Below are 69335 nucleotides of genomic sequence, written 5' to 3' on the forward strand. Positions count from 1 at the left end.
TCAGTTTTGCTTTGCCTCTGCCTCAAATTTCAGGGCACACAAGAATCAGGTAGAATAATTACATAAATGCAGGTCTTTGCATTCAACTCCCTCCCTTGAGAGAACTTGATTTGGAGGCCTGAGGTGGGGCTCAGGAACCTGCAATTCTGCAGACCCGTACCTAAGGCTAGTCTTCCCACCCCGGGTTGGGAAACCCTCCTGCTTGGCTAGAATGAGACTTTGGTATACTCAAGGTGGTTACCGAAGCATTACTTTGCTAAGAATTTCTAAGGAAAGTGGCAGTGCGTATGTGTAGATATTTTAAATGCTTGCTATTTTTGTTCATTATATCTGAAACTACTGAGTGCCTCATCTCCAACCCACTTCCTTCATGTGTTGTACAAACACGTTTACTAAGAATGCCAGAGGCACACTCCCAAGATTGGGCCACAGCGCCCTCTGGCAGGATTGTGAGGCAAAGCTGAAGCCCATTTCTGTGACCTGTAGATCACAGAAATGACTTCCAAATGGTGGGATCCCTTTTCTAAGACACCTTTGGTTTCTTTCTAGATCAACGGTACCTGGTGACTACAGAGTATGGTAAGACCTTATCTCTCTCTCTCTCTCTCTGTTCCTGGGGTTGAACTCGGGGACACTCAACCACTGAGCCACATGCCTAGCTCTATTTTATGTTTTATTTAGACACAGGGTCTCACTGAGTTGCCAAGCGTCTTGCTGTGGCTAAGGCTGGCTTTGAACTCTCGATCCTCCTGACTCAGCCTCCCAAGCCACTGGGATTACAGGCATGTGCCACCGCACCTGGCAAGACCTTTCCTCTCTTTACTCTTCTTTCCACAGTTTTGGTTATTGCCTGGGATGGTCAGCTCTACAGCTGCTGCCATTGGCTAGTCAGGACCATAAAACAAATGCCCAGGGATGGAGTGGGGACAAGTGTTGTGGAAGCCAAGTCCCTGGCCATGTCCCAGTTGCACAGTTAATCCCGTCTCTCATTTTCCTTCCTTCTTTTCTCTCAGCCATTTGTTGGATAATCCTAGCTTCAGCCTAGTGTCAGAAGAGACTTGAGAACAGCCAGGGCTTCTCCTTCTGTACAGTAAGGGCCGTTATCTCAAAGACAATTGACCTCGGTGAGGCACTTGTTATGTCCCTAGCACAAAATGGTTTTTATACATTAAATGAGTCACTCTATAACAAGTATATGACCACCTGTCACCTAGAAAGTGCTCACATAATGCATATAGTAAATGAAATCTTCCCAACACTTGAGGTAAGTATCATTATGCCTATTTTTCAGATGTGAAAACTAGGGAATTTGGGGGTAATTGGCCAATACTTATAAGTTTAAAGTCACATGGCTGGTGAGTGGCAGGGCAGAGATTTGAACCCGGAACTGGAACCCTGTCTGTGGCTCTTGTTAAGTGAGCCCCCCACACGCACACACTTTCTGCATTGACGTGTACAGACCTTTGTGACCGAGTTTCGATGTGTTAGGGTCATCTAGGACCAATGATCCCTGGAACTCTTGAGCTATCCCCCTTTTCTAAGTCATGCCTTGAAATTTGCAAACGTGAACTGGGAGAGGACTTGAGAGGCAGCTTTTTGACTGACCCGGGTAGGGCCAGGCTGAGACAGGAACACAGTGAGCTCTTTTGTAGGGATCATCCCAGGAGTGCCAGAAGGGGTGGTCATAAAAGGGGTGAACAGGCCCAGAAAATACCTCGGGAACACCCAGGAAACAGTCCAATTGGCCTTTTTTCTCTGAACGTCGCCTGCCAAACGAAAGCAACCACCTTTCCCCGTACCTTGCACCTCATTTCAACCTGTCACAGATTTCTCAGAACCTCAAATGACCACGGAAGAGCCACAGTCAGGATGTAGCTGCTGACGTCAGATGTTGGCCGAGATCCCTCAGGGCCCGCTGTGTATTTCCTTGACTACATCAGCGTGGCTTTCCACTGAGGGTGATTGGCAGGCCTCGTGCCTCAGGAGCAGGGTGCCTGTGGATTCCCCAGCCGTGGTCATCGTTACCGAGGGAGAGGAGGCTGGAAGGGTTGGGCGAGGCCTGCTCCCGACACACGCCATCTTGAACTTGACCCTGGGGGTGGTGGAGAGTAAGTTGAAGCAGTGTGAGCAGGAAAATGGCTTGGACACATCTGCTCTTTGAAAAGGTTCCACCTGGGGGCCTTCAGTGGAGACAGAGGAGTCCTCTGGGTACAGAGGGCAGAGTGGGCTCTGTTGGGTCTGAATGTGGTGCCCGAGAGAGGGAGGAGCAGAGAGAGATCACCTGGATCCCTGGAGAAGGCCAGGTTCAAGAGGGTGAAGGTCTGACCCAGGGATGGGCTGTGGGAGGGAAAGAGAAAGGGGCCTGGGTGCTCAGTGGAGTGGAGCTGAAGAGGAGCAGGAACCGGGTGTAACGTCAGAATTCCAGCCCAGCTGGTGCCGTGGGACAGCACTGTCGATCCAAGGGGAGGAAAGAGACCCTGCTGGGTTTGGGAGAGTGGGATGGAGATGGGAATCCTAGAGGCCACTGAAATTTTGGTGTGGAGTTCAGGGCTGGGACTGTCAGGGCTGGGTAGGAGCTGAGTGGTGGCTTTGGAGGGTCCTCTGTGTGGGGAGTTCTCAAAAAACATGAGGATCTCCAGGGGGAAAGAGGGTAACATTTCAGGTCCTGAGGGGGAGAATCAGTGATGGGGACAGCACAGGGTGCGCTAAGAATGAGAAAAGGGAGCGCTAGGTGGCGTAAGGCAGGGGGCAGAGAGCGCCAAGACCCGGCTTCCCGCTGTGTTGATGCAGGTTTACCTGTGAGGCTGGTGAATGGCGGTGACCGGTGCCAGGGCCGGGTGGAGGTCCTGTACCAAGGCTACTGGGGCACTGTTTGTGACGACAGCTGGGACACCCAGGATGCAGATGTCGTCTGTCGGCAGCTCGGCTGTGGCCATTCCGTGTCAGCCCTGGGCGGGGCTCACTTTGGTCAGGGCTCGGGGAACATTCTCCTGGGCGCCGTGTACTGCTCAGGAGGGGAGCCCTACCTGTCAAGCTGCCGCCATGATGGGTGGTACAACCACGAGTGTGGCCACAGGGAAGACGCGGGAGTCGTGTGCTCAGGTAGAGCAACTATCAGCGCACCGCAGCCACCCCAAGGCCTAGCCCCTGTGCGCGTGTGCACGCGTGTGGGCGCGTGTGGGCGGGCGTACAAGCGTGTGTGTGGGCACGTGTGGGCCTGCACTTGGCAGTTACCTGCTCTGCCATCAGTGGTTCCTTGTTTGGTGGTAAAGCATCTGAACTACCATCCCTTTCACAAAGACGCTGAGGTCAGAGGATCAAGGCACCCGCCTGTGTCCACAGCTGGGAAGTGATGGAGGCCAGCTTCAGCCTCAGAGCTTGCTGATGCCACCCTCAGTGGACTGGCTCCGATGAGGAGCAGCATGACCATCACCAGCCTAAGTGGCAGTTTCCCTTCCTCTAAAGGTGGGGAAGGATGGGCCAGCCGCTGGTCCTTCCCACTTAAACGGGAACTAAAATCACATCAAGGTTTGGCCAATATGTTCTGTTTACTGGGGATTAAGTGCTAACACAAGGACGCTCACTCCATGGGTGGAAAAGAGAGACCCCGACCCAGCCCAGCACATCCCGGGCTGCATCTCCTGCTGGAACATGTCAAACACCACGGGGGTCTTACTGCACAAGAAGGCTCAGGGATGCTGGTCTATTGTGTCCCCCAGAAGAGGAGTTTCTATTAGACTGTCCTTTGGCACTTACCATGTGGTCTGGACTGTGCGGTCCAGCTCTGCAGGGTGTCACTGTGACCCCACCGAAGAACGGTGGCCCTGAGGGAGTGTTGCCCAGAATACGACTCTGGAAACTGCCTTTCTCCCTGGGTGGGGTCCCCTTTCCAGGAATATCTGAGTGATGGCAAATAGTTATCATTTGAGGGTGTCATTTCAGGTTTGACGTCTGCTTTGTGACGAGCATGGGCTGATACTGAACTGGTGGAGACTGGAAGCAGAGCAGGGAGAGGGTGGTGACAAGAGCAAAAAATGCTTGTAGGGGTATCCTGGGTGACCAAGTGACAGATGGGTGTTGGGTTTCACAAGGAAAAATATGCAGCCTTTTAGTAAAGGAGGGGGCCTCAGCACGCGAGCTTCCAGGGCTGATCTGCCTGCGACACGGGACAGGGCTTACTCAGAGCTGCCCCTCCATGTGGAGGGTGGTCAACTTTCTTCTAGATCCAGACATCTCATGTAGAAGTCCAGTAGGTCACTTAGACCTGAGAGCTGTGGTGCAGCAGGTTAGGATGGCTCTCCAGTTGTCTCCTCTCCAAGCCCTGGCACCAGTCAGCTCTTGTCTTTGGAGCAATTTGAACACATAGATTTAATGTCAATAACTTACTTTAAGGGGAAACATTAGGAGCATTTTCATGAAAGCAAAGAAACAAGGCAAGAATGCCCTCCAACCCCACTGCTATTCAATATTGTTTTGGAGATACTAGCCAATGCAATCAGACAAGAGAAATCAGAGGGACAAGAGTAAGATAAGTTAGTTTTGGGTCCATCCCCAGAAGTTCTGTACAGGTCATACGTAGGTGTGAACAGAGATATTTTCTCCCTAAATAGCCTTTTAGGCCCAAGGCTAGACAGGTTTTTTTAAATTTCTCATGCAGCAAGACAAAAATCCAGATCAGGAATGACATCTCAATAGATTTCAGTTTACTTCCAGGTTTTAAAAAAATTTTTTTTTTTTTTAGTTGTTGATAGACCTTTATTTTATTTATATATATGTGGTGCTGAGAATCGAACCCAGTGCCTCACACATGCCGGGCAAGTGGCTACTGCTGAGCCCCAGCCCCAGCCCCACTACTTCCAGGTCTTGATTCTTCTCAGAGACTTATCTTTCCTGTTCTTTTTTTTTTTTGTCTTATTTGCTTTTCAACTTTTACAATTATAACACACAGAGCCAAAAATAGCAAACTCTGAGACCTCCTTTGCAATAGGTAATGAATAATTTTATATGAGTCCCTCTCTGTAGGTCACAACGCCAAGTATAACCATGGGTTTGGCTTTTCCTCAGGAAACCTTTTAGGGATAGAGTGATCGGTGTGTTGCAAATGCTTAGTGCAAGGACTGATGCCTTCTCAACAGAAAGCTTGGCAGTCTCCTTCAACGCCCCTTTCCTTGTAGATGGGAAGGAATCAGTCAGAATATGGGGGCCTTCAAGAGCCTGTGTACTTTGGGACAGAGATCAGCGGAATCATTTCTCTAGTCTACAGTGCTAGCTCCTCCATATCCATGGCTCTGTACTGACCTCAGCCATTCTGCCTGTAGAATCAAGAGGAGCTTGTGTAAAACACACTCCAAGTCGTCCTTGGAGCCCCAGAAAGATGTCAGAGCTTCTCGCAGGACACCCTAAACGTCAGCAGGCGTCTGTTTAGCAGGAGCCTCATGTGTCCCCTGTAGAGGGAACCAGGCCTCTGCCCAGGCCTTTACAGGAGAAGGGTCATGTTGGATGATCTCTAGATTCTCTCCAGCAAGCAAAGTGGGAAGGATACTTCCTACCCTCTGGAGGCCAAGCATAATTCCTGCACATGTTCACTTCTTTTCTGCCTCCTGCAGCTACAGTGGCAACAGGTCCTTTTTCCCACTCTGTCTCTTTGGGTCACAATACTGTTGGCTCTCAGGTTAGTTTTGAATCAAAACAAAACTTGGGGTTGGAAAGATCAGAATAAGCTGATCTTCCAGAAAAGTCTCCAGGTATATGAGGGTGGGACTGATGGCCTCTTTTAGGTGGTCCTGCTCTAAGTCATCTCCAGCCTTTGATGTCCCTGGGGATCCAACTGACCGGGTCATCTGTACTTGAAGGCCTTGGTTGCAAGGTGGGCTAAAATCCAGGGCAGACTCTGCACAGGTCACGGCAGTTGACAGAGCAGCGGCCAATCTCACGTCAAAGGACTATGGAACTGGAATGTGCAATGAGGTCAGGGGAATGAGGTGTCACGGGGGCGGACCTTTACAGGGCAAGGTGTCCAAGGCCCAGGATGTGAGTGAGCTTCAAATTTCACAATGGAGCTTGGCCCCTGGGAAGTGGTATTGTCTGCATACAACTACACAACCTTGGCCATTACGGAACAGCACGGAATGAGAAATCCTGTGTTTTCTCTAGAAACCACATCTGGATTGGCCTTGAGGCTGGTGAATGGTGGAAACCCATGCCAGGGACGTGTGGAGGTCCTGTACGGCGGCTCCTGGGGCACCGTGTGCGATGACAGCTGGGACACCAACGATGCCAACGTGGTCTGCAGGCAGCTGGGCTGTGGCTGGGCTGTGTCTGCCCCAGGGAATGCCCGGTTTGGTCAGGGCTCAGGGCCAATTGTCCTGGATGATGTGGCCTGCTCTGGGCATGAGTCCTACCTGTGGAACTGCCGCCACAATGGCTGGCTGTCCCATAACTGTGGACACCAGGAGGACGCAGCAGTCATCTGCTCAGGTGAGCCTCTGGCCCCGCTGGACTCTCCCCTCGTGAATGGACTCTGACCAGAGCCCTGGCCCTGCTCTTCATGTGTGAGCCCTGGCTCCTGGGTGGGGACGCTGTGGTTCTCCCCTTGAACAGACAGGTGGCTCCCGTGGGATGTGTGCTGGGAAGGACCCTGGGCTGGGAACTGCCCCTCAGGCTGGGCGAGGCCTGCTCACATGGGCCCCAGGGGTCACTGCTGCCCTGCACCTCCCCTCCCTGAGGAGCCCCCCCACTGCCCGTGCTGTGAGTGCTGCTCTATGACGCGTCCCCGTCTCACTGACTGTCCCCTCCCCTCCTCCTTGGCCCACAGGGTCACCAGGCCCAAGGTGTCATTCTAACTGGCCCATCAGTGGGGCCCAATGCCCATTTGCTGTGGGTCTACAGACATACAGAAGGGCATTGGCTTTCCACAGTGGCCATTTCCCAGGGAACTCCTGGGGTGTGTCATGGCACCAGCTGAGGTGCCACCTGTGGGGCCACCTGCCTGAGCAAGACAGCTTAAGGGGGAGGCCCTGCCCCAGGCCCCTGCAGTCCACAGATGGGACTCTCCAGACCCTCAGAACTGCTGGAGATGGAGGCCAGGGCTGCCGCGGTCATTCTCCTCAGGATGGTCAACTGGGGAGACCCTGGGAGAAGGGAGACGAGGAATCTTCACCCACTTTGGGTGGGTGTGGGAGTGGACAGGGGCTGCCCTTGTAAAGAGAGTGCCCGTGGGAGGCCAGGTTGGTTAGTGTGAAACCCACCCCCAGGAACTGCTGTGCTCACCTGGAACTTTCTGGGCCATGTCTCTGCCTCTCCCTAGCTGTCCACCTGAGATGCCTCCTGTGTCCCAGTTATAGTGGGCGCACTGAGACCTTTCCTGGGGACAGGTTGTGTCCATGGTCTGAGGCAGAGATTGTGGGACTCCCAGCAGGCATGGGTGGCCTGCCCTATCCCCGATGCCACCCAGTGCCTGCTCTGTGCCAAAGTGCTGAGTGTCCCGCCAAAGTTTTCAGCTCCTGGCAGCTGAGGAGAAGGGGAGCCCTGGGTTGATGTGGTACCTTGGCTGCTGCATCTTCACATGAAGCTTTAGCCTCTGACCTGTGACCTTGGACCCCAGCCTGGGCTCTGTCCCTCCTAGTTCATTCTGTGATGCAGGGCTCCTGGGGAAGCAGAGAAACCCATTTTGCACATATGCTAAATCATGCTAGCAATTTTTCCATGTGCAGAGATGTATTTTTGGTCCCATGCATTTTTCCAGACTTCATGTCTGTGGGCATGGTACCTTGGCGTGTAAATCTAATATAGGAATTCTGAGTTATGTCCTTAAGCAGACTGCCTTGCACGTTGGGGTGGTCCCTTTTGTCTTCAAGTGGGTATTTCTGTCATTTCTCTCCACTGATTTCTTGAATAGTCTTCACAGAAGGATGGAAGTGCGGTTGCTCTCCTCGACTTTCTGTAAAGCAGCTTCCTGGGGGAATGGAGGAGGGAGGCAGGAATGGGGGATATTTGAGCCCTGCTCCCTACTGAAGGTGCTTCCCTTTTAGAAGATTCCTACAGCCATGGCTGAGCCTCTAGGCCACGCTGATGTGTGCTTTGTCAGTGGCACCTGTAAGGAGAACCCCAAGTTTTAAACCAATAGGCCTCTGACTGGCCCCTCTTCTGTGACTCCATGACTAAGAGAGAGTGGCTCAGGCCAGAGCCAAAGCTATGCTGTAGATATCTGCTTTAAACCCTGAGTCCTGGAGACCAGCAGTGACAAAGCTCAGATTCCTGAAGTGTGACATCAATGCAGAAAGCCACTGAGCACGGGCACCCACCCCACCCACAATGATGGGGGAGAGGGAGGAGTTCTTATTCGCAGGTGAACAACTTCATGCTTGAACATAAGAAAGAACTTCCAGTGAACTTCCAGCGTCTTCTACATGAGCAGTTGATGCGGGTTTCTGTCAGGACTCAGGGGACTTCTGTCCCTGGGGTCACCTCACTTGGTCCCTCTGTCCTGCCTCACATTGGGACATCCTGTTCTACCCTCAACTTGTCCTCCCTCTTTCTTGGGGGGCTTTGCTCTTAGAGAAACTTTCTGACATGTTAGTGTCCTCCAATGATGGTTTTTGTTCTTTTCCCATTTATTGGAAGTCATTTTAGTTCTTTGCTGAGAATCGGGTTTGGTCTTGCAGTTTAGCTCCTGGTCTGGGTTGTTAATAAACTGTGAAATCAAGACCTTACACACCTTGAAGAAGTGTAAATAAGAGTCAAGGAGAAAATCCCCATATCCCTCCTCCTCCCCCTTGGTTCCTTTACCCCTCTGAAGGGGACAGGGTGAGGGTGACAGGGATGCAGCACAGCGGGTGAGGGAGGCACCAGCTCACTGAGCCACATCTGCATCCAAATGCTCATTGGGAAGGGAGGTCTTCAGCTGAGGCCACCCCTGTGTGTGGGGGGTCCATCTGGAGGGTCCTGGGCTATGACTGCAGATGGGCCCATGTGCATGACTGACCTGTGTTCTGGGGCCCTGCTTTACTGAGTCAGTGGCTAAAAGCCACCAGGTGAGGAAGAGTGGGTTCAGCTCAACCACCACATCTAGACAGGGTCTCCCCTTGAGGCTGAAGGGGACAGGATCTGCCTGGACACCTCCAAGAAGCATCCTTTGGGCAATCAGCTCCCCCTTTGAGGGAAGGGACCGGCATGAATGAATGCCTGACCTGCTCCTTATCTTCCACCTGAGTCCCAGTTTTGCCGCCTCCTGTGTAATACATCGGATCCAACCTTCTCTCTCCCACAGATGCCTTGTCTTCCACAGAGACCCCCACCCCAGGTGAGTCCATCTGCCTCCTCACTCCTAGGTGACCCTCACTCCTTGCTCCTGTTCACAGCTCCAGCTGGTAGCTCTGAGAGGGTCTGTGGAGTGTTCTAGCGGCAGAGCCCACAGAGTGTTCGTCCTCCTTCCTAGCCTGGAGGGACTGGACAGGGCCAGCTCTGACCTGAGTGTTGAGGAGCAGCCGGGCGGGTCCTGGGCCACTTCTACTGGAACACCTCCTCTGGCCAAGACTCACGTGGAGGGGAGCACAGGGATTTTTCATGTCATATACCTCAGGCATGTACTGAGAAATTCTTTTAACCAGAGAACCATCCTTCAGAAAAGCTTGTAGCTGCCCCTGGGACTCTGTAGCTCACTGCCATGGTGGAGGTGATTCAGGTCACGGTCTTGCTCACTGAGGCTCTCTAGAAGGGCCTTGTTCTCCCCCAGGCACAGAGCTTCTCTGACCACCTGTGCCTGATTCCAGCACCAGGTCCCTACCCAACCTCCACTCCATACCCCCTGCCTTCTAAGGTGGCTTTGTCTTCCTTCCCAGGTTGGTGGCCTAGAACAACTCCCATCTATGGTAAGCATTTTTGGATTAAGTTCAACCTTGACATCACACCCCCTGCTTCCTAATCTGATCTTGTTTTCCTTTCCAGATTGGTGGACTACAACAACTCCTTACTACGGTAAGCATTTTTGAATTAAGTGTAACCTTGGCTCCACACCCTTTGCCCTCTAATCTGATTTTGTTTTCCATTTCCATTTCAGATTGGTGGCATCCAACAACTACTCCCCCTGGTAAGCACATTTGACTAAGTCAAGGCTTTGAACTCTAAGTGACAGCTTAGATTTGGGGGATTCTTGGACTTGGCATGAAGTCTCTTGCTGCTTACCACCTCTTCCACTGTGAAGGGCTCCCTTCACCCAGCTGTTGTGCATTGTGCTATAAAAGGGATCTGAGTCAGGATGTTTTGTTGTCAAGTGACAGGAGCCCAAGTCAAAATCAGCTAGAAAGAATTTGTTGACTAGCTTGTGTAAGATGCGTATTTATAGATCAGGGGCTCCAGGTAGAGCTAGATCTAGAAGTTTCTGAGGTGCCTGTTCCCCTCGAGTTTCTTAGGCCCACTTTTCCATGTGTGGGGTTCACTCTCAGCTTGCTTTTTGCCTGTAGGGGAACAATGGTTGTTTCAGGACCAAATCTATATCCCACTAGGTGAAAGAGCCCATCAGGCTCCATAGGTCTGACCAGTTTCTCCCAGGGGGATTCATATTGAACTTGGTGGCTCCAGATCCCTCTGCAGAGCCACCTCTGTGTGCTGGGATGGTCCAGGATATTATGTCCTCCTTCAGAGTTGTTGTTTACTTGGGGGAGATGGGGATAATGTGGGTACCAGACTCTTTTTGGAATTTGTAGTCAGAGGCTTTTGTGATTTATTTAATAATAAATTTCTTTTCTATTTAAATTTATTAAACAACAAAAACAAACCACAAAAACCCCAAACCAGAGCAGCAGCAGAGGAAGCCCTCCCCAGGAGAGCTCTGCTTTCCTCCAAGCTCTCTGCTGAGAGCCAGTTGTCATCCCCCTTCCTGTTGACACCTTCCTCTCCCAGGTGTCCTCCCGTGTCTGTGCGCTGCTCCCCAGCTGTCCTTTGTCCCTGGATGAGAGCCTGAGCTGTCCGTGGAGTGTCCATGGAGGAGTGCAGAGGCCTCTCCATGTCCTCCAAACCTGTTCACCTGTCTCCCTTAGGGACCCTAGGGGCACAGCCCCTCCTGCCTGTGGCTCTGCGATAAGACTGGGATCCTGGACCCAGAAAGCCAGGGACGGGAACAGCGCCCACACTTCCATTGTCCTCCACCCTGACCTCTTGGCTTCCCCGGTCTTCTGAGAGGGTGACAATAGTGGGCTCTCCTGTGCTCACACCAAACCCACATCAGCAAATTCACACCCTCCACGGGGACATTCCTGAGCTGTGTTAAGCTCCCTGAAGGTTCCCTTGGGCTCAGGGCCCAGGGCGCTGCACAGGTCCATGGGCCTGGAGATGACCACTGTTTGCCGTTAATGAAGCAGAGGGGCCCACGTGGGCTGTGAGGACCAGGAAGCTTCCCTCCCTCAGAGGAGAGACTGGGGAGACAGTTGATGGTGGCCTGAAGATCTCGTCCAGGGCCTGCTCCTCTTTTTTAAATTTCCCAATACAGATTTTTATATCTCTATAAACTAAAAATTGTCTCAGGGTACAGGAATATCATGTATTCATATATGTCCACTATGTATATACACGTGTACACACATGTACACAGACGTGTATCATGTGGAGTTCCCATTGATACTATTTCCCTTGTGTTACCTTATCTGGGTAAAATGTTTATATGACATCAAGTTTGTTATTTTCTTTTTGTCCTCCACATTGGGGGTTCATTTCAGGGCTTTCCCCATGAAAGATAAGCCCTTTACCTCGGAACAATGTTCCCTAGTCCCAAGTTACCGTTTTAGATTATATAATCTAAAATTTATCCATTTACCTTTTTTAAATTGTGCAATTTGATGATTAGATTCGTCCATGGGATACCATTATCACTGTCTAGTTCCAGAACTTTCATCATCCCCAGCTAAAACTCCACTGACCTGTCCAGCTCTTGCTCTTTCCCACTTCTGGAAGCACAGCTCTGCTCTGGGCGTCTGGATTTGCCTCCCTGGTTATTTCCCGGGAATGGAAGCCCTGGCTTTTTGGCTGCCTTATTCCATTCAGCAGGTTTTCACTTGCATTTGGCATGAAGGAGCCCGTCTTTTCTTTTCATTGCCAGAAGCCATTCCGTGGTACGAATATGCCTCATTGTTGACCCCACGTTCTGTTTACCCATTCACCTGTGGATGGGCACAGGTGGTCTCTGCCTCTTGCCTGTGTAAATAGTGCTTCCTGAGCAGGCACATACAATTTTGGCTGGGTTGCCTGCTCCTGGTTCCTCTGGGTATAGACCTAGAAGTGGGTTGTCTGGGTCCTGTGCTAATTCAGTGTGTCACTTGTAGGGACGTTGAACCATGTTCTACAGCAGCTGGAGTGTTGCTGTTCCCACTGGCAGTGTCTGAGGGCTTGGTCTTTCCATATGTCCCCAGCAGTGGTCGTGGTGTATCTTGTTCATCATGGTGTCCTGGATGGAGTGAGGTGGTGTCTCACTGGGATTATTCCCCCCAGTACTGGGGTTTAAACCCAGGGCCTGGTGCATGCCAGGCAGACACTTTACCACTGAGCCACATCCCCAGCCCTCTCTTAGGGATTTTGACAGCACTTCCCTAATGACAAATGATGTCCATCTCTAGGAACAACTGATTTCGGTTTGGACCTGAGACTAGTGAATGGAGGTCACCGGTGTCAAGGCCGGGTGGAGGTCCTGTACAGAGGCTCCTGGGGCACCGTGTGCGATGACAGCTGGGACACCAACGATGCCAACGTGGTCTGCAGGCAGCTGGGCTGTGGCTGGGCTGTGTCTGCCCCAGGGAATGCCCGGTTTGGTCAGGGCTCAGGGCCAATTGTCCTGGATAATGTGGCCTGCTCTGGGCATGAGTCCTACCTGTGGAACTGCGGCCACAATGGCTGGCTGTCCCATAACTGTGGACACCAGGAGGACGCAGCAGTCATCTGCTCAGGTGAGCCTCTGGCCCCGCTGGACTCTCCCCTCGTGAATGGACTCTGACCAGAGCCCTGGCCCTGCTCTTCATGTGTGAGCCCTGGCTCCTGGGTGGGGACGCTGTGGTTCTCCCCTTGAACAGACAGGTGGCTCCCGTGGGATGTGTGCTGGGAAGGACCCTGGGCTGGGAACTGCCCCTCAGGCTGGGCGAGGCCTGCTCACATGGGCCCCAGGGGGTCACTGCTGCCCTGCACCTCCCCTCCCTGAGGAGCCCCCCCACTGCCCGTCCTGTGAGTGCTGCTCTATGACGCGCCCCTGTCTCACTGACTGTCCCCTCCCCTCCTCCTTGGCCCACAGGGTCACCAGGCCCAAGGTGTCATTCTAACTGGCCCATCAGTGGGGCCCAATGCCCCCTTTGCTGTGGGTCTACAGACATACAGAAGGGCATTGGCTTTCCACAGTGGCCATTTCCCAGGGAACTCCTGGGGTGTGTCATGGTACCAGCTGAGGTGCCACCTGTGGGGCCACCTGCCTGAGCAAGACAGCTTAAGGGGGAGGCCCTGCCCCAGGCCCCTGCAGCCCACAGATGGGACTCTCCAGACCCTCAGAACTGCTGGAGATGGAGGCCAGGGCTGCCGTGGTCATTCTCCTCAGGATGGTCAACTGGGGAGACCCTGGGAGAAGGGAGACGAGGAATCTTCACCCACTTTGGGGTGGGAGTGGGAGTGGACGGGGGCTGCCCTTGTAAAGAGAGTGCCCGTGGGCGGCCAGGTGGTTAGTGTGAAACCCACCCCCAGGAACTGCTGTGCTCACCTGGAACTTTCTGGGCCATGTCTCTGCCCCTCCCCAGCTGTCCACCTGAGATGCCTCCTGTGTCCCAGTGATAGTGGGCGCACTGAGACCTTTCCTGGGGACAGGTTGTGTCCATGGTCTGAGGCAGAGATTGTGGGACTCCCAGGAGTCATGGGTGGCCTGTCCTATCCCCAATGCCACCCAGTGCCTGCTCTGTGCCAAAGTGCTGAGTGTCCTGTCCAGGTTGGCACACCTGGCAGCTGAGGAGAAGGGGAGCACCGGTTGGTGGGCACCTCGGCTGCCACTTCTGCACATGAAGCCATAGCCTCTGACATGTGACCTTGGACCCTAGCCTGGGCTCTGTCCCTTCCAGTTTATTCAGGGATGCAGGGCTCCTGGGGAAGCAGAGAAACCCCTTTGCTAGCTAGTTTCCATGCCTACAGGTGTTCTTCTGGTCACGCGCATTTCCCCACAATTCATGTTGTAGGCTTGGTACCTTGGTGTGTAAAATCCGTATTGAAATTCTCTGAGTGATGTCTTTGACCCACTTTCTTGCACATTTGGGTGGCCCAATTTGACTTCAAGTTGAATGTTTCTTTCATTTCTCTCCACTTTATTTTGTTGTTGTTGTCATTGGTACCAGGGACTGAATTCAGGGGCACTGAACTAGTGAGCCCCATCCCCAGCCCTATTTTGTATTTTGTTTAGAGACAGGGTCTCACTGAGTTGCCTAGTGCCTCACCATTGTTGAGGCTGGCTTTGACCTCACGATCCTCCTGCCTCAGCCTCCTGAGCTGCTGGGATTACAGGTGTGCACCACCACACCCAGCTTTCCTTGATTTTTGAATAAAGTCTTCACAGAAGGATGGAAGCACGGATGCTCTCCTCGACTTTCTGCAAAGCAGCTGCCTGGGGAAATGGGGGGAAAGGCAGAAATGGTGGATATTTGAGCCCTGCTCCCCAAGGAGCAAAAAGTTTCCTGCTCCCTGCTGAAGGTGCTGCCTTTTTAGAAGATTCCTACAGCAATGGCTAAGCCTCTAGGCCACGCTGATGGTGTGCCTTGTCAGCTGGCACTTGTAAGAAGAATCAGAGTTTTAAACCAATAGGCCTCTGCCTGCCTCCTTTTCTGTGATCTAAAGAGAGAGTGGCTCAGGCCAGGGCCAAAGCTATGCTGTAGATATCTGCTTTAAACCCTGAGTCCTGGAGACCAGCAGTGACAAAGCTCAGATTCCTGAAGTATGACATCAATGCAGATAGCCACTGAGCTCGGGCACCCACCCGACCCATGATGATGGGGGAGAGGGAGGAGTTCTTATTCGCAGGTGAACAACTTCATGCTTGAACATAAGAAAGAACTTCCAGTGAACTTCCAGCGTCTTCTACATGAGCAGTCATGCGGGTCTCTGTCAGGACTCAGGGACTTCTGTCCTTGGGGTAACCTCACTTGGTCCCTCTGTCCTGCCTCATGTCGGGGCATCCTGTTGTACTCTCAAAGTGGTCTCTGTGTTTTGTGGGAAGCTTTGCTCTGAGAGGAAGACTTTCTGACATGTTACTCTCCTCATGTGACAGTTTTGTGATTTTCATAATTTCCTGAAATCATCTTAGTTCTTTGCTGAGAATCGGGTTTGGTCTTGCAGTTTAGCTCCTGGTCTGGGTTGTTAATAAACTGTGAAATCAAGACCTTACACACCTTGAAGAAGTGTAAATAAGAGTCAAGGAGAAAATCCCCGTATCCCTCCTCCTCCCCCTCGGTTCCTTTACCCCTCTGAAGGGGACAGGGTGAGGGTGACAGGGATGCAGCACAGCGGGTGAGGGAGGCACCAGCTCACTGAGCCACATCTGCATCCAAATGCTCATTGGGAAGGGAGGTCTTCAGCTGAGGCCACCCCTGTGTGTGTGGGGGGTCCATCCGGAGGGTCCTGGGCTATGACTGCAGATGGGCCCATGTGCATGACTGACCTGTGTTCTGGGGCCCTGCTTTACTGAGTCAGTGGCTAAAAGCCACCAGGTGAGGAAGAGTGGGTTCAGCTCAACCACCACATCTAGACAGGGTCTCCCCTTGAGGCTGAAGGGGACAGGATCTGCCTGGACACCTCCAAGGAGCATCCTTTGGGCAATCAGCTCCCCCTTTGAGGGAAGGGACCGGCATGAATGAATGCCTGACCTGCTCCTTATCTTCCACCTGAGTCCCAGTTTTGCCGCCTCCTGTGTAATACATCAGATCCAACCTTCTCTCTCCCACAGATGCCTTGTCTTCCACAGAGACCCCCACCCCAGGTGAGTCCATCTGCCTCCTCACTCCTAGGTGACCCTCACTCCTTGCTCCTGTTCACAGCTCCAGCTGGTAGCTCTGAGAGGGTCTGTGGAGTGTTCTAGCGGCAGAGCCCACAGAGTGTTCGTCCTCCTTCCTAGCCTGGAGGGACAGGACAGGGCCGGCTCTGACCTGAGTGTTGAGGAGCAGCCGGGCGGGTCCTGGGCCACTTCTACTGGAACACCTCCTCTGGCCAAGACTCACGTGGAGGGGAGCACAGGGATTTTTCATGTCATATACCTCAGGCATGTACTGAGAAATTCTTTTAACCAGAGAACCATCCTTCAGAAAAGCTTGTAGCTGCCCCTGGGACTCTGTAGCTCACTGCCATGGTGGAGGTGATTCAGGTCACGGTCTTGCTCACTGAGGCTCTCTAGAAGGGCCTTGTTCTCCCCCAGGCACAGAGCTTCTCTGACCACCTGTGCCTGATTCCAGCACCAGGTCCCTACCCAACCTCCACTCCATACCCCCTGCCTTCTAAGGTGGCTTTGTCTTCCTTCCCAGGTTGGTGGCCTAGAACAACTCCCATCTATGGTAAGCATTTTTGGATTAAGTTCAACCTTGACATCACACCCCCTGCTTCCTAATCTGATCTTGTTTTCCTTTCCAGATTGGTGGACTACAACAACTCCTTACTACGGTAAGCATTTTTGAATTAAGTGTAACCTTGGCTCCACACCCTTTGCCCTCTAATCTGATTTTGTTTTCCATTTCCATTTCAGATTGGTGGCATCCAACAACTACTCCCCCTGGTAAGCACATTTGACTAAGCCAAGGCTTTTGAACTCTAAGTGACAGCTTAGATTTGGGGGATTCTTGGACTTTGCATGAAGTCTCTTGCTGCTTACACACATACAATGGAATATGTGAATATATGCATATTCTTGTACCCAGAGTCAATTTTTTGTTCATAAAGAAATAAAATCTGTATTATGAAATTTAAAAAAGAGGAGCAGGCCCTGGACGAGATCTTCAGGACACCATCAATTGTCTCCCCAGTCTCTCCTCTGAGGGAGGGAAGCTTCCTGGTTCTCACAGCCCACATGGCCCCTCTTCCACTGTGAAGGGCTCCCTTCACCCAGCTGTTGTGCATTTTGCTGTAAAAGGGATCTGAGTCAGGATGTTTTGTTGGCAAGTGACAGGAGCCCAAGTCAAAATCAGCTAGAAAGAATTTGTTGACTTGCTTGTGTAAGATGCATATTTATAGATCAGGGGCTCCAGGTAGAGCTAGATCTAGAAGTTTCTGAGGTGCCTGTTCCCCTCGAGTTTCTTAGGCCCACTTTTCCATGTGCGGGGTTCACTCTCAGCTTGCTTTTTGCCTGTAGGGGAACAATGGTTGTTTCAGGACCAAATCTATATCCCACTAGGTGAAAGAGCCCATCAGGCTCCATAGGTCTGACCAGTTTCTCTCAGGGGGATTCATATTGAACTTGGTGGCTCCAGATCCCTCAGCAGAGCCACCTCTGTGTGCTGGGATGGTCCAGGATATTATGTCCTCCTTCAGAGTTGTAGTTTCCTTGGGGGAGATGGGGATAATGGGGCTACCAGACTCTTTTTGGAATTTGTAGTCAGAGGCTTTTGTGATTTATTTAATAATAAATTTCTTTTCTATTTAAATTTATTAAACAACGAAAACAAACCACAAAACCCCAAACCAGAGCAGCAGCAGAGGAAGCCCTCCCCAGGAGAGCTCTGCTTTCCTCCAAGCTCTCTGGGAGGGCCAGTTGTCATCCCCCTTCCTGTTGACACCTTCCTCTCCCAGGTGTCCTCCCGTGTCTGTGCGCTGCTCCCCAGCTGTCCTTTGTCCCTGGGTGAGAGCCTGAGCTGTCCGTGGAGTGTCCATGGAGGAGTGCAGAGGCCTCTCCATGTCCTCCAAACCTGTTCACCTGTCTCCCTTAGGGACCCTAGGGGCACAGCCCCTCCTGCCTGTGGCTCTGCGATAAGACTGGGATCCTGGACCCAGAAAGCCAGGGACGGGAACAGCGCCCACACTTCCATTGTCCTCCACCCTGACCTCTTGGCTTCCCCGGTCTTCTGAGAGGGTGACAATAGTGGGCTCTCCTGTGCTCACACCAAACCCACATCAGCAAATTCACACCCTCCACGGGGACATTCCTGAGCTGTGTTAAGCTCCCTGAAGGTTCCCTTGGGCTCAGGGCAGGGCGCTGCACAGGTCCATGGGCCTGGAGATGACCACTGTTTGCCGTTAATGAAGCAGAGGGGCCCACGTGGGCTGTGAGAACCAGGAAGCTTCCCTCCCTCAGAGGAGAGACTGGGGAGACAGTTGATGGTGGCCTGAAGATCTCGTCCAGGGCCTGCTCCTCTTTTTTCAATTTCATAATACAGATTTTATTTCTTTATGAACAAAAAATTGACTCTGGGTACAAGAATATGCATATATTCACATATTCCATTGTATGTGTGTATGTATAGGTATACCCACATTCATAGAGGTGTATATATGAAGCTCACAATGACATCATTTCCCTGTTGTTACCTTATTTTGATAACATCTATGCATAAAGTAAAATTTGTGTTTTTCCTTTTATTTGCCTCCATATTTGGGATTGATTCCAGGGCTTTGCACACGATAGGCAATCCCTTTACCTTTAAAAAATATCACCAGCCCAAATTTACCATTTTAGGTTGTATCATTTAAAATTTTTCCATTTACCTTTTTTAAATTGTGCAATTCCGTGATATTGAGTACATCCGCGGGATTGTGCAACCATTACCACTACGTAGTTCCAGAACTTTTCATCATCCCCAGCTAAAACCCCACTGACCTGTCCCCACCCTTGGTCTTTCCCAGCTTCTGGTAAGCACAGCTCTGCTCTGGGTGTCTGGACTTGTCTCCCTGGTTATTTCCCATGAGTGGAAGCCCTGGCTTTCTTGGCTGCCTTATTCCATTCACAGGTTTCCACTTGTGCTTGGCATGTAGGAGCGTGTCTTTTCTTTTCACTGCCAGAAGCCATTCCGTGGTATGAATATGCCACCATTGTTGACCCCACGTTCTGTTTACCCATTCACCTGTGGATGGGCACAGGTGATCTCTGTCTGTTGGCTGTGTAAATAGTGGTGCCAGAGCAGACACATACAATTTTTTAAAATACTTATTTATTTATTTTTTAGTTTTCAGTGGACACAACATCTTTTCTTTATTTTTATGTGGTGCTGAGGATCGAACCCAGCGCCTTGTGCATGCCAGGCGAGCGCACTACCACTTGGCCACATTCCCAGCCCCTACATACAATTTTGGCTGGGATTCCTGTTCCTGGTTCCTCTGGGTATAGACCTAGAAGTGGGTTGTCTGGGTCCTGTGCTAATTCAGTGTGTCACTTGTGGGGACGTTGAACCATGTTCTACAGCAGCTGGAGTGTTGCTGTTCCCACTGGCAGTGTCTGAGGGCTTGGTCTTTCCATATGTCCCCAGCAGTGGTCGTGGTGTATCTTGTTCATCATGGTGTCCTGGATGGAGTGAGGTGGTGTCTCACTGGGATTATTCCCCCCAGTACTGGGGTTTAAACCCAGGGCCTGGTGCATGCCAGGCAGACACTTTACCACTGAGCCACATCCCCAGCCCTCTCTTAGGGATTTTGATAACACTTCCCTAATGATAAATGATGTCCATGTCTAGGAACAACTGATTTCGGTTTGGACCTGAGAGTGGTGAATGGGAGTAACCAGTGTGAAGGCCGGGTGGAGGTCCTGTACAGAGGCTCCTGGGGCACCGTGTGCGATGACAGCTGGGACATCAACGATGCCAACGTGGTCTGCAGGCAGCTGGGCTGTGGCTGGGCTGTGTCTGCCCCAGGGTATGCCCGGTTTGGTCAGGGCTCAGGGCCGATTGTCCTGGATGATGTGGCCTGCTCTGGGCATGAGTCCTACCTGTGGAACTGCCGCCACCGAGGTTGGCTCTCCCATAACTGTGGACACCAGGAGGACGCAGGAGTCATCTGCCTAGGTGAGCCTCTGGCCCCGCTGGACTCTCCCCTCGTGAATGGACTCTGATCAGAGCCCTGGCCCTGCTCTTCATGTGTGAGCCCTGGCTCCTGGGTGGGGACACTGTGGTTCTCCCCTTGAACAGACAGGTGGCTCCCGTGGGATGTGTGCTGGGAAGGACCCTGGGCTGGGAACTGCCCCTCAGGCTGGGCGAGGCCTGCTCACATGGGCCCCAGGGGTCACTGCTGCCCTGCACCTCCCCTCCCTGAGGAGCCCCCCCACTGCCCGTCCTGTGAGTGCTGCTCTATGACGCGTCCCTGTCTCACTGACTGTCCCCTCCCCTCCTCCTTGGTCCACAGGGTCACTTGAGGCAGTCATTCTTCTCAGGATGGTTAACTGAGGAGACCCTGGACAAAGGGAGATGATTCTGGGTATAGGAATATTCATATATTCATATATATGTACTATTCACGTGTGTATATGTAGGTGTACACACATGTACATAGATGTGTGCATGTGGAGCTCCCAGAGACATTATTTCCCTCTGGTTACCTTATTTTGGTAAAAGATATGCACAACATAAAATTTGTCATTTTCCTTTCTTCCACCCATAGTGGGAGTCAGATCCAGGACTTTGAATAGGAAGCCCTTTACCTCTGAACAATGTTCCCAGCCCAGATTTAACGTTTTAGATGGTATCATTTAAAATTTTTCCATTTACCTTTTTTAAATTGTGTAATTCTGTGATATTGAGTATATCCATGGGATTGTGCAACCATTACCACTGTCTAGTTCCAGAACTTTCATCATCCCCAGTTAAAACCCCACTGACCTGTCCAGCTCTTGCTCTTTCCCAGCTTCTGGTAAGCACAGCTCTGCTCTGGGCGTCTGGATTTGCCTCCCTGGTTATTTCCCATGAATGGAAGCCCTGGCTTTCTGGCTGCCTTATTCCATTCAGCAGGTTTCCACTTGTGCTTGGCATGTAGGAGCGTGTCTTTTCTTTTTACTGCCAGAAGCCATTCCGTGGTATGAATATGCCACCATTGTTGACCCCACGTTCTGTTTACCCATTCACCTGTGGATGGGCACAGGTGATCTCTGTCTGTTGGCTGTGTAAATAGTGCTGCCAGAGCAGGCACATACAATTTTGGCTGGGATGCCTGTTCCTGGTTCCTCTGGGTATAGACCTAGAAGTGGGTTGTCTGGGTCCTGTGCTAATTCAGTGTGTCACTTGTAGGGACGTTGAACCATGTTCTACAGCAGCTGGAGTGTTGCTGTTCCCACTGGCAGTGTCTGAGGCCTTGGTCTTTCCATATGTCCCCAGCAGTGGTCATGGTGTATCTTGTTCATCATGGTGTCCTGGATGGAGTGAGGTGGTGTCTCACTGGGATTATTCCCCCCAGTACTGGGGTTTAAACCCAGGGCCTGGTGCATGCCAGGCAGACACTTTACCACTGAGCCACATCCCCAGCCCTCTCTTAGGGATTTTGACAGCACTTCCCTAATGACAAATGATGTCCATCTCTAGGAACAACTGATTTCGGTTTGAACCTGAGACTGGTGAATGGAGGTCACCGGTGTCAAGGCCGGGTGGAGGTCCTCTACAGAGGCTCCTGGGGCACCGTGTGTGATGATGGCTGGGACATCAACGATGCCTACGTGGTCTGCAGGCAGCTGGGCTGTGGCTGGGCTGTGTCTGCCCCTGTGCGTGCCAAGTTTGGTCAGGGCTCAGGGCCAATTGTCCTGGATGATGTGGCCTGCTCTGGGCATGAGTCCTATCTGTGGAACTGCCCCAACCGAGGTTGGCTCTCCCATAAATATGTCCATGCTGAGGATGCTGGAGTCATCTGCTTAGGTGACAATTCTCTAGAATCATGTGCAGTTTTGCTGAAGCAATGGCTCCTTTGAACTGGCCTCCTCTCACCCTGAGCTTTTCTGGGAGATAGTGGTTCCCCTGAGACCTGCCCAGGGTGATGACATTACTCATGTCACTGGTGTCTGGCCTTGGTTGGTGTTCTGTGGCTTCTTCCGTAGTTTGGTCCCTAAAGCAGACAGGGGTTGAGTCTCCTGGAGCCTGTTAGAACAAATCCCCCCAGGGCTGCAGTTTGGAGACAGGCCCTCGGGAGTGTGTTCAGGCCTCCCAAGGAGCATTTCTGAGAGAGGAGGAGGGAAATCGCTTCAGCATTTTTCTTGCTCATCATTGTGTGGCTCCTTGCAACACATCTGGTCCATGGGACTGACTCACGTTCTCTTCTTTTTCCTGTAGGACCTACAAGTTTTCCTACTCCGTCAGGTGAGTGTGTCCCCCACCCCCCTTCTGGGATTGCCTTTCCTCTGTGGGATTCTGGAAGGAGGAGGAGTGGGACAGAGGTGGTGCTCTCAGGAGCGGGTACTCTCCAAGGCCCAGCTTCCCAGAGTCCCAGCAGCTCCTGCTACTGCTGTTGACAGCGTTTGTCCAGATGCTGCTGTGGAAGGGGCTTTGGGTCTCGGGTCACTTTGGACGTAAATATCTGTCTGAATTAGAGCGTGGGGAGTTGGGATCTTCATTGAGGGACATGAGCTGGGAAATCCACTGCACATGTCTGTCTGGTAAAGCATTCCAGAGCATTCTTTGTGCTGCATTGATAATCTTCTGTGCCCCGTGTGTTGGTGCCCAGTGCAGCCCTCATGGAGTCTATGTACTCCAGCCTGTAACCAGGAGAATGACCTAATTTGGCTCATCCAGCTATTGACCATGGAATTAAAAATTGATCTGGTAAATAAAACAGATAAATAAATAAAAAAATAAACATTGTCTTTCTAGGTTGGTGGCACCCACCCACCACCATCTCTGCCACCACTGGTCGAGGTATCACGTTTTCTGCCTACGGACAGGACCGGGAGGGATGTCCCATTCTAAGCCTGTCCCCCGAGCCCATCTCTGTCTGCCCACACCTGCCTGCTCCCTGGGGACCCCTGCACCCACACACCCTTCCCATCTCCCCTGTCTGGAGGATGATCTTGACTAAGGAGTTCAGCTTCTTCATTTCAGTGAGAGAAATATCCTTAGACAAATAGGCTCATCATTTTATTTCCTGAAGTATTTTCAAAACTTGGGAAGGAAGAAGGGTGACAGATTGTAAGTGGGCCATTTCACAGGGATGGTGCTTTCTCCTGTCGTTCCGCAATATGGGGTTGTTTCAAAACCTTCCCCTTTGCTCTTAAAACAAGGGCTCCGGCTACTTTTGTATCATGAACCCTTTCCTCACCGTTGTTTGAAACACCTATATTATTTTTTATTGTCCACTATGCGTGAATTGCTCAATGGATCCCCAGTCTCTGTGCATTTAAGTGGTTTATATCTCATTATTATAAATGATACTGTGTCATAGACCATTTTCACAGAGAAATCTTTGCATATATCATCAATTTTTTTCTTTAGGATAGAAATAGATCCAGGAGGCTAATGGTAGCACAGTGCCTGGTATACAGTGTGCCTGGTAAAAATATCAACTCTTCCCATTTGAAGGGTTTTCCCTGTGTTTGGCCACGGTGCCCCTGAGAAGGGTTGTGCAGTATGGAATGGTGAAAAAGATGAACTCACTACCTGCTCAGGTAGTCAGTCGACAGGACTGAAGGTTCGTCTGAACTGAGCTGTGAAGTCCCAGTTCCGACAGGTGCTCCCAGGACAGGCTGGGGCGCCAGAGAACTCCCTTCCTTGGGGGCTGGGGCCGTGCTTTCTGGAAGTGACACTTCAGCTGACGAGGGGTGCGCTCCCTGCGTCTTTTCAGGGTCCTCCTTGCCATCTGCACTGACATCCTCAAATCTCTCCTGCTGGTCCCTGTGACATGCCGTCCCCTCTTTCCCTCCGTGCCTGGTCTGCTCCCCACTCAGCTGGGTCGGGAGCCAAGCCCCTGATCCCACCTTCCCTGGGCTTTCCTCCATCTCGGCCTTGGTCCATGCCTTTGGTCCTCTCCTCCACATGGAGGGCAAGCCCGGTTCCCGCCCCCACTGTAAGCCCAGGGCTGGGGCAGTGCAAATCAGCCAGCCTGCATCAACAACCGTGCAGAAGGTGCTAGAAAACTGATCATGATCCTTTCTGTTTGTCAACAGCGGCTGCTTCCACCCCCAGCTACCCAAACGGTAAGTTCTGGGCTCCCTGACGAGTCTGTGGCAGAGGTGCCCACAACCTCCGTCCCTCCCCTCCTGTGGCGGGACAATGAGAATGACAGGGAGCGGGCTCCCTGGGCGCAGCCTCCCGGGAGGGCTTCTCCCCTGCCCTCAGTGGGCGGTGCAAGTCCGGGCTCCTCTTGCTGGGTTTCTGCCTTAGAGATTGAGTAGAAAATTCCTCCCAGGTGGCTGAGCCACGTGCTGCCGGCTCATCACGTTTCCATCTTGTTCTGACAGTGAATTCCTGCGGAGGCTTCCTGGCCCAGTCCTCAGGAAACTTTTCTAGCCCATTCTACCCAGGGAACTATCCAAACAATGCCAGGTGTGCGTGGGACATTGAGGTCCCGAACAACTATCTTGTGACTGTCATCTTCGTAGATGTCCGGTGAGTGCGTGGGCGGAATGAGTTGGGGACCCCACAGACATTTAGAGAGAAGACATGGGTGATTCAGGGGCGAGGCTTGTCCAGGGACAGGTTTTATTACCAGTTGTTTTTGACCTAGAATGGCAGCAGCCCATGAGGAGGGGGGCCTGGAGCCAAGATCCCTGGAGTGACAAGGGCTCTGGTTTCAAGTCCCAGGTCTGTCCCTAATTTGCTGTGTGACCATGGGAACTCACTCCACCTTCCCAAGGGTCAACCCAAGGAGGGGAAGAATAAATTTTCCTTTCCCTGGTGATTCCGGGACAGGTGCAAGAGTATGTGAAAACACTTGGAAAATGTCACCCAGTGGGAGTAATGGGGGACAATGCAAATCCTCCCCTTAACAACTGCACCCATTTGGGACCCCTCCCTGGCCTCTCCCCATCCTCCCGTGACCAGGTGGACGGGGAGCCCGCTGGGACGCTAGGTGGCCTCTTCCTCATTCAGTTGCAAGTGGGAATCATTGTTCTAAGCAGAAGAGGACGTCACCAAAAGCATGTTAATATATGATCTATTCAGAGAGGGGGTGGCCAAGCTGACCAGGAAGAGGAACCCTTAAGGTTCAGAATCCTGGACACGGGAAACCATGACTTCTCCTCCAGCAGCCATTGCAGAACAAAATAGTTTTCCCTCTTGAGTTCTACTTACAGAGAAGTTGGAAGTCTCTGCTTTAGAAATCCGTTTTGGGTTTTGCAAAAGGTATATTATCTGGATCTCACTACAATACAATGGCTGCATCTCAACCTGACTGGTTCTTTAGCCATCATCTCAATAGCAGCGACGGCCACCATTCAGTGACATCTTAGAAAGCACTTGTCCTCAGGCTGTATCACTGGAGCCTCACAACAGCCCCCTTCCAGGTGCAGGGACAGGTTTACCCAATATTTATTTATTCAATTACTTGTTTCCATCACTATGAACTCACGGATATTTGTTTTTATTTATTTATTTATTTACATTTTTAAAAATTGATTCATTTTAGTTTTACACGACCGTAGAATGTATTTTGACATATTATACATACAAGGAGTATAACTCCCCATTCTGGTGGTTGCACATGACGTGCGGTTACACTGGTCATGCATTCATACAGGAATACGTCCAATCCTTCTACTCTCTTTCACATTTCCATCCCTGCTCCCTTCCCTTCATTCCTCTTTAATCCAATGAACTTCTGTTCTTCCCTCCCTCTATTGTGTGTTAGCACCTGCATATCAGAGAACATTTCAGCCTTTGGTTTTTGGGATTGGCTTATTTCACTTAGCATAATAGTCTTTAGTTCCATCCATTCACCAGCAAATGCCTTAATTTCATTCTCCTTTATGGCTGAGTAATATTCCATTATGTATATATACCACATTTTATTTATCCATTCATATGTTGAAGAGCACCTAGGCTGGTTTCATAGCTTAGCTATTGTGAATTAAGCTGCTGTAAACATTGATGTAGCTGTAAACATTGATGTAGCAGCAGCCCATTGATGTAGCTGCATCACTACATATAGTATGCTGATTTTAAGTCCTTTGGGTATATGCTGAGGAATGGGATCACTGTGTTAAATGGTGGTTCCCTTCCAAGTTTTCTGAGGAATCTCCATACTGCTTTTCAGAGTGGTCGCACCAATTTGCAGCCCCACCAGCCATGTATGAATGTGCCTTTTCCCCAACATCCTCGCCAACATTTACTGTTACTTGTATTGGACGTTTGTTTTATTCTGGGGGAGCCGGGAATCCTTGGATGGAAGAAAGATGGTCTAAATTAGGATGTGAATCCTTCCTTTTACGATTTAGAGGGCTGCAGATTTCACATGTGCCACCTCAAAAAGCTGAACACAGATCCCAGCAGAGTGGTCGTGGGGGGACAGACCCCCTCAATTCAAGAAAATCAATGATGAGCTTTGTCAGAGTCCCTAGCGCACACCTCCCCTCCCCGCCAGGCATGAACCCCTGTGTCCAGTTGCAGACGAGGTGGGGCTAACGTTGTGTGCGCTGTCCCCGTAGACTTGAAGGAGGCTGCAGCTACGACTACATTGAGGTTTTCGACGGCCCCTCCAGCAGCTCCCCGCTCATTGCCAAAGTGTGTGACGGGGCCACGGGCTCCTTCACGTCCTCCTCGAACTTCTTGTCAGTCCGCTTCATCAGTGATGGCAGCGTCACGCGGAGGGGGTTCCAGGCCGCATTCTACTCCATCCCTTCCAACGACAGCACCAGTAAGTGCCCAGGGGAGTGCAGGGTTAGGAGCGGGGAGGTCCCTGGGAGCCTTCTGCGGCTCAGCTCCCCTCTGGTTGTGAAATAAGGAATTAGAGCAGACCCAGCAGCCCCCCCCGGCTCGATTTCCTAAGGGGAGAGGCCACGTGCAGGAGGTTTTGGGATTCTGGCTGCCTGAAATGAGGTCAGCAGTCAGCTCTGACTGATGAGAGGTGGACGGGCCTTAGGCAGTCAGCAGGGACTAAGTAGAAGGCACAAGAGGGTGCTCTCAGCAAATGAGAAGTCAGTGCCCAAGGCAGAGTGACCACTCAGCTGGAAGTTTTGTGACCATCCCGAGTATGAGACACTGGTCATGTCCTGAAACCTAACACATTTGGCTTCTCTCTGAAGATGGATGCAGCTGGTCATAGGCACTTCCAGGAAAGGCCGTATGGTGCTGATTTAGGATGTTATATGAACTACTGTAAACCTTGGCCAAGGACTGGGCAAGGTGACGTTCAAGGCTTTTTATGTAGTTAGGATTGAAAGCATTGGCTTTCTTCATATCTAAATGACTTTACTCCATGACTTCTCTGCAATTTGACTGTAGTTGCTTTACTTTGTGGGTAATTGGTAACTTGGCAATTCGTTTCGGTTATTTAAAATCCTGCCTGCAACACTCCGTTAGAGAGACCCCAAGTGTCCTCCTTGAGCTTTACTGAGGATGGGGCCGGGTGGAGCCCGAGAGCCCTTGGAGGTTGCAGTGAAGCTTATTCTGTGCAGGTATCCTACATGCTGACCACCTGGGTCACCATCTTTATCTGTCCACCTGTATCTGGGAAGAGCACCCAGTAGGACTTGTGGGGTTTGGGGGAGCTGACCAAGTGCATGATCTTCCCTTGTCCCTCAGGTCTGTTCTGTCTGCCGAATCACATGCAAGCCAGTGTGAACAGGGACTACCTCCAGTCCCTGGGCTATTCTGCCAGGGACCTTGTCATTTCTGGATGGAATGGGAGCTACAGGTGTCAGCCCCAGATAACTTGGAGCCACGTGATATTCACCATTCCCTACACAGGCTGTGGAACCCTCAAGCACGTAAGCCCGGGGCTGCCTCTGTTTCCTGTTTAGCTGCTTCCTTACAGCGATCAGTGCTAAGCGTCCTGAACACTGGGAATCCAGAAATGCTATCATAGTATAACCAGAACATAGTCAGAATAAAGGAAGAGAGAAATCTCTGGTACGTGATACAGCTGCAACTACCTCCAAGGAGGAGGAGGAAGCTCTGCAGGTTGTTCCTCCAGCTGTGTCCAACAGGGGGGGCACCTGGCAGGCTGTCACTCACATTAGTGATCCCCAGAGCAGCTCCGAGGGGCAGCTCTGGGTTTTGTAGGGCCTGAAGCCTATACAGTGTAGGGTTGAGGTGAGCGAGAGCAGCAGGGTTGTCACTGAGCAAAGAATGCAAATGTATTTTACTTTCCTAAGTTTTACGAAAACTTAGGAAACACATTGCAAATGCATTGCTAAGCCTTGGCAGAGGCCTGTGGACTCATTGGCTTCACAATGAATTGATCTCTGCAGCTTTGGTTGTTGAGCTGTCACCATCTAGGGTGACCAGCCATCCTGGATTGTCCAAGACTTTACAGATTTTAGCATATGATGTTCCTTGTTTCAGGAAACCCCTCAATCCTGGGCAAACTGGGATGGTTGTCCTCCTATGGGTTATAGGTACGTGATACAGCTGCAACTACCTCCAAGTAGGAGGAGGAAGCTCTGAGATTTGTCTCTTTCCCCAAATTCTCATTAAGTATTTTCCTATTGTCATCCACTTTAAAAATGCTGAACACAATTCGTATGGCTGATTGTGACAACTGTTGGTACTGAATTATAAAGTAAAGAAAATTTCCTTTTAGAAAATGGAAAGAGAAAATATAATGTGCTTCTTGAGCAGATAGATCCATAGAGCTCTTTCCTATGGCTCTTCCCCAGATCTGGGCCCAGAGTGAAGCCCCTCTGGCACCCCCTACTGGCTTAGATGACTTGCCCCAGGCTCTTGGTCTGGGGAAAAGGAAAGGAACTGATCAGAGAGGAGAGGAAGGGCTGAGAGGTGCCGAGAACCACAATAAGTATCTTCTTAAGCTTTTCTCTTTTCCCATGTTTCACCTGGAAGAGATATACTCAGAGTTCTCTTCAGAGTTCTGCAGGCAGAACGTGGCAGATTCTCCAACACATTCCATTCTGAAGGACAATTACATTTGAATATTTGAGCTGCACAGACGCTGGCTTCAGAAGGGACTTTGTTCAGTGTCCCGGCCAGCCAGGAATGGAGTTTTGGCCCTCGATAGGCTCATGACTAACACAGAAAACCTCTCTCTCTCTCTGCTTTAAACCTTCTGCTTAGACCATTATTATGTTATTCCCCTGCCCTTTCTTGCAAAAGCACTTGTGGCATGCTGGGAAGCGTAGCAGAGGGGACCTGGAGAGATTTACTTCAGACCTGCTCCTCAGGCGGGGAGGAAGTCCTGCAGACTGCAGCCTGGTGATGGTGCGCTTGTGCTCACCTTGCTGGGGCCAGATGATCTCGACCATGGAGCTTACTGGGGACCTTGTCCACCTGTGTCCTCTTGGCCATTCAGCTGCCCCATGCTCCACTCATTACAATACTTCTGCTGGGTCTCTGGCTCCTGTTCCTTCCGTTCACTCCATAGGTCCCTAGAGATGCTGTTGAAGCTATTGGTGATACACTGCCAAGCCCTGGGGGGATATATATATATATATATATATATATATATATATATATATATCATCTTTTCCTAGAAATTCTCACAGGCCCCCAGGTGTAAGGCCACGCTCTGTAGATGGTGGGCACATGAAATAGCAGGAGACACCAACATTCTTATGAACATGCTGCTTAGCTGCTTAGTGAAAGGCATGGTAGTAGACGGTCCTGTGGTACAGGTGGGCGGGACAGGAAGGACCCCAGGGTTTCCAGGACCCACTCGGTTGTCCATATGAGCCTCAAAGGAGTCCCAACCTCAGAGGTCAAGAGCTGCAATTCTGGATCTCTGTGGCTTCCAGCTCCCACGGAATTCATCACCACGTGGCGGTCGTTACCAATCAACCAAAGCAGAAAACAGTTAACACTGAGCTCACCGACGTGTGCCCCTCCCCTCAACAAGTATGTGACTATCTTCTCTGAGACCCCAGCAGCAGAGAGCATGAAGCAGAACTTTCTGTTCTGAGCCCTAAGCCGTGCAATCCAGGCCGACTTGGCTAGTTGCATGGCAGGTCAAGGTACCATCCAGACATGCCCATTGTGCCATGAGGAGGAGCTCCAAGAGGTGCCAACCACTGGCCCACACTGAGATCCCCATCATGTGGCAGGGGAAGCAGGGATTGTGCAGGGAGGGGGTCTTGCTCGTTGAGCCGGACATCCAGCCCTGGTGAAAGTCACCGTGGCAGTACGCATGTGCCATCTCTGTGGCTGTGGAAGGGTTTGACATCTCATTGTCACTGCCTACTCATTCTAACCCTGAAAATCAGCAATGAGATTCCTTTGGCAGGTGGCACATGCCTGACTCTGCTCTCCGACATGCCTCTCCTAGGTAGACAATGACACCATCAACTATTCCAACGTCCTCAAAGCAGCTGTGACAAATGGCATCATCAAAAGGAAGAAGGACCTCCTCATTCATGTGAGCTGCAAGATGCTGCAGAACACCTGGGTCCACACCATGTACATTGCCAACGACACCATCCAGGTCAAGGAAGCGCAGTACGGCAACTTCGACGTGAACATTTCCTTCTACACATCCCCCTCTTTCTCCTACCCCGTGACCAGCAGCCCGTACTTAGTGGATCTGGACCAGAATCTGTACCTTCAGGCTGAGATCCTCCATTCGGACACCTCGCTGGCCTTGTTTGTGGACACCTGTGTGGCTTCCCCAAACCCCAACGACTTCTCATCTCTGACTTACGTTCTCATCCGAAGTGGGTAAGGGCTGTCTTTCTGGGCAAGATTTAACCCTTTGCCTGAAAAGTCAAACAATGAGTAGCCCCGAAGCTTTGAGGACTCCAGATTTTGGTTAACCAGAGTTCTTAGGAGTTCAAGTGCAGACAGATCTCATGCTGTATGCAGTCACATCATGTGGCTCTTACCCTTGAGGTGCTTTTGTGCTGTGTCCTGGGCCACATCCTGACCTGCCCCATCTCCTGCTTACATGTTAGAATGGAAGAACCCACCAGTGGTCAGGTTGGCTGTCACCTGGGATTAAGCCCCAGGTGACCCAACTCTAGCCTTAGGGTTAGAAAGCCCTACAAGCAGTGGGGAAATCATTGGATGTGGAGCAGACCAAGGTGGAAGTATGGGCCTCTGGGCCAGTTTCCTCATCTGTCAACTGGGGACGGTGACGTTCACATCAGAAGGCTACTGGGAGGACTACCTGGAAAAGAGTGGATGGGCTCCTAGCATAGAGTGGGCCCAGCAGGTGGTCCACAGAATTGTTACACCAGAGGGAAGTTCTGCGGTCCAGCTCAGGGAGGTCTGCTCTCCCCTGCTCCAGCTTCCCTGCATGAGGCGTGCTGGAGCTGGGGGTTGACTCCTCTGCACTCCTGCAGGGCTCCCAACCAACCCCCATTCGGTAGTCTCTGCTGGCGGGTGGCATGGCACCTCTTGGCTTACACCTTGTAGCCATTGCCTCCAAGAGAAGTTACGCTAACAGGGTGAGGGGTGCTGCTAGGCATCTCACTTCCCTGAGGTCCTAGGACACATCTCTTTCCAGGCACAATCTGAACATATGTCAGTTCAGTAAACAGACATTGAAGCTTGTCTTTTCATAGCCACCCGGTCAGTAGCAAAGATGGGGAGAAGGCTTACCCAGAACCCCATTCCTCAAATAGTAACAAAGTGGCATTTCAAGTGATGTAGAGTGGTCAAAATTAATACAATCGATGAGTGATTTAGTTCCCCCTGGCCAAAGGATTCTTGTCTATGGTGACATTCTGCCATATTCGTGATTGATGGAGTATGCTTGGAGAATGGAGGGCTGCACTTGGGGGAGAGTGTCCCCAATGGGCCTGGAGCACAGGAGTCACCTGGCCCTCAACCACATCATCCACCTGTAGGCCCATGAGAATTAACTGGGCTCAGACTTTTCCTGTCCACACACATTCTCCTCATTTGGTCACACTTGGTATCTTGCTTTTTTATTTTATTTTAAATTTTGTTCTCATATTTTAAACAATTTCCCCAGGTGATTCTGAAGAGCAGCCTGGGCTCTGCAGCTCTGGCCCCCACAGAGCCCCCGACTGGCAGGGTTTTATGGGAAATGCAGTTATTGGCCTGGCAGCTCCCAGGTTACCCTGACCTTTCACAAATGTCCCACCTCTGAATGGACCCCTGGGTATTTTCTCTCACCCTGGTGGCTAAGGGGGCTGCTGTGGAAACAGAAATCTGGGTATCCGAGACCAGCTGAGTTGAACACAGAGGTAGGAAGAAAGCTCTGGAAGTGGAAATAGGAGGGTAAGCAGACGCAGGGCCAGGATGCTTAGGGCAGCCTGGCTGCTCTGTCACCAGCCCCAGGCCGGCTTTCCTTGCCTCTTCTCTCTTGCCCCATCACATGGTACCAGCGAGATGCTTCCTCACCCATTTCTTAGCAAAGTTCCTTAGGCAAAGACTCAGGTTGCTTTCCTTCCAGCACCAACCAGCTGGGAGGAGGTGCCTGGGGGGTCAGGAAGTGCTTGATCCTGGAGGAGGGTCCTGGAGCTACTCAGGCCAGTGTGGAAAGCATAGTTACATGGGTCCCAGTGGCTCAGGAGGAGCAGACCCTGGGAGTGGGAGGGCCAGGCAGGTCGGGGAATGTCAGCAGTACCCAGTGTGCAGCCCAGTGTCACCTTGCAGGGCTCTGCAACCAGAAGAGGGATGAAGTCATTTTCTTTCCTGGCCTATCTCTGACCTGCTTATGGGCTCCACATTTGAGCCATTTCCCTGACTTCCCAGCTTGTAGGGGGCCATGGAGCACACGGTCACTGGAACTGGGCTTTACCACATTGGGCACCGTGGGGCTTGCTTGTTTATCTGGAAACTCCAGGGGTATTTTCTAGTTAAAGATGCTGGAGATGTACCAGAGCCACCGGGATCCGTCTGCACGCCTCTCAGTGAGGGGACACTGGAGGCCTGGGCTTCTGGGAGTTCTGCTCCTGGTGCAACTGGGTCAGGATGAATCCTGGGCCCTGGTGAGAGCTAACAAGTTTCTTTTCTCTTCTTCCAGGTGTGTAAGGGATGAAACCTACCAAACCTACTACTCGCCGTCACCCCGCATCGCCCGCTTCAAATTCAGTTCCTTCCACTTCCTGAACCGCTTCCCCACAGTGTACCTGCAGTGTAAACTGGTGGTGTGCAGAGCCTACGACTACTCTTCGCGCTGCTACAGAGGCTGCGTGGTGAGATCCAAGAGGGATGTGGGCTCCTACCAGGAAAAGGTGGATGTCGTCCTGGGACCCATCCAGCTGCAGCCCCCTACAGAAGAGAAGAACCAGCCACCCTCAGACTCCACTTCCAACCAGCGTCCAAGGCCGTGACTCCCCAGGACTTGGGAAGCTTCTGCCGGTTCCCACTCAAATTGAGCACCTGTTATGTGCCAGGCACTGTGCTATGCCTGGCCACACAGAGTAGAATTAGACCTGGTTGCTATCTTCCCCCAGGGCTCTAGGTCTCTGGGGCCCATGTGTAGGGCTTGGGCAGAGTTCTGGCCTAGAAACAGACAGACCTGGCCCCTGTCTCCTCTGGGTCTGAACTGCCAGAACGCACACTTCTCATCTGTAAAGTGAAAATGCTAGCACTTGTCTCTTAGGACTGTTGAGAGGGTTCAATAAAGTAATGTTGATCAAACTGCCTTGGCCCCTGCTTGGTGTGAGTCGCTGAGTGCTGGGTGAACAGTAGTTCTTGTGATGATCACCACTGTTACCCAGAGGAACAGCGTGAGTGACAATCTCATTCCTCCTGATGATAATAATGTAACACTGGGCGTGTTGAAATCAGGTCTGGGCAGCTATGGAGACACAGCAGCAGGGCTTCGTAGGGACTGCTGGCAGGGTGTGGCACTGCACAAGCCGGATCCTGTTCCCCCCTAGAGCAGGGAGTACCGTCTCTGCCCTGCTGTTTGGTCAGGGGGGGTGAATGAAGCAGGGCTCACTGCGGGCTTCTCAGGATGTCTTCCCAGATTGGAGACAGGTCAGCAGATGTGCTGGCCATGGTGACAGGGGCAGGAGTGGGGCAGCAGTGGCCACGAATCCTCTTCACGACCAGGGTGCCCACCTTGGGTGGGTGTCTGACAGCTCCTCCTCTTCCTGCCCTGGGTTAAGCCCATCCCTGTGGCCCCCTGGTTCTAGACTCTTTCCTTACTTATTCATTCAGTGCATTTATCTACTGAAGGCCTACTGTGTGCCAGGAGGCAAGAAAATAAACAGATAAAGATTAAAATGTCACACTCCAGTGGGGCAAGATGCAATCACCTGATGGGGTCGGAGCTACGGAGATGAGCGGGGCAGGAGGGGCTGGGCCGGGCCAGCTCTCCTCTCACTCGACTCCAGCAGCCACCGCAGTGGGGCAAGGTGCCTCTTGCCTGCAACCATTCCGAAAATACCCCACCCCCTCCCCTCCGGTCTTGTTCTCCCAAAGTCCAGCTCTCAGTTCCTACCCCAAACCCCTTCCCCGACTCGGAGGCTAATAAGACTATGCGAAATAACTCTCTCAGCCTGAACTCCACGGCCATCTGGGGCGTGGCCTCGGCTTCCCCTTGGCGACTTCCTTGATTTCTCCACCCTTCCCACAGAACAGCTCTAGGGGGTCACCGCCCCGCCTTGCCTGCCCTCTCTGGGTCCTCTAGGCTCTGTCCAGGCCCCCACTCTCCCCAGACCTGGCAGAGGCGGATGTAGAGAAGCCGGCCACTCCCGGGGTGCTGTCACAGCACGGCCGTCCTCGCGGGGGTCGCCCTAGCTATGGTGCTGGCCGTGGCAGGTCGCGCTGGGGAGGATGAAGTGACCTCAGAGCCACCCTTGGAGCACCAGGACGCAAGCCAGAGCTCGCTCAGACGAGGGCCCGTGACCTCAGGCACCCAGAGAGGCTGCAAGGAATGAGGTGCAGAACTTGGCGCCCAACAGCATTCTGACCCCGGGGGCAGGGTGAGGTGGCAGTGAAGAAAGGCAGGAGCCAGGGCTTTCCCAGATCCACAGGCTCAGGCTGGGCAGAATGTCACAGAAGAATGGTGCCAAGGGCTACACCTACGTGCCGCTGTGAGCCAAAACCTAGCGGCAGCAGAACTCTCTCTAGATAGAAACCCTTGTCTGGTCTTTCATTAATCAGCTCCTTGGACGACAGTACAAGTCTCAACTTTCCGCACGATAGGGCAAACTGAACAAAATATCCCTTTGAAAGCAAGTGAGTGTCTGCTTGGTCAGAGTTTCCAGAGGCCCACCTACATACTGGACCTCTCGACTGGACCCTGTCAGCAGGAACAGCAAAGGGCTTCCAGAACCCTCCAGGGAATGGATAGTGTGTGCTCCCTGTACGGCCTGTTTGGGATCTGTCCAGAGCAAGATATGAAGGATGGAGACTAGAGAAAGACAAGAATGCTGCCTCACCGTGATTCTCGCTTGTGACTTAAAATTAAACATGATCGCTCCATTCCTCCAGGAGACTGCATCTCTCTGTTTGTGACATTGTGTCCACACTGTGGGCTAGAGAGGGTTGGGGAGTGGGCATGCAAACCCTGAGGGCCCCTAGGAGAGGAGTCTTGTTTGCACGACATCTCCAGGGAGAATGGGGTTGACAGGTGACCCCAGAAGCTCAGAAGAGACGGATGGGTTCCAAGGCGGCAGTGAATCTGCCGGAAAGCAGAAGAGAAGGCAGACCCCAGGCCCTTAGCTCGACTCCATAGGAATGGGAACGTTTGTGTACTGTGCTGGCATCCACCCCCTGGACCAGGCTCAGGACCCCTCCCCAAAGAGGGAGCTTCTAGGACAAGCCTAACTCTGTACTGTGACTTGAGTGGGGTGAAGCCCCAGTAGGACAGCAGCTGCTGGGGATACTCCAGGACAAAGGGACAGCTCTGCAGCTCTGACTGGTGCTGACTGAGAGCTGCCCACCAGCTCTCTGTGGGCTGCAGGGTAAGCTCCTGAACCTTTCTAGGGAGCAGAGGAGCTAGGGGGCGGGTTTTGCCAGTGTCCATTCTCCTGGCCATCCCTGCCCACACCCCACTTGCCCTCCCAGGTGATCCAGAAGAGACTGGAGGTCAGGCTGTGGGGCCAGCCTGTCATGGAATCAGTGGCAATGCAGTGAAAGGCAGGCACCTGCCCAGGCAGCCGCCTTGGGAAAGCCCTCAGAAAGCGAATTCTATATGTTTGGAAATCTTAAAGGCCAGCTGATAAACAGCTGTTACTAAGAATTCAGTTGTAGAGACTTACAATTTAGTGAACCATGTTAGGAACAAAGGTATATTCACCACTTCCTCGTTCTTTGGCTTCCTATGACTTCCATCATTGCCTAAGGTTATTTGCATGTATCGTCTCTGTCTGGTGGAAAGGCTACCTAGTGCTGAGTGACAGCCCATCTAGTCCCAGCTCCACATACAGTAGTGCCATATTGTTAGCAGAAAAATGGCCATCGTCGGGGGGGGGGGGGGACATGCAACCAATGGAAATCATGCTCCAAACCAGGGCTCTATCATTCCCAGAATTTGTTGGTCAGCATTTCCCAAAGTGCCATGGCCCACAGCTCACCCATTAGGGATCCACACACTAGGAGAGCTTGGAAAAACTCTCTGCTGGGCTGCCACCATGTTCAAACTTCCTCCATTAGCGTCACCTCCTGTGAAAGGCATCTTTTTTGCGCAAGTGTAAAATCTGAGGTTACTTGGGCCAGGAGAGGTCTTGGCAAGTTCCATCAGGCTCTGAGGAAAGCAAGACCCCACAAAGCCCAGGTGGAGCATGGTTGTGCGCCCGTGAGGAGGGGCAAGCTGCCCAGGGGCAGGAGAGGGACAAGGCATGCACCGGGAGCCCCACCCTGAGCTCAGCTCCAAATTCCCTCTCGGGCCCCTCTTAGCCTTGCAGGAGTCTGAAGCCCCTCAACCCTAACTCAGATCTCTGGCCTGAGGCCACTGGCAGGTGACAGTTCTGTTTGTCCTGGAACTCTGGCCAGGAGTCCATATTTTTGTGTCTATGACCTGAAGTGAGGACCAGAATCCCTGCAGATCAGACACAAAGATGGCACCACAGGATCCCCTGGAGGTTAAACCTCCAGGAGTGAGCCACGGAGCCTGTGGGGCACTATGGCCTCTGGCAACCGGAGTGCCCAGCCTGGGCAGCTGCTCAGAAGGAAAAGGAGGGCCCAAAGCACACACGGCAAGAGCACTGCGTGGAGATGAGGCTCATGCCATCGGGCTAAGATTCTTGAAGAGTAGGCAGTCAACAGAGGGGTGGACAATTTCAAAATGTGCCGCATCCTCATTTGTAGCCTCCTGGGGGCTCTTCAGGTCAAGAGAGCCTTGACTGGTCGACTCCCACCAGACTGTCCCGTGATCCAATGCCGTCAGAATCTCCCCTCAATCCATCTGCTTCCACCGCTTGCACCCATTATAGGCTTTGGGGGAGGGGATTATAGGGGGCAAAGTTGAAGAAAACTGGCCTCTTGATGCCTGTCCTCTGTGGCTATCTAAGTGTTAGAGGACCAAGGTGCCTGAGGTGCCAATGGGGAGTGCCAACCTCAGGGGTGGGTGTGGGCTGTAGACTGAAATGTCAGGAGCTCACAGGGAACATGGGATCAGAAGACTCTTAGGACAGAGACCTTCACATGTCACCTTCCTCCCATGTGGGTGTCACTGGTGAGATGTTAGGAGAGCAGTGGAGTGGGTGGGAGGGACCAGTAAGCTGCTGGACATTTGGACCTATAAAATCACAGTGGAAGGCTCTCATATAGGGTTGTTAGGGGTTTGTGTTTGACTCAGTCAATGTCTGGGTTGTTTTCATTATTTTCCTAGGGAGCCATTCTCAGATGAGACTAGGAATTGCAAAAGCATGTGAGCCTTAGTGTGTGTGTGTGTGTATTTAATGTTGGGTATGAATTGGTGAATTCGTTTGTTTGGGCTGCCATACAAATATCATAGATTGGGCATTTTAAACCACATACATTTATGTTTTACATTTCCAAAGACCAGAAATCCAGGTTCTCTGTGTGCATCTCTATCTTAATCTCCTCTTCTTGTGAAGTCCCATTAGGTATGGGGCCCTCCTAATATCTCCTTTAACCTTAATTACCTCTCTAAAGACTCTGTCTCCAAATACAGTCATATTCTGAGATACTTTGAATTAGGATTTCAGCGGATGTATCTTGGCAGAGTGGGGCTCGTGCAGCCCATAACAACTGGAAAATGTCTTCTGTCATCACTTGCAGAGCTGTTAGGAACATTTGTGACTCACTGTGTTCAATGCAGGCAGTGATGGCAGTTTTTGACCTCCAGGAGAAATGGAAGAGAATTGTCTCAGAGGCCAAGGGAACCCTGAGGGCTGGGAGCTCTAGGACTCTGTCCTAAGATGCTGTCCAAAACCAGGCCTTGAGCTTGTCTTTGAATATTTCTCACCATCATATATAGGTCTATAAACATGTGCTTTCTTCTTCCTGTAACATGGAGGGGAAAACCAACATCATCCCTGGAGATAAAGGATGCTGAACTAGAGGTGTTGTTGTTTGAGTAAAATAGAAAGATGGTGCAAGGGAATTAAAAAAGGCTGAGCTGTATCAGAAAGTAGTTTTCAAACCTTAGCCTCCAGGGGGGAGCTTCTTCTGGCAGCCTGGCCTGCAACACCAGTTTGCAGCCCTTGCCATACCCGCCGAGCTTCTGAGGGGTGACTCTCCAGCCACTTCTAGATACCTCATTTGGTGTCTGATGCAGATGCAGCCGTGAGTCCCTGCTGGGACGATCTCCTGGGCACACAACACCTAGCGGTAAGAGAGAGCCTATGAAAAGACAGAGGGTGGGAATTTTCAAAATTTTCAAAAAAAAAAAACCAAGCTAATCAATCAACAGGCTCAATAGGAAAGCAATGTTCCAGATGGGACTAGGAATTGCAATGGTCTAAGGTCCAGAAATGACAGGAAGCCCAGTGGCAAGCTGGGCTGATGCTCGGCCTGCAGGGCCAGCTCCAGCCCCGTGGGAAGACAGGCTCTCCAGTGGGCCGACCCACCCAGCGAGCAAGAGAGGCTGATGTGATGCTGTCGATCTGACGGCCAGAGCTGCGGGAGGCAAAGGCCACAGACAGGTCCCAGGCACCCACCCATCTTTGGCAGATCTGCCCTCTCCCCACCACATGGCAGGGGATTCTGCTGGTTCCAGGCTATGGACCCAGGCGGGGGCCAAGCGGGCACCTGTGAAACCCTGAGACCAGGAGAGGATGGCACCAGTGGGAGGGTGGGAGAAGCTGGGGGGAGCACAGACGTAGGGAGAGACAAAGGGAAATTGATGATGAAATACCTCCCACTCCAAATGGGCCGTAAATCAAAAGCACAAAATACAAACATGTCAATAAAATGCCAAAGATGACAGCCAGCAAAACCAACAGTCGGATTGCAAATTTACCCCAGATTTGTTTTGCAGCTTTGCTATTGAGTTAAAATTCAAACGGCATAAATTTAACCACTCTAAAGTACACAACTCAGTAGTTTTTAGTACTGTCACAATATTGCGCAATCCCCTCCTCTTTCTGACTCCAGTTTTTTTGTTTTTTGTATTTCATCATCTCTAGGTAAAACCCTGTGCCTGTTCAGCAGGCATTCCTACTGCCCTCCCCGTAGGCCCCACAACCACTAATCTGCTTTCTGTGTCAACCAGGTACCCACTCACTCTGTTTACTCCAGATTAACTCTAAAGAACTTTCCCATAGAGGTTTTAATAAGAATGTTAAAGATGACCCAAGTATCATTGAACGCACAACTTGAGTTTTCTTCTTCTTAAATTTATTTTGAAATGCTTTCCAATGCACAGAAATGTTGCAAGAAGAGCACCGAGAACTCCCAGATCCACGTGAGGCAGATCCCCTTAACGGGCCTCTCCCTGCTTTGGCTCCACCACCCTCTCTGTTTCTGTTTATTCCCATTTTCATCAGTTCTTTTTTTCCTGAACCATCTGAGGGTAAGCTGCAGACAGAAGCCTCATCAGCCCTGAATAAGCCAAGCCAGCATCTCCCCCAACAGAGACACCTTCCTGCACCATCACCAATTCCAGAAATCGACTCTTCCCATCCAGGCCACAGACCCCGTTCAAATATCGCCAACTGTCCCCACAATGTCTCTTTCATTTTCAGGGTCCAGGATTCCACTGGAAAGCACACATTGCATTTAGTTACAAGGTCTCCTCAGTACTGACCACTCAGAAGGAGTCCTCCGTCTGCTCCTAACTGTGAAAAGTCAAAGCTGGGAGTGTGTGTGATGCCCTCTGTTGGGTCCACCCACTGTTTCCTGATGGTGGATCTCATTTTGCATCCCTGGCAGGAAAAATCACAGCAATGATGCTCAGCTCTTCCAGGGCATCATAGCAGGGGCACATGACGTCCACCCACCACACCTGTGGTGATCTGAACTTTGGCCACCTGGTCATGTTGCTGCTGTTGGTTTCTTGGTGGCCAAAGGAGCCATCCTTCTTTTTGTTACTGATTTTCATTTTGAGATTTTGCCATTATCCCTTGCCCTTGTTAATGAGCAGAGTTATCAAGTTTTTGGTGTGGTGAGAACATGGAGACCTATTACCCAAGAGCTGTGGTTGGAAAGGATTTCAGGGTAACGGCTGACTTAGAACCCCAGAGCTGTGCTACGCGCCAGGAAGAGCATTTGCCGAATGGTAGGTGACGAGCTGATTTGGAATGGAGGGAACATTCAAAGATGGATTTAAAAGACAAAATTGTCCTTTAAATCATTTGTGCTTAATCCCTCTGGTGCCCATCGCCACAGAATACAAAAGCCAAAGAGAACTCCAGTCAGGAATGCCACATAGGAATGTGGATATCTTCACATACAAAAATGAAGTCTTTTGAACGTTCACTTGAACTTGAATTTGTGCAAAGATGAGCAATAATTTCTCAGCATGGTTTTGGGTTGTTTGTTCAACAGGAGTAGAGGTGGGATGGGAGCAGTATCTTGGTTTTCCATGAATTTGAGTTTTGGAAGCCCAGTTGATGGGCTTTAAGTGAGGGAAGTCATAAAGGGTGGATTTACGTGATTCTTCAGGACGAGTATTTTCCAAGCACACTGCTTAGTTTATTTCCCAGTCTTTTTTTTTTTAATCTGGATGTGTTTTCTGAGAGCTGTGACTGCTAATTCAGCGCACGTAGCCTCAGGACCGTTGAGAGTCTGAAGTGAATATTTTGTCAGAAGGATCGGGAAGGTTTCTTGGTGACCACCTGCCCAAGCTATCTGGCATCTCCCAAGGTGGACAAGCAGAGCAGATCTGCTCGGCCTGGGCAGCACCAACCGGCAACAGACTGTTCCTGCTCTTCTGTGAGTCTCTCAAGGGCAGGTGCTTTATTTTCTGCATTTGAGAGGACCTTGCAGGGGCTAGGATGTTTCAGGGGCAGGCCTCAGAAACCCCATCTCAAGTGGGTTCTAAAAATAAGGGCAGGGATTGATTCTCGTAACTGACAGTCCCGGGGCTTTGGGGCTGATGTCAGGACCTTTGCCCTCTCTGCAGCCCAGGGTTGGAAGGAGGGCGAGGAAGTGGTCCTTGCAAAGGGTTTCTGGAGTGAGAAGGAGAAGGAGAAAGTGTTGCACTTCATGTTAGTCCCACTCCGGAGGCTTAGCCAGTAAACTCGGACCAGCAGGGAGTGTGGGGCAGGGAGAAAGCTTCCCAATCTTGCTTCTCCCTCCATTCCTCCACCACCACAGCTGAGCGAGCAGGTAGAGCACAGCCCAGCAGGTCTCCCTGTTCTGGAGGAGTGCTGGCCTCCCAGCTCCCAGCTCCCTCGTGCTGCAAACCCACTAGGGCCATGTGTAGAGGAAGGTGTGGGTCGGAAAGGACGAGGACAGCTTCTGTGACCCACAGGAAGAAGAAGAGCAATGCAAAAGGAAATGGGCCAGAAGACAATGGGCATTGACCGAACCGTGGCAGCAGCGCTGGAGACTCGAAAAGAAGCCAGCCCCACCGCAGATTAGGGAGGTGCACCTTTTAAAAAGATTATTGCCAGGTGTGTTGGTATAACCTTGTAATCCCAGCCACTCAGGAGGCCGAGGCAGGAGGACCCCAAGTTCCAGACCAGCCTCAGCAACTTAGTGAGACCCTGTCTTGAAATAAAATTTAGAAAAGGGGATTGTAGTTCAGAGGTAGCATATTTGAGCAAGCTATTTTTTAAAATTTGGTGAAATCCAGAATTGGTTTGATTTTAGGAAAATGGATGCTTGTATTCTCCTGATTATTGTGTTTGTTGGCAATGGTCCTTGGTGGACAGTTGGGCTGTTAGTATGTAGCAAAATGTAAAAGTGTTCTTGACTCACCAGGGTCACTTTATGAAACCCCCCAGAAGCACTACTTGAACCCTCTGTTGAGGGCTCCAAGTGGGTTGACTCCCTGTGCATTACTGGATGTTTTCGTGAGCAGCATCTCTGGCCTCCTCCCATCAAATACCACTCCCATTCCCACGTCGTGATGATGGAAGATGTCTGCAGACATTACCAAACGTCACTGGGAGTGGGGACAGGAAATCTGCCCTGGTTGAGAAGCATCGCCCTGAAAAAAAACAAAGCCATGGAAGACAGGGATGGACTCGCTGGGAGGTGCACGGTCCAGAGCTGTTTCCGCATGGACAGCAGCCAGGGGCGGAGGAGGGACCCACCCCATGGGGTCACTCCAAAAACCAAACCGAAAAGTAAAGGTGATATCAGGAAAGGAGCTTTAATCCATATGGCCTGTATCCCCACCTCTTCACAAGAACGTGGGCCGATTGCTAGAGAAATACAGATAAAGTGACCGAGCTGCCCTTTGGCTGTGCGTGATGGGTTCCTTCCCTGGGGCCCCCACTCTCTTAACAATTTCCTTGTAGCATGAACATCCATTGATGCTTTTATGTAACAGCTTTAGTGAGGTATGATTCACACCCTGCACAATTCACCCACTTAAATCTTACAATTCACTGGTTTTGAGAATGCTCACAGTTGCAGGCACCCTCACAGTCTATTGCAAAACATTTTCATCACCTGCAGGAAAATCTGTCCATCAAAAGTCACTCATTTGCTTCCAAAATCCACCCCACACCTAGGCATTCACCAGTCTGATTTCTGTCTCCGTGGACTGACCCCTTATGAACCTTGTAGTATGGGTCTTCTGTACTAGCTGCTTTTCACGCAGCCTGATGTTTTCCAGGTTCATCCATGTTTTGGTAAGTCCCTCACATGGTTGCATGATATTCTCTTGTCTGGACATACCACATTTTATTTATACATCTGTCATTAGATGGCCCTTTGCTTTTTTTTCACTTTGACTATCAGGAATAAGGCAGCTACGGATGTCCATGAATAAGTTTGTGTATGGACATATGCTCTCAGTTCTCGTGGATATGCATCCAGTGTCCGTGGTGAGCATACGTGGGGCTGTGTGTAACCTTTTGAGTACCTTCCAGACTGTTTTCCACAGGAGCTTGTGCTGTGTTTTTTTCTGTAACTGTGACACTGCCCTGAGAACAAGCCACGAGGGCCCTGGTATTGTTGTCAGAGTCCTAGGTGAGACACCCCTCCCTGGACGTCCCAACAAATTAGTTCTGGCCACTCACTCCAAAAACCAAATCGAAAAGTAAAGGTGAAAAGCTAGAAAGGCACTTTAATCCATATGGCCGTGCTGGGAAGTCAAAGTGATATCGACATCCATCTCAGCCCTGTCTTTGAGGCACTGACATGAAATTTAGGTTTAAATAGAGGAAGAATGGGGCAGGGGCAAGAAGTCTGCATAATTAAGCAGACTTGGCCGAACTCTGGTCTGGTCAATCGTTATCGAAGTTCTGGTTCTGCAAAGAGGCTCTGGACAAGTCCTTATCACTTGAGGGTGAAATCTACATTTGTTGCTCGAGATGTTTACCCATCAGACCTGGGATCTGGGAAGGGGGCCATTTGGTTCTCACGAGATGGTTGTTTGTGCTTAGGGGTAGGGTAGTCTCATCACTGGGTGATCTGCCTGCTGGTCTCCACCCTTCCTAGAAAGTATAAGCCGATGGCTGGAGACTTCCAGGTGCAACATCAGGGATCTGGAAAGAATGTTTTAAAGCTTATAGTTGAATGTCCCTAACAAATCTTGAAAATACCTTTGTTGCTCTTATCTTGGTGACTTCAGCCTTAAAGGGGACCGATCACTGCCTTTGGACTCGACCTCCCTGATGCTCAGGTATGGAATAATGAGCCCCCAACAGGGATAATGTGAGCAGCTTATGAACCGTGAATCTCCTCTGAAGCAGACTCAGGGAGAGTTGATGATCAAAGCCTCCTAAGGTGACTGTGTGCCCCGCTGCTAGAGGGCCGAGTCATTGGTGATGGTTGAGGAAGCCTGTTCTCTCTACTTCAAGGCCCTGACCTAAGAATCTAGATCGGGGACATCGTGGGGATGCAGTGCAGGCCTAGCACAAAGTAAGGGGCACGTCAAGTGTTGGTCCAGGAGGTCTGAGTGCTGCTGGCATATATTCATCTTCCAGAGAAGAGCTAGGACTCTGGCTGGGAGTTCTCCTCCTCACCTTGAAGGGCCTCGGAAAGGGAAGGAAGACAGCAAACGAGGTGCTAAGGTGCACTCTCAGGCTCCTCCTGGCTGACCTGTATTGTAAGAATAGATTCTAGGGCTCTAAGATGATTTCTAATTTACCAAGAAAAGAAATATCATCTGAGTTTGGGAAATGAAGTGAATGTCCTGAAAATGTGACAGTGTGTGGCAGGCTACCCTTTGCTGGGCACCGTGCCATGGGTATCGTGTGACTTCTTCTCCTTCACGCTATTAGACGGTTGTTACTTAGTGCCCATTTCACAGATGAGAGAACCAAGGCCTCAGGAAAGCAAATAGCTCATCCAAGCCATTTAGCTGTGATGCCAACCAGAAGTGTGACTGAGGGCAGTCTTCCTCCAGGGTCGTTCCTGCCCACTACTTGGGGCCATGACAATGGGTCACGGTGCCATGTCAACTGCAGAATGCCATGTGGTGGCACTCAGGGCTACCTTGGATCCAACACAGGCAGCCCTCCTCCACATGCCTGGGTTCTTCAGCCAGAGAGTCAACTCACTGCAAACTGGGCACCACTTACACACACGATGCCAGTGTCTACACTGCACAAAACACACTCTTTTTTCTTGTCATTATTTCCTAAACAAAGAACTGTAACCATTATTTTGGTGGCATTTACATTGAATTAAGTGTGATAAGTAATCCATAGATGGTGTAGGTGTACAGGATGATGTGCATGTGTCACATGAACTCACTACACCACCGACAGAAGGATGTGAGCATGTGCAGATGGTAGAACCAATTTCCTGTGGCTATTAGGGTCCCGGGAATTTCCAGAAAGAACAGTGGTTCAATTTGCCACACTTCAATATTTAGTCAGTGGGTCTGTTTCAACATAAAATCGATAGTTTGTTTGTTTTGGAATTTAAATAAGGAATGTTCCGGTTAGTATTGGCCTATGGAGTTCCCAGGACTTGGGACTTTCAGTGCTAGAAATGTTAGCGTCATGGGCAAACAGCAAAAGGCTTGTCATGACATCTGCATGGACTTTCCTCACTGTGACTCCAGAGTGGGGACATGGCACTTTGAATCACAAAAACGAGGAGAAAGCAGGAAATGAGCTGATCGTTGGAGGCTGAGGGCCCACCCTTGACTCTGGGTGGCCCAGGGCTGCTCCGGGGATGGGGACTGTCGGGAGTCTCCCTGAGAACTTCTCTGGCCTTTCAGACATGGCGGCAGGCAAATTGCCAGTGAGCGGCTAGAACTCCCCAGGCCTTTCAGATAAGGAGCCCCTAACGCAACATGACAGCGGGCAAGTTGCCAGCGGGTGGATAACAAGTTGTTTTGAAAATTCTCTAATTGGCCCTCCTGTCTTCCGCGCTCGTGGACAGTTCGTGCCCCCCCATGAATCTTATGCAGGGCGGACGTGCGTGCACCATAGGTAATGACCTGACTTTTACTATGATTGGCACCGGGAGCTTCCTGGTTTAAGATAACTGACTCTCAGACAGCAAGTCCAAGCAATGAAAGCATATTTTGAAAATGAATTAAACAAACAAATTCAAATGGTAAAGAACGAGCTCTACGTGGAGATAGAGATGTTAAAAAAAATATCAAACAGTAATCCTAGAAATGCAGGAAACCATAAACCAAATTAAAAACTCAAACGAGAATATTACAAATAGACTCGATCAAGTAGAAGTCAGAACATCAGATAATGAAGACAAAGTTGATCAACTTGAAAAGAATATAGTCAACACAGAAAGGATGCTTAAAACTCACGAGCAATCTATCCAAGAGATATGGGATGTCATAAAAAAACCAAACTTGAGAGTCATGGGGATAGAAGAAGGTATAGAGGTTCAAACCAAAGGAATGGACAACCTATTAAATGAGATAATCCTAGAAAACTTCCCAGAGATGAAAGATGGAATGGATTGCCAAATCCCGGAAGCCTACAGGACCCCAAACATTCAAAACCGTAATAGACCAACTGCAAGACACATAATTATGAAGATATCCAACATACAGAATAAGGAGAGAATATTAAAAGCTACGAGAGAAAGGAGGCAGATTACATTCAGGGGTAAACCTATTAGGTTAACGGCTGATTTTTCATCACAGATGTTGAAAGCGAGAAGATCCTGGAACAACGTATTTCAAACGCTGAAAAATAATGGATTCCAACCAAGAATACTGTATCCAGCAAAATTAAGCTTCAGATTTGACAATGAAATTAAAATATTTTACGATAAACAAAAGTTAAAAGAATTTGCAGCCAGAAAACCAGCACTGCAAGGCATTTTGAGCAAAATACTACAAGAAGAGGAATTGAAAAATAGCACCCAAAACTAACAGTGGGAGGCATCTCAGTAAAGGGGAAGAAAAATAACCAAAGAGGAAAAACTAGCCAAACTAAAATAAATAAATAAATAAACATGACTGGAAGTACAAACCATATTTCAATAGTAACCTTAAATGTTAATGGCTTAAATTCACCAATCAAGAGACATAGGCTAGTAACCTGGATAAAAAAAAAAAAACAGATCCAACAATATGCTGCCTTCAGGAGACTCATATGATAGGAAAAGACATACACAGGCTGAAGGTGAAAGGTTGGGAAAAATCATACCACTCACATGGCCCTCGGAAGCAAGCAGGAGTGGCCGTACTCATATCGAATAAAATCAACTTCAAACCTAAGTTAATCAAAAGGGATAAAGAAGGACACTATATATTGTTAAAAGGAACCATCCACCAACAAGACAACAATTATCAATATGTATGCACCAAATAATGGTGCTGCAACGTACATAAAACAAACTCTCCTCAAGTTCAAGAGTCAAATAGACCACAACACAATAATTATGGGTGACTTCAACACACCGCTCTCTCCATTAGACAGATCCTCCAGACAAAAGTTGAATAAAGAAACTATAGAACTCAATAACACAATCAATAACCTAGACTTAACCGACATATATAGAATATATCAACAGTCATCAAGTGGATACACGTTCTTCTCAGCAGCACATGGATCTTACTCAAAGATAGACCATATACTATGCCATAGGGCAACTCTTAGTAAATATAAAGGTGTGGAGATAATATCATGCACCTTATCTGATCATAATGGAATGAAACTGGAAATCAATGATAAAAAAAGGAAGGAAAAATCCTGCATCACCTGGAAAATGAACAATATGTTACTGAATGATCAATGGGTTACAGAGGACACAAAGGAGGAAATCAAAAAATTCTTAGAGATAAACGACAATACAGACACAACATACCGGAATCTATGGGACACAATCAAAGCAGTTTTAAGAGGGAAATTCATTTCCTGAAGTTCATTCCTCAAAAAAAGAAAAAACCAACAAATAAATGAACTCACACTTCATCTCAAAACCCTAGAAAAGGAAGAGCAAAACAATAGCAAATGTAGTAGAAGACAAGAAATAATTAAAATTAGAGCGGAAATCAACAAAATTGAAACAAAAAAAAAACATTGAAAAATTGATAAAACTAAAAGTTGGTTCTTCAAAAAAATAAATAAGATGGACAGACCCTTAGCCATGCTAATGAAGAGAAGAAGAGAGAGAATTCAAATTACTAACATGCGGGATGAAAAAGGCAATATCACAACAGACACCACAGAAATACAGAAGATAATTAGAAAGTATTTTGAAACCCTATATTCCAATAAAATAGAAGATAGTGAATATATCGATAAATTTCTTAAGTCATATGATCTGCCCAGATTGAGTCAGGAAGACACACACAATTTAAACAGACCAATAACAAAAGAAGAAATAGAAGAAGCCATCAAAAGACTACCAAGCAAGAAAAGCCCTGGACCGGATAGGTATACAGCGGAGTTTTACAAAACCTTCAAAGAAGAATTAATACCAATACTTTTCAAGCTATTTCAAGAAATAGAAAAAGAAGGAGCTCTTCCAAATTCATTCTATGAGGCCAACATCACCCTGATCCCAAAACAAGACAAAGACACTTCAAAGAAAAAAAACTACAGACCAATATCTCTAATGAACTTAGATGCAAAAATTCTCAATAAAATCCTGGCGAATCGAATACAAAAGCATATCAAAAAAATTGTGCACCATGATCAAGTAGGATTCATCCCAGGGATGCAAGGCTGGTTCAATATACGGAAATCAATAAATGTTATTCACCACATCAATAGACTTAAAGATAAGAACCATATGATCATCTCGAGGGATGCAGAAAAAGCATTCGACAAAGTACAGCATCCCTTTATGTTCAAAACACTAGAAAAACTAGGGATAACAGGAACTTACCTCAACATTGTAAAAGCTATATATGCTAAGCCTCAGGCTAGCATCATTCTAAATGGAGAAAAACTGAAGGCATTCCCTCTAAAATCTGGAACAAGACAGGGATGCCCTCTCTCACCACTTCTATTCAATTTAGTTCTTGAAATACTAGCCAGAGCAATTAGACAGACAAAAGAAATTAAAGGCATAAATATAGGAAAAGAAGAACTTAAATTATCATATTTGCAGACGACATGATTCTATACCTAGAAGATCCAAAAGGGTCTACAAAGAAACTACTAGAACTAATAAATGAATTCAGCAAAGTGGCAGGATATAAAATCAATACGCATAAATCAAAGGCATTCCTGTATACCAGCAACAAAACTTTTGAAATGGAAATGAGGAAAACCACTCCATTCACAATATCCTCAAAAAAATAAAATACTTGGGAATCAACCTAACAAAAGAGGTGAAAGATTTATACAATGAAAACTACAGAACCCTAAAGAGAGAGATAGAAGAAGATCTTAGAAGATGGAAAAATATACCCTGTTCATGGATAGGCAGAACTAACATCATCAAAATGGTGATATTACCCAAAGTTCTCTACAGGTTTAATGCGATGCCAATCAAAATCCCAATGGCACTTCTTGTAGAAATAGATAAAGCAATCATGAAATTCATATGGAAAAACAAAAGACCCAGAATAGCAAAAGCAATTCTAAGCAGGAAGTGTGAATCTGGAGGTAAAGCGATACCAGATTTCAAACTGTACTACAGAGCAATAGTAACAAAAACAGTGTGGTACTGGTACCAAAACAGGCAGGTGGACAAATGGTACAGAATAGAGGACACAGAGACCAATCCACAAAATTACAACATTCTTATATTTGGTAAAGGGGCTAAAAGCATGCAATGGAGGAAGGATAGCATCTTCAACAAATGGTGCTGGGAAAACTGGAAATCCATATGCAACAAAATGAAGCTGAACCCCTTTCTCTCACCATGCACAAAAGTTAACTCAAAATGGATCAAAGAGCTTGATATCAAATCAGAGACTTTGCGCCTGATAAAAGAAAAAGTTGGCTCCGATCTACATATTGTGGGGTCGGGCTCCAAATTCCTTAATAGGACGCCCATAGCCCAAGAGTTAATAACAAGAATAAACAAATGGGACTTACTTAAACTAAAAAGTTTTTTCTCAGCAAGAGAAACAATAAGAGAGGTAAATAGGAAGCCTACATCCTGGGAACAAATTTTTACCCCTCACACTTCAGATAGAGCCCTAATATCCAGAATATACAAAGAACTCAAAAAATTAAACAATAAGATAACAAATAACCCAATCAACAAATGGGCCAAGAACCTGAACAGACACTTCTCAGAGGAGGACATACAATTAATCAACAAGTACATGAAAAAATGCTCACCATCTCTAGCAGTCAGAGAAATGCAAATCAAAACCACCCTAAGATACCATCTCACTCCAGTAAGATTGGCAGCCATTATGAAGTCAAACAACAATAAGTGCTGGTGAGGATGTGGGGAAAAGGGTACACTTGTACATTGCTGCTGGGACTGCAAATTGGTGTGGCCAATTTGGAAAGCAGTATGGAGATTCCTGGGAAAGCTGGGAATGGAACCACCATTTGACCCAGCTATCGCCCTTCTCGGACTATTCCCTGAGGACATTAAAAGAGCATACTATAGGGATACTGCCACATCAATGATCATAGCAGCACAATTCACAATAGCTAGACTGTGGAACCAACCTAGATGCCCTTCAATAGATGAATGGATTTAAAAAATGTGGCATTTATACACAATGGAGTATTACGCAACACTAAAAAATGACAAAACCATGGAATTTGCAGGGAAATGGATGGCATTAGAGCAGCCAATCCTTAAAAAACAAATGCCAAATGTCTTCTTTGATATAAGGAGAGCAACTAAGAACAGAGCAGGGAGGAAGAGCATGAGGATAAGATTAACATTAAACAGAGACAAGTGGTGGGAGGGAAAGGAAGAGAGAAGGGAAATTGTATGGAAGTGGAAGGAGACCCTCAATGTTACACAAAATTACATATAAGAGGTTGTGAGGGGAATGGGGGGGAAACAAGGGAGAGAATTGAACAATAGCAGATGAGGTAGAGAGGGAAGATGGGAGGGGAGGGGAGGGGGGATAGTAGGGGATAGGAAAGGTAGCAGAATACAACAGACACTAATATGGCATTATGTAAAAATGTGGATGTGTAACCGATGTGATTCTGCAATTTGTATTTGGGGTAAAAATGGGAGTTCATAACCCACTTGAATCAAATGTATGAAAGATGATATGTCATGAGCTTTGTAATGTTTTGAAAAACCAATAAAAATAAATAAATAAATTATTTAAAAAAATTAAAAATAAGTAAATTTTTCAGTTAAAACTTAAAAAAAAAAAAAAAGATAACTGACTCTCACTTTCTGCATAAGCTTGCACCAGCTTGCAGTGAAGTGCTTCGTCTGTGTCACTGCTGTCTGTGTGTGTGTGCATTTCAATCTCCGACCACGAGCCTTGGCCTTTCAGGGACCACTGGGCCTCTCCTCTCTGCTCAGTGGTGGCCTCGGCCCTGGGGTCCCACCTCTCCATGGGGTTCATGGTCCCTCCTCCAGCCCGGGCCGCTGAGTAGCTCCGACTTCTCATCTGTCTTTCTGTTTGTGTCTTTCAGTCAAGGATCTTTCCACTGAAGGAAAAAGTCCAGGTAAATGCAAACAGGTCATTCCCTCACCCTCTCCCCACACAGAGCACATCTGCTCTAGATTGGACTCCGAACGGTAGGGGCTGCACTGGGGACTAATGTGGCCCAAACATGTGGTATTTCTGCAACTAAAATCATGCTTCAGCCTCCACCATCCCTCTCCATACCCACAGGTGACCCCTCCCCAGCCCCAGGGACACCCCATACCCTCCCCTGTCCCAGCCTCACCATGTGGGGAAGGGGTCCCCCTCCACAGAGCCTGTGCCACAGAGGAGGCTGGACACCCGGAGGCTGCAGAACTGAGGGCAGCTCCATGTGCAAGAGGGGAGATGAGAACAGTGAGGGGAGAGGGCCTGAGGGCAGCAGAGGGTGCAGGCTCAGCCGAGGACAGGTTGCCTGGGGACACAAGCGCTCAACTGACCGACCCCTGCCCTCAGTGGCCAAGAAAAGTGCAGAAAAGAAGTTCACAAATGTGAAGCCTTGGGTGGGTGTCCAGGGGGTCAGTTTCCTTTGCATGTGTGGCTGCAACTTCCAGGGAGGGGTCGGCCTGAGCCTCCTCTGGCTCAGCTTCCACCCACCATGGCAGAGTTCGATGTATGCCGCGAACCCACCCCCACTCCCTGCTGAAACCTCCAGGGGTCCGAGCCTGGCTTTTCAAAACCCTTCACCATCTGACCTCCCCTCCAGCCTCCTCTGCTCTGAGTCAGAACAGCTCCCCGCCATTGCTCAAGTCACCCGTCTGCCTGGGGGCCTCCTTCGGTTCCTACCCGACTCACCCGCCCCCGTCTGAGGCACGCAGGTGCAGGTGCATGTGCATGTATTCAGTTTGAGGCTGAACTCTTCCAAAATGGCTTTAGAACTCCTTCCTCAGACGGATTGGTCTCTTTCTCCCTTATCACTTTCTCAGTTAACTTCATGGAAATCTGAAGGTGGAACAAAGCCTAAAAGGATCCTTGCTTCAGTTTTTTAAAAATCTACCTGAAGGGGAGCTGTAACTTTGGGGCCAAGGAATATTTTTTTCAACAAGTGACTCAGTGAATGAATGAAGGCCAAGATCACACCGCGGACAACGTTTCCAATCACCCATGAATCGCGTGGTCTTCAGGCGAGTTTCTCAGTTCCTTTGGGCCCAGAGCCGTCTGCGTCTGGAATGTCCCCGGGAAGGCTCCAGAGAGGGCTCTTCTGCCACATCCTCTCTGCAAGTGAGTGCCCAGGTCCCTGGTGCGTTGGCCCCTCTTTTCCTCCTCTGGCCGCCTCCAGTCTGCCTGCTGCCCGGCCCCAGGGAACTGAAAACACATTCTGACTGTTTAAAAAACTGTTGAAATACCAATGACCCAGAACTGACTGTTCAGAGCCTGTAGTTCAGTGGTGTTTATTATACTGGCAATGCCACGCTCCTACCACCTCTCTCTAGTTCCAAGAGTCTTTCATCGCCCCAGGATAACACCTGCAACCACTAAGAAGCATTCTCAAACCCCCGTATCCCCACCACCTGGCAATATCACATCTGCCGTTTTTCCTCTACAGATCTGACTGTGGTTGTATTTCCTGCAAATGGAATCGGATAACATGTGGCTTGTGGTTTGTTTCCTGGGTGGAACAATGTTTTCAAGGCTCCTCCAGGCTGGGCCTACTTCTGTGTGCCTTTCACTTTTCCTGCCTGACTAACGCGTAACTATCATCTCATTATATGTATGTACCCTAATTTGTTGATGGGTTCATCTCTTGATAGACATATGAGTGTTTCCACCCCTAACTACTGTGAATGCCGCTATGAACCCAAGTTTAAGGCCTTGTTTTAAATTCTTTGTGTCGACACCTAGTGGTAGAATGGAGCGCCCCTTGGTAAACTCTATGGAATCCCTAAGCTCTTCTCTACAGCAGCTATACAGGTTCATGTTCACCTTAGCAATGTATGGGGTTCCACTTCTCTGCATGCTTGCCAACAAGTACTGTTTTGTTTTGATTTTTTTCAAATTACAGCTGCCCTAGTAGATGTTTAGTGGTGTGCCTTATTGGCCGTGGTTTCCCTTTCCTGGTGTGTTTTGATCATTTTACTTTTTCATTAATGCTATTTTTGATTGACACACAGTAGCTGCCCATGTTGATGGGTTCAGTGCGGTGCTTCATTACATGCATATGACGTGTAATGATAGGTCAGGACTATTGGATTTCTGTCACCTCAAACATTCACCGTTTGTGTGTGTGTGTGTGTGTGTGTGTGTGTATGTGTGTTGGGAGCATTAAAAATCCTCTCTGTTAGCTCTTTTGAAGTAGTTGATTAATTGCTGTAATCTAGAGTCACCCTTCAGTGCTGTTCAATATTAGAAGTTGCTCCTCCTACCCAGTAGCACCCCCAGTGCTGGCTAACCATCCTCTCTGCATTCCTCCCTCCCTCACACCTCTCCAGGGCACTGGCAATCACTATTCTACTTTCTGCTTCTTTGAGATCAACTATGTTTCCACATATTCGTGAAAACATGCAGGATTTGTCTTTCTGTTTCTGATTTATTTCACCCAACATAATGTCCCCCAGTTCCACCCATGTTGTTTTAAGTGACAAAATTTTTGTTCTTTTTATGGCTGAATAATATTCCATGTGTGTACACACAAAATTGCCTTTGTCCATTCATCCACCAGTGGATACCTCGTTTGATTCCATGTCTTGGCTATCATGAAAAGTGCTGCAATAAATATGCAAAAATACAGATGTCTCTTCAGCACACTATTTCCTTTCCTTTAGGCAGACACCTATTTAGTGGGATTACTGATCATAAAGCAGTTCTTTTGAGGTCATTTGTAGTGTTTTTTCATAATGGCTCTTCTAATTTACATTACCACCAATGGTGCACAAGAGTTCCCCTTACGTTCTCGACAGCACTTGTTAATTTTTGTCTTTTTGTTAATAGCCATTCTAGTTGATGTGAGATAATATTTCATTGTGGTTTTGATTTGCATTTCCCTGATGATTAGTGATGTCAAGCGATTTTTATATACTTGTTGATCATTCATTTATTCTCTTTGGAGAAATGTCTACTCAGGTCATCAGCACATTGAAAAAACAGATTATTTGTCATTTTGCTGTTGGGTTGCTTGAGACCCAATTTCCTTATATTCTGGAAGTTAATTAATTGTTGGATGAATAGTTTGCAAATGTTTTTTCCCCACTCTGTAAGTTGTTTCTTCTCTGCTGATTATTTTCTTTGCTGTGCAGAGCTTTGGGTTTGATGAAATCCCATTTGTCAATTTTCACTTCTGTTGCCTAAACTTTGGAGTCATATATAAAAAAAATCTTTGTACAGATCCCTTATATTTATATTTTTCCCAGTTGTTTCAAAGTTTCTTATCTTTAAGTCTTTGATCCATTTTGAATTGACTCTTTTTGCATATAATGAGAGAGTCTAGTTTCTTTCTTCTATATATGAATATCCAGATTTCCCAGCACCAATTGTTGAAGAGACTTTCCTTTCTCCAAAGAATGTACTTACGCATTTCATCAAATTTGAGGAGTTTTCTTCTCTTATATCTTCAATATTTTTCTTTCCTTACTTCTTCTAGAGCACCCATAGAGCATATGTCACTATGCTTGATGGTTTCTCATAGATTCCTTAGGTTCTGCTCTCTATTCCTCATTTAAAAATTCCTCATTCCACTCTTCCCTGGAATGGATGGCTCCAATTGCTTTACCTTCAGCTTCAGCAATTCTTCAGCCTGTTTGATTCTGCTGCTCTTCTCTCTAGTGAATTTCCATTTCAGGTGTTGTGCTTTTTGGCTCCAGATAATCTACTCTAGGTTTTATAATTCATATGTCTTTTGGGATATTCTAGGATTGTTTTTGCATTGTTCTCTTGATTCCCTTTATGTCTCTACCCATGGTGCCCTCTATCTCTTTGATCATATCTAGGAAGTTTATTTTAAAATATTTGTTTAGTAACCGTTTGGGCTTCTTCAGGGATGGCTACTGTTCACTCTGTTTTTATTAAATTTATGGATGTGGATCATACTTTTCTTTCAAATACACACACACACACACTTCCAAATTTTGTTGAATAACGGACATTTGAATATTTTACTGTATTAACCATGGATATAGGTTTTCTCCCTTGGAGGGGGGACTGAAATTGTTTCTGTTGAGGGCTACATCAGTCAATATGTTCAGTGATTTTTTTCCAAACTGTACCTGCAAAGACTCTATTCCTTTTTGTGTAAAGTTCCTGGAGTATCTGTTCCAGTTTTGTTCGACTAGCCATAGTCCTGGCACAGATTTCCTCCAACGCTAAACTCTTTCCTCATCCAACACTCCCAGGAGGACTCCACGGGCCTAACGTGGTCACTCCTGAGCCATGTGGCAAGCTCAGCCGTTGTTGCACTGGAGGGACAACACCTGGGCTCCAGGCCCGTCATCTCCCATTAGGTCACTCTTCTGACTCACTTTTTGACTCCCTGCTGAAGACCTTTCAATGACCACCTGCTTTTTGGATAAAGTTTACTCTTCTTAGATGAATCACAGATCCTTCATGACCCAGTTCCTGGATTCCCCGTCCCCCAGGCTCCATCTTTGTAATAGGTCCATAGCTTGACTCATTCTGTCCGTCTGCCTGGAATGCATCCTGCAGCCCTACCAGACTCATCATTCTATGTTTAGGGGCCTCTGTTTGTACCTTATGATTGAGGCTCAGTTTTCCAAAATAATTCCTGGTTCTTTTCCCAGGTGAACAGTCTCTATGTTCTTTATGCTTGTCTTTATTCTCCTTGTGGAATTTAAAGCATGCAATTGTCTGCTTATTTTTTTGTCTCTATCAGAATAGATGATCTATCTTTGGGATTCAAGGAATACTTCTTGAATGATTGAAGGAAGGAAGATAGAAAGGCAGGTAAGAAGAAAGGAAGGAAGGAAGGAACTACAGAGATGAAAGAAAGAAAAAAAAGGAGAAATCCAGACAGTGGTTATGCAGCCACAAATGTCTTTCTCAACGCAAGAACAATTGCAGCATTTATATCCCAGGCAGTCTTCTTCATTTAATGCGTAATTCCCCTCTTCATCAATTACGATCAAAGCCAACTAGAGCCTGAAATGGTGGGCTACAAATGATGTGAATTCTGTTTCAAAGGGCTCCTGCCCCTCTAGACTTGATGCAGGAGTAAAACCACCATTAGGTTACAGAGCTGCTTTGTAAGGACAACCTAGAGCTGTTGTATTAAAAAAAAGGTAAGATCTCTATCTACCAAGTCTTAACTGGGGGATTATGAAAAAAAGGTGTAGTGGAGAAGACCAGGTGGTACTTAAGAGGAGGAGATTTGTGAGAGGCTTAGAGATAAGTAGGCATTTCCTGCTTTACCCTCTCTCCAAATATCAGAGTGTGCACTGTTCTCAAAATGTCCTCATAGTTTAGCCTGAGACCCACGCTGGCTTCATGAAAGAAGGTTCAAGTCCTGAGAAATTGCTAGGGAGTTTTAAATTAAAGAGACAGACTCTCATTACCTTTAAACCAGCTCCAGGACAGCTCCTCCTAGCTCCAGCCTCCAGCCACCTGTTGTGGTACCGAGGTTTACGGAGGAGGCTAGTGAGAGAGGGAGAACACGCCAGGGAGTGGGCTTTTATTGGGGAACAAAAAATTCTGGGGAAAGTCCCATCCGATGAAGGTTAAGGGGGGCAGCATCCCAAGGTCAGGGGTGATGCGATTGGGTCTTCGGGGCAGTGGCCAGACACACCTCTGCAGGGACAAGCCCCTGGACCTGGAGAAGGGTGGGGAAGGCTCTGACAGCTGTGCCCAAGCGCCTCTGGCCCAGCCAGGCAGGGAACTGAAATCACCTGCGAGGATGGCCTCCCCCACTCATAGTGGTCTTCTCTACTTCTCAAAGATTGCTTTTGGATTTGACCATCTTTAGAACCAAGGAGGAACCCAGGCTTGGTCAAGAGTGTGACTAGTATAAAGGGTGTCATAGGTGTGCCCTGGAGGGATGTCACACTGCTGTCCTGATATACTACTGAAAGGCCCTGGCTTCTTTCCTGTGAGCAGGACACATGGAGGGTGCGTGAGGGACGGAAGAGAGTTGGTAAAAGCAGAGGGTGAGAGGGACGTGAGGAGCCCTCCCAGGTCCCACAGTGCCCCTGAGAAGTTCGTTTTCCGGGAGGGCGGAGGAACACCTCTTTCCCATATTCAGGGAGGGGAGCTTGGGCGGCTGGACCAGCCAGCTCTGCTCCATGCCCCACCTGCCATGGGGAGGGGGTCACTTGAGGGGCTTCTCATCCTGCCGCTGACAGGACACACACCACCGCTCTGCCTTTGTTGTGATGGACCAGGGGCCTGAAGCCCAACCTGGTGTGAGACTCCCAGAGCCACAGCTGAGCTTCCTGGAAACCTTGAGATCTGGAAGCCAAGCCTGGTGGGAGGTTCCCGGATGACGGTTCTCTGTTCCTAAGAACCGAGGCTTTTCTTCCCTTGTCCACACCTGGCCTGCTCTTCTCATAAACAAAGTCAGTGAGATCTGGGGTCCAGTCATTTGGGAACAGGCTGCGGGGCGGGGGGGGGGCGGGATGATTCCACCTGCCGATGGCTGTGTTTTCCTCTACCCCAACAGCCTCCCCTGGGTGAGTCAAGAGGCCAAGGAGGCCTATGGACCTCCCAGGTGGGATTACCTTGAGCGACTTTGTGGAGGCATCTCTTTTACATAGACACCATTCTCCAGCTGTATAAATATCTTGTCTTTAGAGGTGAGGAAGCTGAGCTTTCGCAAGAGTAAATGACTTGTCCAAGGCCACACAATTAGTAGTGCCAATTAGATCTCGAACCCAGGGCCACCTGCATCTTAAACTGTGCAGAGTAGATAATGAGGAAAGTTCACCTCGTACCACACCTGTGCACGCCTGTGCAGTTCTGGGCATCTCAGGTGCTGTACTTGGGTCTCCCAAAGGGTATAACTTCCATAAATTGAGAATATTGATTTCTCCTCCCTATAAAATTGTATTTGATCAGTTTATTTTTACATCAAATTGATAATTAATCTCATTGCAGAATTTTAAACAGGAAATGTCCAGATCAGAGTGCGTGTCACCAATGGTCTAGGTTTGCCTAGAACTGAGGGTTTTCTGGGACAGGAGGCTTTGAGGACAGGTGGGTCACCCTCATCAGGGTGAGCTTTCTCACTGTGACTCCAGAGTGGTGACATTGCACTTTGAGGGAAATCACAAAAAGGGGAGAAAGCAATGAACTACTGTCTGATACTGAGAGCCAGGTCTCCCTTCCCCCTTGCCTCATGTGACCCAGAGCTGCTCCTGGGACGCTCTGCCCTCTGCACTTGGGTCCCTCTCCATGGATGGCCTATTGTCCATTCTCCTCCTTGAAACTGTCAGTGACCTCTCTCTTTTCCTGTCTAGACAGATTTTCATCATCATTTTGTTTACCCAACAAGCAAACGGTAAGTGTGGCCATATTATTTCATGCTTTCCATCACCTCCCATGGAGGGCATGTGCTTTTTGGGGTGGAGTCTAAATGGTATTGGGAGATACATGCACCAGGGACACATCGTGGCCAAAAACAAAGTAGTAACCGCTACAGCTTTAACCATCCTTAAATCCTCCTTTCCAGTCTCAATTTTTAATTCCAATTATATCCATCCCACTCCACGGACAACCTCAGGAGCCCCCTCTGCCCTTCTGCCTGCTCAGCCTCAGGAGGCAGGGAAAGGCGCCATCTCTCCATAGAGCCTGTGTTGCAGCAGGACCTCTAGGGGCCTGGAGTGGGCAGAGCTGAGGGCAGCTCCATCTGCAAGAGCAGACACAAGAGCACGGAAGGAAGAGGGGACAGGGCAGCATGAGGCGCGGGCTGGAGGGCGGGGAGCTGGCCTGGAGACGCAGTTGACTTTAGGTGTGTTTATTGCTTCATGCTCAACTAGGCAGAAACAAGGAGCTAGGCCCTGCACAACAAGAGCACAGCGGACCCCAGGCAGCCCCAGCGTGGGCACCTTCATCTTGGCTTTGCTGGACTTCACCTGAGTCCAGGGGCACTGGGAAAGGGGAAGGTGAAAGAAAGCCCCCATCCCTTTGTGCTCAGGGAGAGGCCCCTGTAAAGAGCCACTCTTCCCTGACTTTGAGAAGCCTGGGCTGACCCCTCGCTTTCTAGGACAACCTAGACACTGTCTCCTGAATTCATATTCTCTCTTTCTCTCTCTCCTTTTACTCATAAATGATTGTTCTCCCAGAATGAACCGCTCCTCAGTTGGCTTAACCACACTTCGTTAAGCTTCTGTCCTCACACAGGATGGTGCGCTTGGACTCACCCCCGAGGGTAACACTGCAAAGAAGAACAACCCTCCCCAAGACCCTTTGGACCCTCCAGGAAATCTGCTGACCCCAAGGAAGTGCATTCCCGGTCAACCGCCTGGTCACACTGCCTGCCCAGCCCAGCCCAGCCCAGCCCTCACCCTCAGTCCTGCCAGCCTCTGTCCAGCACCCTGGAAACAAAGCTCCTTTCTCTCTGGCCCTCGAGACACTGGCCAATCCTGTGGTTGGAGCATCCGACTCGTTGCTATCTTCCTTTGGAATAAAATCTTTCTTTGGCTAAGTCGGGTTTGTCTTAGTTCCTGTCACTGAGTTGGAGCCCCAGGCATCACTGGGATCTGTCTCAAGTGTAAGATGGATTTTCATGTGTCAAGGCCTCTCTTGGGGCCCTGGAGCCATCTACTTGCTGTTGTCTCTCCTGCCCTAAGAAGGGACCTTCAGGCAACCGACAAGGTGACGCTGGTCTCTGTTGCCATTCTGGCGGTGCGGTTGGCCATCAACGTTTTGGTGAGGATATGCCGAACTTTTCCTACTTCCCACGGTCAAAACCAAATTGTATTTCATGATTATAACAAATTATATTATACGTGTATGGGTCCTGTGAAAAGCTCCAAGAAGACCCAAATTTAGAAGTTTGTGGGATAACACACTCCAGTTATCTATGCTGTTCAGCTGCCATGTTGCATTTTGATCAGATATTGGTGGACTGATCAGACTTTGGATCTAGTCAGCTAGGTTTATCTCAGAAACATAGAATGGGGACTGGAAATCTCTCCATCATGCCCAAATGTGCATGACCATGTCTACAGTCAACTCTCCATAAAGCTCACGATTCTGCTTTGCTTAGGATAGTAGCTGGCCCACAGATGTACTGAGTTCCTACTATGTAAAAACGAAACTTTCTACAATGTTTAAGGAGATGAGAAGCCTCTGCTTTGAGTTCAAAGTTGGTTATAAATGTTGTCTTTGGTATTTTGAGATGGGATCTAACCTTCTCACTTGTCATTTACAGGTCGGTGGCTTCTCTGATTATTTTTTGATTCATGTTAACAGGTCCTAGGGCTCCTAGGACACGTCTGAGGAATCTCTGTGGAGATATCCTCTTCTGATGAGATGAAAAGTTAAGTGTTTCCAGTGACCCAATTTTACATACACTATTATGTTAGTTACCCAACCAACTGGCCAGTGGATTTGATTCAGGATTTTTCACATTGTTCTAAAGAACAATAATGAGTCAAGTAAGAAGCATAATTACTATTTATTTCTATATAAAACAAAAGTATATATATATGTAATTATATATGTAATATATATATATATATATGCAATTCCATATATTCTTCCAAGTTGAATAAATGCTAAGAGAAATAATTTATTATCTTGGTAAATACTTTTGTTATAACATTGGTTTAAGGTCCTCCCTTACAACCTTGTTTAGCTTAATTACCTCTGTTAAAATCCTATTTCCAAATAAGGTTCATTCTGAGGTACTGGAGCTTAGAACTTCAGCCTATCTTTATGGAGGGATACAATTCAACCCATAACAGTTTTTAAATTTACTTTTTGTTGGTGATTTTCAATTATACCTAATTGCAGATTCATTATGTCATATTTGTACATATGCATTACATAATTTCATAATCTAGCTGATCTCATTCCCCAGTACCTTCCTTTTCCCTTCCCTCCACCCTTGCCCTGATCCACTTGCTCTTTCTACTGATCTCCTTTCTATTATTATCATTATTTTAATTAATGAGCTATAATTATACATGCCCAAGCAGGATTTACTGTGCTCTGTCTGTACATGGACACAGTATAATTTGGTACCCTCTACTCCCAGCACTTCCCCATGACCTCCCCTCCCCCTGATCCTATTCCTCTACCCTGTTGGTCCCCCTTCTAGTTTTGTGAGACTCCCCCATTCTTTGACCCTCCCCTCTCTGGCTTCTGCATATGAGAGAAAAATCCAGCCCTTGACTTTCTGAGCTTGGCTTATTGCACTTAGCACGGTGTTCTCCAGTTCCATCCATTTACCAACAAATGCCATGATTTCATTTCTCTTTGTGACTGAGTGAACTGCATTGTGCATATGCCCCACATTTTCTAGATGTGAGGATGATCTGGCTGCAACCCCTGTCACCCTGTTGATCACCAGGCTTGACTTGGCTGATCTGCCTGGCTAGGAGGGTGTCCCCTTCCTCTGTCTCGGCTCCATATGTGACCCCCTGAAGCTCTGTTGAATAGGACGCCCTTCCCCAACAGAGGAGGGCTGTTCTCAGTCAAGGGTACTCCAGTAGCTGGGCTTCCCTGCGAGAATTTCCCACCAAGCTCTCAGCTCGTAACAGCTCTGTGATTTCAATTACACTGGATGATGGGTGGGCTGTGAGTTATAAGTGAATCCTTTGAGGAACATCTTGCCTTAGTTCAGGGGAGATATGGTGGTGGTTTGGACCAAAAGGTGGCTGTGAAGATAGACAGAAAGGTCTGCCTGGAGGTGGCCTTGACCTAAGAGAAAGGCATGGGCAGGATATGAGGCAATGGAAGGGAACAACCGGATTGAAGCCCATGAAAATAATGCAGATTCAGATAATTATAAACTCTTAGCTAATGTGAAGTAATTATGAAATGCTTATTGTGCCTCCTGATTCATTATCTGTTCCTGATTTTCCCACAAATTATCTCACTCCTCTCCTTCCTGCGGGTAGACAGTATCATTGGCCCCACTTCCACAGGCAGAACCCAAGGCTGAGGAATTCTGGCCCTTGGCTGTGATCCCACAGCTCACCACATAATGGCACAGTCGTTCCCACCCAGGTCTGCCTGAGGCCTGTAGCTGGAACCAGAGGTTTATGGTGCCAAGAGGGAGATAAGGTTGGAGAGTTGGGGCTCCTAGGATTAGCATTATTGAGAATTTGTCTCATTCATTAACTATTTATTAGCTTGTCGAGGATAGAGGCCAAGACTTCTCTCTGCTTCTCTCCCTCTCTCTCGCTCCCCAAACTTTTTCCTGTTGTTTTACTTTCCAGCTTCTCTGCTTGCTCTTCCACAAACCCCAAAGTGGTCCAGTTTAAGTTTAACACCTTCAAGTTTCTCAATAAAGATGGTTCTGTGTGTCTTCAATGTAACACCAGCACTTGCTGAAACAATAGCATCCTAGTGCTACAGGGGCTCCCTCCAAGAGCCAGAATTAGAAACCCATCCTGACCAGGAGGACAAGGTAGACTGGGAACAATCCCCGCTCTACCCCTGAGTCTTTCTGGAAAGAGAATATGGTAATAGAAAGTCACAATTAGTTCCATGCTCTGTGTTCATGGTCAGCCGATAGGACACTCAGCTGGGTGATATGTAACCCATGCCTGACCCAGTGGTCCAACTGCCTTCATTTCTAAATACCTCTATTTGTTCACCTATTCATTTATCCATCTGTAACCCAAAAGCCAGCTTGAGCTCAGTGCTCCTCAAAGTGCTATACAAGGCAAGATCAGCTTCCCGATTTTACCCTGATTGAAGCCCCAAGTCTTCCTTGGACTTCTGCAGATGGCCAGGGGGCAGAGTCTCAGGAACCACCGGCCTCCATGTTCCTCCACCCACACCTGCTCTCCCTTCTGAACTCTCTACTGGATGTGAGCCTCTGCCCTTTCCTCAATTCCCAAACACCAGACCCCCAACCTCATTCAGACAAGGAACAGTGGGATAAAGATTCTATCTCCCTAGCTCTTCTTTCCTCTTCCTTGTTCTTCCTTTCTTATCAAGGGAAACATGAAATCCCTCTCATTTCCACATGCAAAGAGTCTAACCGTTCTTTCTTTGTTCATTGATTCCTCAAATCACACCCTATTGGTCCCAAATAAATTGTAAGGTATTTTTCCCCAAGAAAGACCACTTTCCCTAAGGTAAATCCAGGTGCCAGCTCTTAAGGAATATAACTTCCACCTCATGGAATTATGTGACCATTTACTAATTACATACAAGGCCCTAGGTACTTGGAATGACCGAGCTGGGCAGTGGTTACAAAAGTTGCTCACATCTGTACACCATGGTGGAGAGGTGGTGTGCGGAGGGTGAGGTCCAGGGTGAGATGGAAGGAGCCAGGTCAGGCTGTCTAGGGTTACAGGGGAGGGCAGTGGGTGCAGCCTAGAAGCCGTGGGCTGGACACATCCAAAGTGCTGGTCATATGCTTCATCCCAGGACCCTTCAGCTTGTTGGACCCACCTGGTTCACCCACTCCAGTCCTCACATTATCAACCAGCCCTTTGGACTTCATGGGGCTCTCTTGAGTCTTGGGTGAGGACATATTAAAACTAGAGGCTCTGAGTGTGGAAAAAGTGATGAGTTCTGTTTCCAAAAGCAATTCGAGATAAAACCAACACCAAACCTAAGTGTAAGGAGGTCCAAAGAAGTTCCGGGTTTTCCAATAATGAACATGTTCATTAATTAAGCTTAATGAACATAAATTATTTTTTCCTTCAAAACATCTACCATCTTTACCTATAATCTGTCTATCCATCTATCTATATATCATCTACCTCATCTGTCAATTGGATAAACCAATTCAGGGCCTTTGATAAAAACTTAATGCATCTCTTGTTCCACTAGTATTCTTTGTTAATCTGAATTCTCAGGGAATAGGGATTGTTAGACAGTTCAGATTAAATGACTTCTCCCCAGAAGTCTCTTTTATTTTCAATTCTGAGTTCCAAAGGCTTTCTAAATTTCACATCATCATTAGCACAATCTATAGAGCACAGGATTCTCACAGGGCCTTGTAGTCACTTATGTCCTGATCAGATATCACCATCTGGATGTTTTTATGTAAGTCAAGATAAGCAGATAGAATAAATATGTGCTTCCTATAGGGCATTTTCTAGAGCCTTTAAAAATTCAAATCTGGACCTGATTTTGTTTTCATATATACTTCCTAAAAGCAGGCCCACACATAGGGTAACTGTGATTCATTTCTGGATGGCTCCAGGTAATCATATTTACTATAATTAGCATTCCATTAGTCAACAAGTTAGTTTTTGACTACAGCCAGTGGGGCAAAACTTGACTTTCCTTCTTTTTCCAAAGGGGTGGGTTTATTCTCATAAGTGGTTTCAGGACCTCAGAGAATTTGACTTGGTGAAAACCTGTGTACACCAGCACCAAGTGCCTCTCCTGTAGCTCAGTACTCACTCAGGTCCTAAGTGCCCACACGGGGTAGACGGTGGGGCGTGGGCAAGGACTGAGTCAACCACCAACTCCATCGAGAACAGCAAATTAAAGAATCATCCAAGCAAAGAACTTCCTACTACATGGTTTAGCTGATGCTAAGCAAATTTTAGGACCCAGTTTGTCTCTAGTGTTCTCAAACCAGTTTGAGTTTTCAGATGATGATTTGATACTCACGATCTTATTCATATTTAGGAAGTTAGAGCAACACTGAAAATTTCTAACATTGCCTCTGGAAAATCTGGCCCATTCCTTTGGTTGATACTGGTTCTTGAATCAGAATCCAGGGATGATCTTGGAAACGACATTCCCAAGAATCATCGTCTTGGCCATTGTAGCCATGGAAGGAATTGCTTTACCAGTCTCGGGGCCGCAGCCCTGTTGCTCTCCTGAGAAATGAGAGTCAGCCGAGCCTGGCTCTTCCTCTGTCTGGAGGGAGCCGTCAGTCCCTGGGGACAAGCCCAGTGTTTTCCCAGCTCTGTGAGGAGTTGCTGAGGACAGAATTGACCGAGGGATCCTCTTGCGCTTCGGAGGAAGATGATAAGTGACTGTGTCATGCTCCTCAAGAACCCAGTGTGCGGCTGAGACTCAGCATCAGCTTTTTGTCTTTCAGGAAAAAAAAAAAAATCCTCATTTGTTCCAGATGCCCCAAAATGCTGCACCTCGTATATATGCCTGGCACTCAGAACTGACCCAGAAGGTACATGGGGGGCTGAAGGTCCACCCCTGTGCGGTCCAGGTTCTGGCTGTCCCCCAGGTTCCACTGCACAGTCCCGGGTTCACTTTTGGAAACAGAACTCTTCACTTTTTCCACGCTCAGAGCCTCTAGTTTTAATATGTCCTCACCCAAGGCTCATGAGAGCCCCATGAAGTCAAAAGTGCTGGCTGATCATTGGTGAGAAGCAGAGAGCTGTCTCAGGAACTGCACAATGATCAGGGTCCCATGGCAGTGTGTGTGTGTGTGTGTGTGTGTGTAACACACAGTGTACAGGGAAGTGGGCACTTCAGTTTCTCACTGAATAGCTCAGGATACAGAAAATGGCCTGATGTCGGGGACAGCCCACCATTTGGAACAGTTCCAAACAGGTAATGGACAGTGGCCAGCTGTCTTCCGTCTTGATCACTGGAAGGAAAGCGGCTTTCACCTCCTAATGAAGGCAGTGCTAGACATGACTTTCTCACCCACAGTGGCTAGTGGGTGAGCCCCAGTCGTCCGCTGATCCTGCAGGGTCGCCAACAGCCAGGCCTGGGAAACATTCCTTGCCCAAAGACGAGGCTGTGGACAGCCTTGACACTGGCTCTGACCCAACAGTTACCAGACTTTCCAGTACAATGGGCTTCCTGGGTGCCGCAGGATAGCTGCAAAAATGTCTCTGGCTCTGTAACTTTTTAGTGCACAAAGAAGCCTCTTGATAACTCACAAGCCTCAACATTTACGATGCTCTGTAGTTAACTTCCTGGGTCACCGTTCCTCCATCAGAGTGCAGTGCCCCACCTGGCCCCAGCTTTACTTGACAATGTCTCTGTGTTTTTTATCTCTGTGTCTTTTTCCATCTCTGGTCGCCCCTACACGAGATCCTTTGTAGATGGTGTGCAGGTCGCGGCAGACTGAGCTGGTGGCTACTTGGGAGCGTGGCTCAGTGCATCATTGGTGAGAAGCAGAGAGCTGTCTCAGGAACTGCACAATGATCAGGGTCCCATGGCAGTGTGTGTGTGTGTGTGTGTGTGTGTGTGTGTGTGTGTGTACAGGGAAGTGTACAGGGAAGTGGCTAGCCAACTTCTGCCTCCCCCTTCTTGTCTCCCTTAAGAATCCATTTTCATATCTCATAGCAGACCTGAAAGGGTCAGCCCTTCTCTGAGGTGCCCTCTTACTGATGGCCAAACATCTGTGAAAATAAGAGCACAAGTCGAGAGTGTGGGTCACCTGGCTGCAGTGAAGAGGAGGATAACTGAGAGGCGAGGTTGGAATGAGCTGGCCCTGCCTTCCAAGGCAGAAGCCGTGTGCCTAGGCCGTAAGACCTCTAACTTTTAGGGGGCTCCTCCCTTTACACTGTTCTTTTCTGCATCTGGATTACAGGCTGGTCCTGGTTGAAGGGACTCTGGGGTAGATTGATTGCAATAATGATCCTAACTGTGCCTGCCTCCCTTTTTTTTAATGTTTATTTTTTAGTTTTTGGCGGACACAACATCCTTGTATGTGGTGCTGAGGATGGAACCCGGGCCGCACGCATGCCAGGCGAGAGCACTACCGCTTGGGTCACATCCCCAGCCCTCCTGCCTCCCTTTTGAATATGGCCTTTGTAATATGGCCACCCATCAAGACAAAGCCCACTTACCTGTCCTTGCACCTGGACTGGCCATCTCAATTTAGCCATCAGAATGTGGCAAAGCCATGGCATACCAGTCTGCGCCTCAGCCTGCAGAGGTCTTGCCAACTTCCACTTACCCTCTGGACCCCCAAATGGACCTGTGAACAACCTGAGCCAGGCCGCTGGAGGGAGGAGTTGTGTGGCCCTGGGACCTCCACTGACCTAGCTGATCGTTTTTCAGCTGCCAGATGGACACCCATGTAACTGGCCTGCAGTTGACCGCAGACTCAGAAGGAACCCAGCTGAGACCACAGTCACCACCCAGCTGAGCCCAGCCTACTGTGTTGACCAACAAGATGATAAGCTAACTTAAAGGCTGTTGTTTGAAGCCACCAAATTTTGGATCAATTTGTTTTACAGAAATAGGTTATTGATACAGGCCCCACAGGAGAAAGAGGTGGCAGAGAGCTGAGCCGGGCTGCTAGTGAGGTGGGAGCTAAGGGACCCGGGTTGCTAAAAACCGGGAAGTCTCAACAACTAGGTCTTCCTAGGATCCCCTGGAGATGGGGCAGGGGAAGCCAAGGCCCTGAAAAAAGGCCAGGTGAGAGGGAGCCTGGGGCCCAGTGTGCAGGAGAAATACGGACCAGGACACGTGGTCACCCTAGGGAATAAATAAAACTTTAATACGGACAGGGAGCAGCGCTGTGTGTGCTCCTTGAGGTCTCTGAGGTCTCGGTCACTGTGCAGGGTGGGTTCCCTGGGACAGAAAATCCTGGGTCATGAGCATTAGGTCTCCCGGGAATTCCGCTAAGCTCAGGCGGTTTCGGTTCGTCCGGCCTGTGATGCATCGTTCCAGTCTTCTTATGGTGAGGAAAGGCTGGCGGTCATGTGGATGGCAGGCTATGCATCTCTTGGGTTCTTCTGACTTGAAAATAACGTTCATTTTTATTTCGTGTCTCTTTGTGGGGTTTTGCTCCTTGATATTGTCAGAGTAATAACTGTCATAGCTGTCCCCCTTTTTCCAGGCCTTATCTTTTGCCAGGGGACCCAGGCCTCCTCCGGATGGAAACATGGAGCCCCGGAACCTTTCCACATAGGGTAAGAGGTGCTTGCTGCTGCGGGCCCGAGCCAGCTGCATCCGCTCTATGTGCTTGCTGATGGTGACCTTCTCCCGCTGGGGCATTTTAAACTCCTCAGAGGGTACGATCACCTTTGCCGTCCACACTCTTTCCAGGGGTGCGCACACGTTGCCAGAGGTGTGTTTCTTACAGTGCTCGACCTGTATGTAGTCTGGGGACTGCAACTGTAGCTCCCTCAGCATCTTGTGTTCTTCCTCTTTTTTAAAAGCCAAAAGCCTTCTGGCTGCCATAGTGTGGATGCCACCTAGACGCTGACAACGGAAGGGGGCCGTTAAAATCTCTGGGCACAGGGCAGGCAGCCCCCACAGAGGGCACCCCGGCTTGTTCTCCCTGCACTCGGAAAGCGCCGGAGCCCCTGGAGAGTGAAGGACAAGCCGGGTTCCATCCTGACTCTGCTCTTAGCTCCTAGGAACTCAGAATCCACAGAGCGGGTGGGAGGCTTCCAGAGGAGACGTACATGAATGCGATCACTGGGGGTGGGGGGGGCGAGAGGTCAAGAAGCATCAGTCCTTGTAGCCCTTACCACTCACGGTCACATTCCTCACTGGGATTTTTAAATAAGAGGGTACTTGGCTGGGTGAGTGCGGAATCCAAACCCACCTGTGGACTCCACCAGGTCAAGCACACTGTGGGGAGAACTCTCTACTGAACCATGGGGTCCCCCAATCCCAACCGCTGGCTTCTGAGGGCCCCTCTCTGTGTGGACTTCAGGACACTTACTAGGATCTCTTTTTCCATGGGGGAGTATTTCCCAAAGGCGATGCGGGGGTCTAATTTGTAGAATTTGCTCCATATCCTGGAAGGCAGAGAGGTGGGTGCATTGGAGCCCTGCAGAGCGACCTTCCAGTTCTCCCTCTCAGAGTGGGAAACCCCACAGAGGGCCCCTCTCCATCAGCCAGGCTGAGACCCCTGTGAA

The 69335-nt window shown here is 49.0% G+C and overlaps 5 protein-coding genes across 5 annotated transcripts in view; 4 read left to right on the forward strand and 1 right to left on the reverse strand.

Annotated features, from left to right (window-relative positions):
• The first annotated feature begins 2711 nt into the window (after positions 1–2711).
• LOC143637976 (scavenger receptor cysteine-rich domain-containing protein DMBT1-like) lies at positions 2712–6524 on the forward strand. The gene is made up of 2 exons (XM_077105362.1): positions 2712–3165; positions 6154–6524. The coding sequence occupies exons 1-2, from the start codon at positions 2712–2714 to the stop codon at positions 6522–6524; spliced, it is 825 nt and encodes a 274-aa protein (XP_076961477.1).
• Positions 6525–8045: 1521 nt separating this feature from the next.
• On the forward strand, positions 8046–12979 carry LOC143637977 (scavenger receptor cysteine-rich domain-containing protein DMBT1-like). The gene is made up of 4 exons (XM_077105363.1): positions 8046–8094; positions 9946–9975; positions 10058–10087; positions 12606–12979. The coding sequence occupies exons 1-4, from the start codon at positions 8046–8048 to the stop codon at positions 12977–12979; spliced, it is 483 nt and encodes a 160-aa protein (XP_076961478.1).
• Positions 12980–15499: 2520 nt separating this feature from the next.
• Positions 15500–20026, forward strand: LOC143637978 (scavenger receptor cysteine-rich domain-containing protein DMBT1-like). Its single transcript, XM_077105364.1, has 5 exons — positions 15500–15513; positions 16627–16656; positions 16739–16768; positions 17811–17827; positions 19653–20026. Exons 1-5 carry the CDS (start codon positions 15500–15502, stop codon positions 20024–20026), a joined length of 465 nt encoding a protein of 154 aa, XP_076961479.1.
• A 352-nt stretch (positions 20027–20378) lies between these two features.
• Positions 20379–33289, forward strand: LOC143637979 (scavenger receptor cysteine-rich domain-containing protein DMBT1-like). Its single transcript, XM_077105365.1, has 10 exons — positions 20379–20388; positions 21486–21672; positions 22224–22250; positions 23831–23949; positions 24050–24079; positions 24344–24491; positions 26528–26736; positions 27624–27808; positions 30316–30704; positions 32980–33289. The coding sequence occupies exons 1-10, from the start codon at positions 20379–20381 to the stop codon at positions 33287–33289; spliced, it is 1614 nt and encodes a 537-aa protein (XP_076961480.1).
• Positions 33290–68016: 34727 nt separating this feature from the next.
• The window catches only part of C15H10orf120 (chromosome 15 C10orf120 homolog), a 1516-nt gene continuing 197 nt past the window's right edge, over positions 68017–69335 (reverse strand). The window contains exons 2-3 of the mRNA XM_077105366.1: positions 69140–69215; positions 68017–68670 (exon numbers count right to left, since the gene is read on the reverse strand). Coding sequence (XP_076961481.1) covers positions 68017–68670; positions 69140–69215 — 730 coding nt within the window. The remainder of the gene's footprint in view (positions 68671–69139; positions 69216–69335) is intronic.

This window comes from Callospermophilus lateralis, chromosome 15 (genome assembly GCF_048772815.1).
Source record: "Callospermophilus lateralis isolate mCalLat2 chromosome 15, mCalLat2.hap1, whole genome shotgun sequence".
Classification (NCBI taxonomy): Eukaryota; Metazoa; Chordata; class Mammalia; order Rodentia; family Sciuridae; genus Callospermophilus; species Callospermophilus lateralis.

What these genes read in the sequence shown, in the direction of transcription:
- LOC143637976 (XM_077105362.1), top strand. Translation starts at nt 2,712, where the DNA reads ATGAGAAAAGGGAGCGCTAGGTGGCGTAAGGCAGGGGGCAGAGAGCGC. An exon ending in CCCTGTGCGCGTGTGCACGC is followed by an intron (nt 3,166 to 6,153) that starts GTGTGGGCGCGT and finishes TGTTTTCTCTAG; the next exon opens with AAACCACATCTGGATTGGCC.
- LOC143637977 (XM_077105363.1), top strand. Translation starts at nt 8,046, where the DNA reads ATGGCTGAGCCTCTAGGCCACGCTGATGTGTGCTTTGTCAGTGGCACC. An exon ending in GTGCTTTGTCAGTGGCACCT is followed by an intron (nt 8,095 to 9,945) that starts GTAAGGAGAACC and finishes TTTCCTTTCCAG; the next exon opens with ATTGGTGGACTACAACAACT. An exon ending in TACAACAACTCCTTACTACG is followed by an intron (nt 9,976 to 10,057) that starts GTAAGCATTTTT and finishes TTTCCATTTCAG; the next exon opens with ATTGGTGGCATCCAACAACT.
- LOC143637978 (XM_077105364.1), top strand. An exon ending in TACAACAACTCCTTACTACG is followed by an intron (nt 16,657 to 16,738) that starts GTAAGCATTTTT and finishes TTTCCATTTCAG; the next exon opens with ATTGGTGGCATCCAACAACT.
- LOC143637979 (XM_077105365.1), top strand. An exon ending in CACCCCCAGCTACCCAAACG is followed by an intron (nt 24,080 to 24,343) that starts GTAAGTTCTGGG and finishes TTGTTCTGACAG; the next exon opens with TGAATTCCTGCGGAGGCTTC. An exon ending in GTCATCTTCGTAGATGTCCG is followed by an intron (nt 24,492 to 26,527) that starts GTGAGTGCGTGG and finishes CTGTCCCCGTAG; the next exon opens with ACTTGAAGGAGGCTGCAGCT.